This window comes from Neofelis nebulosa, chromosome 3 (assembly GCF_028018385.1).
Source record: "Neofelis nebulosa isolate mNeoNeb1 chromosome 3, mNeoNeb1.pri, whole genome shotgun sequence".
Classification (NCBI taxonomy): domain Eukaryota; kingdom Metazoa; phylum Chordata; class Mammalia; order Carnivora; family Felidae; genus Neofelis; species Neofelis nebulosa.
This window is the reverse complement of record NC_080784.1, coordinates 151553116-151614063: the sequence shown is the minus strand read 5'-3', so window position 1 is coordinate 151614063 and position 60948 is coordinate 151553116. Positions and strand designations below refer to the sequence as shown.

Sequence of the window (60948 nt, the reverse complement as noted above, 5' to 3'; positions counted from 1 at the left end):
TTGTCAACTTAGAGCCTGATGCAGGGCTTGATCTCAACGAAGTATGGAGATCATAACCTGAGCTGAAACCAAGAGTCAGGCACTTAACTGACTGAGCCACCCAGGCGCCCCAAGATATTTTTAATAAAATTCATCATAAAAATTATAATTCTTTGGGTCTCAGTTGAGCAGTGACTATTTTAGCTTTGATCTTAAATACCTGAAATTCCTCAGTTTCTTTGGGAGTGTGTTCTTATAGGGTAATTAAGATTGCTGTACAATGACTTCACATATTTAATTTTAGGACTTACACCGCCTATTGAGTAACCAGAAATTTCAAATAAATAGGATTTTTATTTCCTCATGCTATTCTTGCTGCCTTGACTATTATTCTACCATTATCAGCTTCAGTGAGACTTTTCAGGGAAGACTCCTCCAATGCTGCAGACTTGTCCAGATTCCTCTAATATCTTCTCTCAGGGTATCTGTTCTTCTCACTATGAGCTCTTATCACAACTGTAATAAAATTGTTACCTCTGTAACTAGTTTACCCCTTTCCCCTGGCACACAGCCACAATACTATGCAACATTCATATAGCTTTCTTGAGAAAACAAAATCTGTAGTAATAAAGAACAAATTGTGTTTGCGAAACAGTATTTATGTGACAGGAGGTTAAAATAGGGCAACTTCGGGTTCTTTTGCAGCTGAAAGGCAAGGTTTTGGAATTTTAGACATACACCTGCATACAGACTTTGCCACAGAGATGCCTTTATTGCTCTAGACCCCAGTTTTTTCGGTTATCCAAGCACGGTAGGCTGTCACTCGCGTATATACTCCTGGCTTATCAGGCAGACCACATTGATCCCCCCAGCTTACTATCCCCACAAGGAACCAAAGCCGCCGTGAGTCCTCTTGAACTAGTGGGCCACCAGAGTCACCCTGAAAGAAACACAATGATTGAATTTAAGTGTGAGACCACCCTGAAGTATTAAGGAGTTTATTTCTGTCAGTAGAAGTCACACCCAGTATGACAATAAAAATAATCTGACATTTCTTGTGAAATGTTACAGCAAGTTGAAATAGTGTACCAATTTCATGTGAAAATTACCAAAATCCTTTAAGAACACACACTGTTCCTTCCTCAGGTGTGAGAAGATGAGGTGCATGTTTCCCAGACTGTCCTCAGTCACCTGGTGGACAGCTTCCCATCCCAGACTTTACCTCCTCCAGGAAGCCTTCCCAGGGCTGTTCTTTCCCACCGCCACCCCTTCTAGCTTTGGGTTGGGTTAGTTTTTTACTTCCTGTGTTCCACATCTTGTGTGTATCTCTTTCACCACTTCTATATTATTTTATGCAAACACATTGTATGCCTGTTTGAACTTATTCCCTTGCACCAATTCCCCTTGTGACAGCCACACATTGTTGCAAAACTCACAGCATTTAGGATACTTGTTCAGTGTCTGTTTTTCTGGTTATTCTGTAAGGTCTGCCAGGGAAGGCATACTTATTCTGGACCCTGCTATATCCTAAGCTTCTAACTCACAGGAGATGCTAAGCAAATATTTGTTGAATGGATGAAGTTTCATTTATCTTCCTATTCATAGTACCTGCATGGTGTCTGATGCATAATAATATATCATCAAAAAGTATTCTTTGGTGAATAATCACAAAGAAATTTATAAGGCAATGAGTAAAACACTCCTTATGAAATACTGGCCAATTATAATAACCCAACCAACAAATATTTGTACATGCAATAATCTACCTGGGGAGACAAATTTAGTCCATTTTACATGCTGCATGATAGATTGAGTCTGTGGGTTCTGGAGTTAGATAGACTGGGTAAGAAGAATTCTCCACTTCTCAGCCATATGACCTTCAGTATACTATTTAATAGCTTTTCTGATCTCAGTTTTCTCATCTATGAGTAATGTTTCTATATGTTTAAATGAGTTTTATACATGTAACACTTCCAGTATAGCCTGGCATACAGTCTGTACTACTAATAAAAGCCAACTATTATCAAGTGTGCTTTTAGAATGGTTTGCTATTCATTTGACTGCTCTTTGTAGCTAGCTCTTCTAATTACTGGTTTAGATGGGGAGAAGGGTCAGTGTGTGAATCACCAATCGCATGGCAAGCACTGCATGCAGCTGATTGGCACCTGCTTCCTTCAGGTTGTGTGTTCATGCTCCAGCTACCCAGTACTTTTTGATCGTTGTGCTTCTGCTGCTATTCTTTCTAGTAAGGAATTTCTCTGCATAATATCTAAGAGTGGACGAGCAGATGTTAAACTAAGAGGGACATGTAATTTATCCTGTATCTGGACAGCTTCACTGCCTGGTTGTGCAGGCATTTTAACTTGTGTTCCCTCTTCTAGACTATAGCCTTGATGAGTGTAGGGAACACATAGTTGTGCTAAGCACTGTATCTGGTGCACAGAAAACATACAATTTCTGTGAATAAATGAACTGAAACAAGTATGATCTCATAATCTCCTTTGTAAAGTGCTAGTTCTTTCTGATGCACAAACTCTATGTATTGTAGTATTTCAGCTGAAAATTAGTGAGGTCCAGAGTGGAACACATAGGGGGAATTTCATGATGACTTGATCCGGGCTTGAGGGGAAGAGTGGAAATTGTGTATGCAGAAGGAAAGGGGCATTTTGAGTAAGGCATGAGTAATGCCCTTTTATATTTCATGTGTTTCCCTAAGTCGGTTCTAATTAATGCTGAATTGTCAGTGTAGATGTGTGTTACTTATTTGGTGAATTTTTTTGAAAACTATGAAGTTTGAGAATTTGTTGTTACAGAACTAGCAATAAAAAAAATAGGAAGTGGAACAAGAAGTGTTTCCTATCACAAAGACATCTCCACTTAAAGGGAACAAAGGGCTAATGGGTAATTAATGGTTTCTTGAAAACTGATAAACAGTTCCTCTCCATTTATACACAACTTGTGGTCAATAAAAATGTTTCATTTAGGGGAAAATGCCCAAAATGTGAAAAAAACTGTGGAAGAGCTACTTCTTACCCATTTTTTCAAGAATGTGAGAACTAAAATATAAAAGTCAGTAATATTTGCAAACCATAAGAGACTCTTAAAGATAGAGAACAAACTGAGGTTTGATGGAGGGAGGTGGGTGGGGGATGTGCTAGATGGGTGATAGGTACTAAGGAGGGCACTAAGGAGGGCACTTGTGATAAGCACTGGGTGTTGTCTGTAAGTGATAAGTCACTTAATTCTACACCTGAAACCAATTTTACCAAATATGTTAATTAGAATTTAAGTTGAAATTAAAAAGTGAAATAAAAAAATTGAAATAAAAAACTGTCAGCATTGTTTGAGGAAAGAATAAACTTGATTTTTCTGCATACAATTTCCCCCCACCCCCAAAACAGCAGCAGATTCCCCAAGAAAAGATTAATTTTTCTTAATTCCAGAAATGTAATTTTGGATACTAAGTAGTTATTGCTGTTACTGTATGAGGTTGGATTTCAGACATAGGATCAAAATCTATTAAAGGATATAACCACATTAATTGCTTAGATAATTTAATTAAAAATGTTAGCATTAAAATCCTATTGTAATTATTTTAAAGTAAGAATTTCATAGTTATTTTCATTTTTATGTTTGGTGAAAAAAGACAGGACCTATCTAAATAGTTCCCCCCTCCCTCATTTGTGCTGTTTTACAATTATAGAAACTGTTGTGACTGAAATAACTAAGCTTTTTGTGTACATTTTTTATCTTCAGGGTGCTGATATTCAGGTGTTATTTAGATTAAAAATCACAAAGAAAGTTCTTAAAATTAACATTGGATCAATTTCATAAGAGAATTTTAACTGTAAAATCTATATAACAATTTTTTGGAGGATCAGGGCTGTGTATTCTAATTATGTTACCTCTATGCTTATCACAGTATCACATGCCAGTAAGTGCTTATGAACTTGGATGATGACATGATAACATTATTTTGAACTTACTCGGCATGCATCCACTCCACCTTGAGGTAGTCCAGCACATAGCATTCCCGACAAAACAGCTCCATTATAACTAGTTGGTGCATTACATGCATCATTACTTATTATTCTGACCCGTGCTTGCTGTAGATCTGAAACTGTGCTACCTGTGAAGTATAAAGCAGAAATAGAATGGGTAAATTAATGATTCTATGTCAAATATGGGAAGGAATAACTGTACTCCAAAACACTGTATCTTATTTAGCAAAGCAGGCTATTGAAGATATATTGGGAGTTTCTTTTCAGCAAAGATGCCCATAGTAGAGAAGAATAAACCCTCTACACAGATCAATTTTATTTTTTTACCTTACTTTGTGATGCAGCGCCCCTTGGACCTTAAGAGCAAAACATATCTGCTATTTTAATATTGACTAGTAGCATTTAAGTTATTCACTGACTGACTTTGAATTGGAAAATTACATATTGAGGAAACTTTAATTTACCAATGAAAGAGAAACCAGTCTGGTTTCAAGGCTAAAGAAATAATTTTACTTGTATTGATGTTCCTTCAGAATGGCACTGCCATTTTTATGATTGGCACACATTTTATCTATTACACCAAATTACTTTCAGTGGTGAAAACACAATGAGGTATTTTCTAGGACAATTAAGTCTTCATATTATTTCTCGGAGATACAATCTACAGCATGAGCTGAAGCATGTGGAAATTGTTAATGCTATGTCCTTCCACGCCCTGGTTGATATTCTCTTCACCATGGCCCTATTTGTTCTTTTACATTGCCCTCATTATTCATTCAATAAACAAAGAGTGAGCAATGCTTATGTATGTAGAGTTTCTTGCTCTAGAGGTAGAATTCATTTCATCTCAGAATACCTTAATGATTGTTAACACCTTAGAGGGTGTTAAAACCCTTAGAGAATACCTATCAAAATCTTCTTTTCAAAATTAAAAATTTTCTTTATATGAGAGACATTTGAGACCTATAGAGTCCCTGGTTCATTGAAGAACTCATGTTTCTTCACCACTTTTATTTTACGTTTCCCTATTACTATGTTTGAGAATCCCCCGTGATTTCTAGGGACACTGCTTTGCTTTGCTGAGGATATGTAGTAATAACTAGAGGTTGGACTCATCAGAATATGGGATTGTTCCTTCCACAGAACATGTCCTTCTGGTGTTCCCTAATTACATAACAGCAAGTCCCAGGAGATTTTGTTGTTGTTGTTGTTGTTTGATTTTTCCTGAGACACTTACCGCCATATTCTTGAGATCCCCATCCTGTTACATAAGCAGTAGACCCAGGTGGAATATTCTGGGTAGCCTCCGGGAGACACACCCTATGGATATCTTTGGTAAAGGTGATGCCTCTGTCAAGTTGTATAGCTGCAATATCATTTTCATGAGTTGCAGGGTTATAATTGCTATGGATTAAAATAGTCCTTACTCCTCTTCTCAGTTTAGGAAATGTTGTTGAAACACCGAAAGTGACAGTCCACTGACGAGGATTAGGGTAGCTAAAAAAATACAAGAATGTGTTTTGAATTGTGAATTTATGAGCATTTCAAATATTTGAATTTTGCGTTTGCCATCCCTTTCCTGGCTAGCAACTATTTGATCAATATCTCTTTGGTATATATTTTCTGGATTACATAGTTAGTAAATGAATGATAATTTGTCTAAAGGGTCTGCGAATTGAAGAGTTGATTAACTCAGTGTTGCTCCTAAGCTTGAATAAAAATAAAATGTATCCACATAACAACAATTTAAGAGTTTTGTGGAGTTTAGATATAGGTGATACAGAAATAAAAATTATATGTCCAGGAAATAATCTTGTAATGTACAATAGCTTATGTAAGAGTGAATGCTAGTTAAAAATTCTAAAGAAAAAAGTAGTTTACAATCACCGAATACATGAATTTTTCATATTGAACTTCTTTTGATCAGTCTCTGTACGAAGAAAATTTTAAAGCTATTTTTCTCTTCTTTCCCTCCCTTCCTTTTCTTTCTTCCAGCAAACGAATAAGAGCATAATTTTGGAATCAGTTAGAATTAGGGGTGCCTGAGTGGCTCAGTCGGTTAAGTGGCCGACTTTGGCTCAGGTCATGATCTCGCGGTCCGTGAGTTCGAGCCCCGCGTCAGGCTCTGTGCTGACAGCTCAGAGCCTGGAGCCTGTTTCAGATTCTGTGTCTCCCTCTCTCTGACCCTCCCCCATTCATGCTGTGTCTCTCTCTGTCTCAAAAATAAATAAACGTTAAATAAAAAAAAAATTAGACTTAAATCTTGGCTATGCCATATATTAACTGTGTTATTTAGGGCAACTTACTTCATATCTTTAATTCTCAGTTTATTTTTGCACAAAATGTGACTGATTATATGCCCTCACTCAGTTGTAAGTATTGAAACAATGTTTGGCATACAAGGTAAGCACTCAGTGGAAATAACTATTATTTTCATTAGTTATAGTTGAACAAGTCATTACTACATGTTTACTTTGTATAAGAAACAGTATGAGTCTCTGGGAATAAAAATATAAATAAATAACTATGCTATAGGAATCAGGCAACAAAAAGACGTAAAAAGTATCCAGTTTGGCAAGGAGGAAGTATAACTTTCATTATTTGCAGCTGACATGATACTATATGTAGAAAACCTTAAAGACTCCACAAAAAAACTGCTGGAATTAATAAACAAATTCAATAAAGTCCCAGGATACAAAATCAACATACAGAAATATGTTGCATTTCTATACACCAATAATGAAACAGGAAAAAAGCGAAATTAGGAATCAATCCCATTTACAATTGCACCAAAACCAATAAGATACCTAGGAATAAACCTAACCAACGAGGTAAAGAATCTGTACACTGAAAACTATGGAAATCTTATGAAAGAAATTGAAGAAGACACAGAGAAATGGAGAAAAATTCCATGCTCATGGATTAGAAGAACAAATATTGTTAAAATGTCTATATTACCCAAAGCGACCTACATATTCAATGCAATCCCTATTGAAATAATACCAGCATGCTTCACAGAGCTAGAACAAGCAATTCTAAAATTTGTATGGAACCAGAAAAGACCCAGAATAGCCAAAGTAATGTTGAAAATGAAAAACAAAACTGGAGGCATCACAATTCTGGATTTCAAGCTGTATTACAAAGCTGTATTCATCAAGACAGTATGGTACTGGCACAAAAACAGACACCTAGATAAATGGAAAGAATAGAGAACCCAGAAATGGGCCCACAAATGTATGGCCAACTAATCTTCCACAAAGCAGGAAAGAATGTCCAATGGGAAAAAGACTATCTCTTCAACAGTTGCTGTTGGAAAAACTGGACAGCAACATGCAGAAGAATGAACCTAGACCACTTTCTTACACTATAGCCAAAAGTAAATTCAAAATGGATGAAAGACTTAAATGTGACACCTGAAACCATAAAAATCCTAGAAGAGAACTCAGGTGGTAACTTCTTTGATATCAGCCATAGCAACTTCTTTCTAGACATGTTTCCTGAGGCAAGGGAAACAAAAGCAAAAATAAACTATTGGGATTACTTCTGCACAGTGAAGGAAACAATCAACAAAGCTAAAAGGCAACCTTCAGAATGGGAGAAGATATCTGCAAATGATATATTTGATAAAGTGTAGAAGGTTTATTACCCAAAACATATAAAGAACTAATAAATCTCAACACCCAAAAAACAAATAATCCAATTAAAAAATGAGGAGAAGACATGAACATTTTTCCGAAGAAGACATACATTCAGCAGACACGTGAAAAGATGCTCAACATCACTGATCATCAGGGAAATACAAATCAAAACTACTATAAGATACCACCTCACACCTGTCAGAATGGCTAAAATCAACAACACAAGAAACAGGTGTTGGTGAGGATATGAAGAAAGGGGAACCCTCTTGCATTGTTGGTGGGAATACAAACTAGTGCAGCTACTCTGGTTTCCTCAAAAAGTTAAAGAATAGGATTACCCTGGGGCACCTGGATGGCTCAGTTGGTTAAGCATCCTACTTCGGTTCATGTCATGATCTCAAGGTTCATGAGTTCAAGCCCTATTGCAAATTCTGTACTGACAGCTCAGAGCCTGGAGCTTGCATCAGATTCTGTGTCTCCCTCTCTCTCTGCTCCTCCCCTTCTCATACTTTGTCTCTCTCCTCTCAAAAATAAATAAACATTAAAAAAAATTTTAAAAAATAGGACTATCCTATGATCTAGCAATCACACTACCAGGTATTTACCCAAAGAGTACAAAAATACTAATTCAAAGGGATACATGCACCCTAATGTTTACAGCAGCATTATCTACAATATCCAAATTGTGGAAAAAGCCCAAGTGTCCATCAACTGATGAATGGATAAAGAAGAGGTGGTACACACACACACACACACACACACACACACTGGACTATTAGCCATGAAAAGAATGAAATCTTGCCCTTTGCAATGATGTGAATAGAGCTAGAGAGTATTATGCTAAGTGAAATAAGTCAGTCAGAGAAAGACAAACACTATATGATTTCACTCATATGTGGAATTTAAGAAGCAAAACAACCAAGCAAAGGGGGAAAAGGAGAGAAAAAGAAACAATGTAAGAAACAGAGGCTTAACTATAGAGAACAAACTGATAGTTACCAGAGAGGAAGTGGGTGGGGGATGGGTTAAATACATGATGAGGATTAAAAAGCACCAGGTGTTGTATGAAAGTGTTGAATCACTATATTGTACACCTGAAACTAGTATTACACTGTATGCTAACTTTCTGGAATTTAAAATCTTAAAAATATGTAAATAACTATGGTCTCTGTTCATGAGCAGCTCCACACGAGACGATTAAGTATCATAAATCACAGGGACTACTGCTAAAGATAATTGAGCAGATTTCTGTGAGAGTACCATGGGGGAGGAAGAAAGCATCAGGGAAGTCTTCATAGGGGAAGTGATAACTCAAAAATCTTCTCTTGGACTCTTGGAGGGCCTTATCACATCTATATATCTTGATGTAAGGCTGGCCGTGTCCCCAGAAATCCTCATTGATGGGTTCTCAGTGACAATCAGGCCTACTGGAAGTGTGCCAATATAAGGTTCACATAGTTTGTTAGCTTTCCTGGATCAATTTAGTAGTGAATAGAAGGATTGGGGAGGCATAATTCAAAGATGTTCCAAGCATTTAAAATCATGAATTATGGGGTGCCTCAGTGGCTCAGTCAGTTAAGTGTCTGGCTCTTGATCTCAGCTCAGGTCGTGATCTCACCGTCTGTGGGATTTGTGCTGACAGCGCAGAGCCTGCTTGGGATTCTTTATCTCCCCGTCTCTCTGCCCCTTCCCTGCTCACTCTTTGTCTCTCCAAATAAATAAATTTAAAAAAAAAGTTAAAATCATGAATTACTTTGGTAAACATTGATGATATTTATAATGGTGACTTTCATTATAGTGATATCCTTTACTTAGCTTTTGGTAGTTGGGTCTGCATAGGGCTTAGAATGCAGACTGTTTATGTATTACATCCTTCGTTATACTAAATCCAAGCATTTGCATTTCTGGTTCCCACACTCAGAAGTGATTAAAATCAATTAGTTCCATAGTTCTTCTTTGGCCTTTCAAGTGGAAATAAAGATTGAACCTTTAGCTCCAGCCAGATTGCATTATTCTCTTACTATTTTTCAGGTTTAAGAGCATTTTCTCAATCTTCTTCTTCTCCCTAAAATGTTAATATCCCTTCCTCCATTTCTTCGTATCGGAATTCTGAAAAATCTTCACTATTTCTAAGAAGTCCTTTGCAGATTTGAGGGTACTGCTGCATAATATAGTGCCTGTTACAAAACTATTAAGAGAGTAAAGTTTAACAAGACTAGCGCACAATTCTCTTAAACCTGAAAAAGTAGGCAGAATCCAGGGGAAGAGAATAATGCAGTTTGACTGGAGCTCAAGGTTCATGCTTTGAGAAAGAAATTTGGACTGTTTCAATAGGAGGGCTATGGGTGTGTAGTAAATTGGATTTTAGACTATGGATATTGAGTGAGTCTGAGAAAAGAGTAGATATGGTCAGAGGCACATTTGAGTTTAGATGTCTTCACTTAGTGAATGTTTTGAGATTAATTCCCAGCAACTGTTAGGGTCTAGGATGCTCCAATAATAAGGTGTGTCTGAACCTCACAGATTTGAGTCATCTAGGTCTAAAGTTTTATCATGAGTAAGTTTATGCATCCTACTATCCACTGGCAGTTTATTACCCTCATGTTAGCACTATCCTTTAGTCACATCAGTGAAGAATTTTCTAGAAGTTGTTTAAATTCATTTTATTTATGCTACTCACTGTTATTGATCATTATTTTTGTGTATGTCTATCTCCAACACTACAATGTAGGCTCACTTAAAGTATAGGCAGTGTTTAATTACCTTCTGTGATAATACTGTGCTCATAGTAGATACTCAATAATTGTTTTGAAAGAATTAGTTAATGGCATAAGGCAGTCTCAGATCAGCCATGAGCCTGCTGATCAGCTTATATGATCTAATGTGCAAATTTCCTACAGCAATTAATTTTGCTAACACTTAACATGTTTGCATTAGTGTATCTAATCCTATCAATAAGGCTAAGACACAGATAATAGTATCTTCCAAATGTAGGGAAAAAAAGGGCTTATAAAGGTTCAGTAAATATCTCAAGTTTTCATAGCTAGGATTTAAATTAAACACTCTTACATATAGATCATTGTTCTTTACCATGATGGCACACTATTACCTGAAAGAGAAAAATAGTTTTAAATTAGCCAGCTGAAGGAGGAAAAAAAATGTTTTTGCTATCATGAATATGCAGAAAAGATTCATTAATTTTTTTCCACATGCAGTTATTTCTAGCATAATCCAATCATGTTCAGTCCAGGGTGGAGTCCTGTATCTGTCTCTCCTAGTTGTTCCCAGGTGGGTAGATAAGCTATAGCCTTACCTTCTGAAGCAGTGAGCTGCTGTCAAGATCCACATGCTACTGATCAGGATGCCTCCGCAGTGGTGAACATTATTCGTCTGTAGACTGACTTGCCATGGCCAGTCTCCTTCCTCAGCCTTAGTGCCTCCTAGGATCCTCTCTGCAGACAGAGTTATTAGGTCTGTACGGGCCCCACATCCTAATAAGAAAAAGGCATTAATGTGCTGGGAAGATTATGATTCATTTACATTTGGGAGATGCTGTTCGAGTCTCTCCATCTTTTACAGCTTTTCTGTCTTTTGTGTATTTGTCCTTAGAACAGGCTAGCCTTTCCAAAAGCAAGATTAATGTGTTGTTTTTTAGAGTACCTTTGTGACTACTATTGCCTATAGACTGCATTTTAGAGAATATTTCTGAACTTAATTGACATAGAGACTTCAAATTCTACAGCAACTTTAGAGTTCTCTGAAATTCCTCATCAAAGGGGGTTAAGATAGGTTAGTGCTGGATATACCAGCTCAGGCCACAAGTTCACTAGGAAATTTCCATATAGCTTTGCTACTCCAAAGTATGATCTGTGGACCTGCAGTATGGGTATACCCTGGAAGTTTATTAAAAATGTTGACATGTTGGCACTGTGTAGAATAACCTATGGGTCTATCAATGAATGAATAGGTCAAGAGAATGTGTGTGTGTGTGTGTGTGTGTGTGTGTGTATACACACACACAAAGGGATGTATACATATATATTTGTATATACATACATGCATACAGGGATATTATTCAGCCTTGAAAAGGAAGGAAATCCTGTTGTTTGCAAGAATATGGATGAACCTGGAGGGTATCATGCTAAGTAAAATAATCCAGACAAAAACAAATCCAGACAAAAACGGCCTGATACCATTTATATGTGGAATCTTAAAAAAAAAAAAAAAAAAAAAAAAAAAAAAAAAAAAAGTCAAACTCCTAGAAAGAAAGAATAGAAAGTAGTTTCCAGGGGCTTGGAGGATGGGGGAAATGTGGAGAATGTGGTAAAAAGGGACAAACTTTCAGCTATAAGATGAGTAAGTTCTGCTGAGGATCTAGTGCAAAACATAATGATTATAGTTGATAACATTATTGTATAATTGAAATTTGCTAGGAGTGTAGAACTGAAATGTTCTCACCAAAAAAAGGGTGGGAGTAAATATGTGAGGTGATGAATATGTTAACTAGATGGGAGAATCTTTTCATAATGCATATGTATAACAAATCCTAATGTTGTATACTTTAAATATCTTACAATTTTGTCAATTATACCTCAAAGCTGAAAAAACTTGACTCTAAGACCCACACCAGGAAAAAAAATCAGAAGCTGCATTCCCCCTCTCCCCAAATTTGTGGACTAATTGACAAATATAATTGTATATATTTAAAGTGTACAGTGTGATGAGTTGATATCCATATACATTGTTGATTACCAAGATCAAGATAACCAACACCTCCATCACATTACATAGTTAACTCTTCTTGTGTGTGTGATGAGAGTGCTTAAGATCTACTTAGAACTTCCAAGCATACAGTACCGTATTATTAACTGTAGTCACCATGCTGCATGTTATATCCTCAGAACTTATTAGAAGCTACATTCTTATGAGTGATTCATGTCCACATTGAAGTTGGAGGAAAACTGCTTTCATCAAGAAATCTCCATAGTGGTAATCCAGCTCATCGTGGAAGTTCCACTCTACCTCTGTAACTGACTGTATTACCAAATGTGCCATTTTTCAAGGGCATATTTCACAGAATATTCTTGAGGGTAACTGAGGGTTTCTAAGCATCTAGATGAGGTTTATTTAAGTGCCTTAAAGGAGAAAGCCCATGAACACTCCAATGGCCAAAGCTGAAATGATCATTCAAGCCCTCTTCATCCTCATTCCCATGATTTATTTCCTTTTGTTTATTCTATTACTAAGAAATAAGAAGTAAATCATCAGCAACAACTTCTATTGCTCTAAAATAGTGACACTACTTCAATAGAACATCCATCCAAAGGCATTTTTTTTTTCTTACAGACCTCCAGACTTTCATTAAGAATATACAAAGAACGGGGCACCTGGTTGGCTCAGTCAGTTAAGGGTCTGATTCTAGATTTCTGCTGAGGTCATGCTCTCATGGTTCTGAGATTGAGCCCTGTGTCCACCTGGGCCCTGGCAGTGTGGAGCCTGCTTGGAATTGTCTCTCTCCCCTGTCCCCGTCTTTCACAAAGTAAATAAATACACTTAAAAAAAAAAAGAATATACATAGAACATAAGTTCCTCTGCTGCATCCTTCAACCAAATTCCCTACTAAATTACTTAAGCACATTTTCATTAAAAATAAGCATGAATTAAATATAAAATGAAGTTGAAAAAGGTACCATTACCTTGTAACATCACTTAAGTATCTGAGATAGGCCAGCTATTGAGGTACATTGAACTAATTTCTAACTATATTTCATCAGCCAGAGAAGTAAACAGCTGTTTTCTAGGGATTATATTTCTGCTATCCTAGCCTGAGAGTATACAGAATGACATTGGAAAGTAGTGACTTTTCCTTAAGATTTGAGACCTAAAACTAACATCACTTTTTATAATTTTTTTTTTTTTTTACTATACTTTTCGATTAACCTAAATCCACAACAAAGCAAGCTATTCTGGTGATTAGGAGAAGCCATATAAATGGTGTCACCAAACATAATTTATAAGTCTAAGGGAGTGCCACCATAGAACTGGGGCAGGAAAAGCTTCCCAAAGCTGCAAAAAAACTTTTCCTGAGGCCAGACTTGACACAGAATGCCATTGCTGCCAGCACCTTCCTCTAAAAGGAGGGGAAAACTTACACATCACTCCACTGGCCGTTGGAATCAGCAATGTCTTATCTCAGACCACAGGAGTGAAGTAAGAATAAAGATAACACCTCAATAGAAACTACCTTGACAAAGAGTGCAAATACTTGAATGTTTACTATTTATATTTTGGAAACCATTTTTATAAGGTAATTTTGAAACTTACCTTGAGTGAACATATGCACTGTATCCTGGTCAGTAATTGCTGGTGTTAAAAAAAAAAAAAGTGAGAGATGAATACAATAAGGACTGTATATTATTACATGTAGTCTTAATTTCTTTTTTTTTTTTTTTTCAACGTTTTTTATTTATTTTTGGGACAGAGAGAGACAGAGCATGAACGGGGGAGGGGCAGAGAGAGAGGGAGACACAGAGTCGGAAACAGGCTCCAGGCTCCGAGCCATCGGCCCAGAGCCTGACGCGGGGCTCAAACTCACGGACCGCGAGATCGTGACCTGGCTGAAGTCGGACGCTTAACCGACTGCGCCACCCAGGCGCCCCTTAATTTCTTAAATGTAGTCTTCAGACAACCACCATCAGAATCACTTAGGGCCTGATAAGATACATACAGATTTCTAGGCTTCATCTCGGATCTGCTGAAAGAATCTCTGAGTCATAAGTCCTAGAAATGTGTGTTTACAGTCTTCCCCCAATTTATTGTTATCTATACTTAAGTTTGTGCTTTTTTCTCATCAAACACTAAAAGATACTTAAAAGATATTTAAAAGATATTCCTGCTTTCAATTCACTCAGTTTAGTTGGGAAAAGAGAAACATAAGCAAGTTGTTGAGATATGATGTGATAAGTCGTATAAGAGAAGTTAAGTTTTCATTTACCTGGATATATATGTAGGTATATATTGATACATCTGTATTACTCAACTGATACAATTCTTAGTACTGCAGGTGTAACAGTGAGAAAAATACAGGAGGTCTGCCCTCACATGACTTACAGTTTAGAAATTATGAAAAAAAATCATTCAAATAAATTTAAGTATGAAGTAGAGAGGAGAAAGGAGAGGGTGGTCATGCTACTTGAGATATTCACCAAGTTATCATGGTGAGAAAAACATATGAGCTGTGTTCTGAAGACCTGAAAGGAATTTTCTAGGTAGACAAGCAGTGAAAGTGTATTCCAGGTGGAAGGTGTAGTGGGCACAAGTGCAGGGAGATGTATGATGTTTGTGGAACAATGAAGTCAGTAGAGCTAGGAGTGAAAGTGTGACGTGGGAAAATGGGAGGAGGGTGCAGACAGAAAACTATGTTGATAGTAGATAGTGAAGGTCTGTCTATTCTAGTTTAAGGTCTGCACATGCTACAGCCCTCTCAAACTCAAGGTCACCAAATGTTACCCCAGATTTGCTACTTTTGTTATATTTCCTCCTTTAGGAAATGATTCCACTTCTACCAGTGGCTAGAATTCTGAATCAGTCTCCAGTTCCCTCCCTTCCTGTCATTTTCACATTTTATTTGCTTTCAGATTTTATATCTTCTAGCCTCTAACTATCCTTTGAATCAGGCCTATCCTCCCCATCCCTTTGGCTACTACTTTAGTTCATGCTTTCATCATTTAACATCTGTACTATTATAACAGCTTTCAGTCTGCGTTCGATGCCTCCACCTTTGCACTTTTCAATGTGTCTGCCTCTACTTTACCAGGCTGTTTTTTTTTCCCCTAAAAATCTATGTCCGATCATATCCTTCCTTGCTTGAAAGCTTCTAATGAGAAACAAGTTTCTTTTTTCCTATAAAAGATATCTAAACTTCTTAGGCAAGTTTTCATGCTTTCTAAAATCAATTTTTGCAAACTTATTTCCTGCCAGAACTTTCACAGGGTTTGGGTATCATATCTGCTTTGTGTCAGGGGAGTCCAAATATCCTTTTGGATGCCAGGAATAAAAAGAACTGACCACTCCTTTTTATTCTTTGAATGAGAGAGACTTGAGTTCAAATCCTGCCTCCCCTACATGAAGATTGCAGGACTCTGGGCAATTGTCCATCGTTTCTGAGTGGCAACAATAAAAGTAGAGTCTATGGTTGTTGTGGGGATTAAACAAATTGTAATGGATGAGCATCAGCCAGCCAGTCAGAAGGATGTAATAAACCATGGAGCTAGAGCAGTGTCTTGGAAGTCCCTAAGCATTAACTCTTCAATTGCAGGGGGATGAACTGAGAGTCTGGGGGTAGGGATGGGAGGATTTGAAGAGGCTGGGGAGACATCTTTGTGGGCTTGGTACGGTGGTGGTTTACCGATAGATAGGAAAGCATTTCAATATCGTAACATTTAGTACAGCTATAACAGGCATATACTAATTGAATACCAGTCCAGTGTGGGGACTACCAAAATCCTTTAATCCTGAGCTTATATTAAGGGAATCATGGTTTATTAATAGTGCATGACAGAGTTGGAGGAGTGTCCTTAAATTCTATGTACATATCAAGTCTTTTTTTTTAGCCATGCAAGAAATATTAATGGAGCATCTATTATGTAGTAGATGGTAGTAGAAGCACACTGGGATGAACAAGAAAGACTTGTTCTTGCCTTTTAGGAAACTTACAGAGTAGGATGAAGACAATCAACAGAAATATCACACAAATAATTTTGTAGTTTTGATTGTGATAAATGTTATGAAGGAAAATGGAGTCCATGACACAGGTAAATAATTGAGTAATAGAAGTTAGAAAAGGCTTACATTAGAAACCAGTGACCCAGATGAGACCTGATGGATGTAAAGGGATGAACTAGAGAGTATTATAAGAAACTGAAACAATGTATATACAAAGGCCCTGAGTCAGGAGGAGAAGAGTTTGGCAGGTGGAGGAAATGAAAGTGTGGCCAGGTTATGGTGAATAAGGAAGAGTGGTATAATAAGTAGCTGAAGGGGTAAGTTTGAACCAGATCATGCAGTGCTTTAAATGAGATGGTCATATCATTTATTGTCCAAACCAAGATACTTAGGGATTAATATTAATAATGGTTCTTGGACAATTGACATGAACTGGGACTGTCCTGGGTAAGGCTGGGTATCCCAGTTACAGGTCTTTTTTTGTTTGCTTGTTTTGTGTTTTTGTGGGAAGTCATGGGAAGCTTTTAAATAATGATGAGATTATGTTTTAAAATATAAAACATAACTTCATCAGTATGTGGACAATAGTTTGGAAGGGGCCAACAGTAAATAAAACGGGTAGTATGGAGGCTAGTGCAAATAGTTCAAGTCAGAAATGATGTGGGCTTGGACCAGAGTGGTAGCAATTAGGATGGGAAAAAATGAAAACAGATTCAAGACAAGAAGAGGTACAGGTATTTTCAGAGAGGAGTTAGGGATGTTGCTAACTCTTCTAATTTTCTTCTTTATTCTAGGAGTATTAATCACACACCTCCCGATTGCATGCTGGGTTCTGGGTGAGGTGGAGTGTTAATTCAATTGTTCTCTGACCTTGAGCACCTATTTGCCATTCCTATAGCACACCTACAGATTGAAGATCTGACAGTAATGTCTCTCCTGTTGAGAGATAAGGAGTGTTGAGAGGGAAAAGTAATAAAGAATGTTTAGGAAATAAAATTTATTATATGAATGCTAAATGATTCTTTAAATTTTAGAATGTTTTATATTAGAGAACTATGTATTATGTCTAGCTTTATAATATATAGTTTTCATAAAGTTTAATTCCAAGGAAAGAAAAGTCAGTCTCATTAAATTAAAATATGAATTAAAACTGGTTTAGTTGATATATTGGGATAAAATGGTATATAAAAATGGTACTTGCATGTTATCTCAGTTGAAGGGTTTATTTCCAAGTTTCCAGAGTTATTCAGCATGTGGTGTAAAACAGACTCAATTCTCCTTTTCATTGATGCTCCATTGTTGTTTCTAGTGAATTTAAATTTCATGACAACATCTGCTATCACACCATTACCCTCTTGCCTGAAAACCATAAATATATTAAAAAATAGATAATTATAATTTTCAGTTGTTCTGTTTATATACTCTTATTGATTAAACATTAAAAAGATTCATTTGGGCAATTCAACTTTAGAATTTAACTGGTCACATAACAGTGTTTGCATACTTATTGATCTATCACACAATGCTGTTCCACAAATATTTGATTTTGATGCATAGTATGTTGTATCCACTATTTGGTATAGCTTGCTTTGAAGTCAGAATGCCAGAATTTGAATAATACTAGCTCTGCCATTTATGGTTTGACTTTGGTAAGTTATTTGTTTCTTAATCTTTCTGTATTTAAGTCTCCTCACATCAAAATGGGTTGTTATGAAGATTATATCCATTAATATATGCAAAACTTTTGGGAAGAGTGAATAGTATGCAGTACATATTAGCTTTTATTAGACTTCACATATCTTAAAAAATAAAACAAAACACCCTTATCTCATTAAACAAACCTGTAAGGAGAGAGGTTCCAAATTTATGTGACTTAAAGCCTCAGGTTAATTTTCTATTACCTAAACTCATTAATGTGGCTACAAAAGCAAAATTTAACTTTTGTAGTCATATGTTAAAATTTTACTTCTGTTATCAGCTAACCGCAGATAGTTCTCACAGTGAGCCTTAATAATTTGACTGAAGGCTATAATTATCAAAAATTGATATAATTTCCACTTCTATCTGTGTAAATTACCATGTAAATCATTTCCTTCACCTAACATTGGCCATCTTCTCTCCTGAAAAGGTGCTTTAGACAAATTTGTCTCTCATATTCATTCTAGGCCTCCTCCTCTCCTCTCAATAGTCATTTCTGCCGTAATATTTATTCCAGATATTAATTTAATATTTACTTAGCAATATTAAATAGGTACCTTCTTGCAGTAGGCACTGTTCTTGGTTTCAGAAATTAGCTGTGACCAAGATTCACAGTTGCTATTCTCATGGATTTTGCAGTTTAAATTTTTTTTTTCAACGTTTTTTATTTATTTTTGGGACAGAGAGAGACAGAGCATGAACGGGGGAGGGGCAGAGAGAGAGGGAGACACAGAATCGGAAACAGGCTCCAGGCTCCGAGCCGTCAGCCCAGAGCCTGACGCGGGGCTCGAACTCACGGACCGCGAGATCGTGACCTGGCTGAAGTCGGACGCTTAACCGACTGCGCCACCCAGGCGCCCCAGGATTTTGCAGTTTAGATGGAGGGGCAGACACTGAAGAAATAATTTATATCCATTTCTAACATCTCAAAAGCCCAAATAATTAAAAAAAAAACCTTCTCCATATAAAATAACCAGAAGTGTTTGATAAAATACAATACATTTCATTTGGAATGCAAAGCTAAAGTCACATTAAAGGAAGGGAAATCTTGGAAAGCCAAAAATAAGGAAAATGAATATTATGTGATAAGCACTAGAGTATCCAACAGGCTTGACTTTTAGCATTTACATGGTTGCTGGAGAGGACTCTTTGGGCTAGTGCTAAATAGGGAGATGAACATTAGGTTTCTAAATAAGACCAGGATTCTCAAAGAACTAAACCCTCAATGAAAGCATGGATTGGAAAGAAAAAAACGCGCTCATCATGTCATTAAAAAAAAAAAAAGGTCTGTAGGTCTATGGGTCTTAGGGTTCCAGGTCTAGACAGAAAAAAGAAGATTCTCCTGATAATTCATGATCAAGAGCCTAGCTACCTGAAAGTTTTGGATTTATAGTACCACCACCTTTATGGTTCCAGAAACTTAAAGAAATTAACAAACCAACAAACAAAAAAGGTCCATATGCTGCTGATCCTCCTAGAGTAACAAATGCTCTGTAATATTGAATGTTAAATCCAGGCTGCATAGTGTCTTACTTATGAAGTGGGATTAAATATAAGCATACAATCCCAATGGCAAACAACATATCATGAGCTAGATTCAGCAGAAAAAGGAGAGCATCCTCAAAAGCGTCACATAATAAAATTAACAGATAGATAACTATACTTGAAATGACTAATGACATAAAAGGGGAATCATAAATATGAGAAAAGTATAGGACTTTATCAAAACAGACCAGACAGGTTCACAAAAGAAACAAACAGAGCTTGCAGACAGGAATACATAATCATAACTTTTCCCTGAAAGTAAAAACTCAATGGGTGGGTTACATAGAATATGACAAAGCTGAAGAGAAATTGGTGAACCGAAAGATGAACATAAAGACATCACACAAAACGTAACAGATAAAGAGATGAAACAGATGAAATAGAGGCTAAGAGACTAGAGAAGGCTCAATGTTTACCTAATGCAAAACTAAAGAATAACAAAAACAAAGGAGCAGCAATATTACAAGAGATGATGAGAATTATCCAGAATTGATGAAGGCATGAAGGCTTAGATCACAATGAGTCTGAGGCATACTAAATAAAAAAAAAACCCACACATACAAATACATCATTAAAAAACTGTGAACTCCACAGACAAATGGAAGATATTCAGACAATGGAGAAGAGATTAGCTACCAAAGAACATTTTGACTGAAGGACAGGTTCTTTAATAGCAATGAAAAAGGTGATATATAATTGTATATATACACTGAGAGCACAATAGCACTGAGACACAATAGCTATTAATTTGGAATTTTATATCCATACTAAAGTCTTATTCAAGAATGAAAATAAAATAGGACCTTTTGTAGACCAAAGAAAAATTAAAAAGGATACTTTACAGATCATTTACTCTTGTGAAAATTTATTTATTTTATTTTAGAAAGAGAGTGTGAACAGGGGAGAGGGGCAGAGGGAGAGAGAGAATTTTAAGCAGACTCCATGCTTGGCATGCAACCCAAAGCAGGGCTCGATCTCATGACTGTGAGATCATGACATGAGCCGAAATTAAAAGTTGGACGCTTAACCAACTGAGCCACCCAGATGCCCTGACTCTTGTGAAAGTTTATAAATGAAGTACTTCAGTAAGAAAGAGATTGAACATAGGAGAGTTGAGGTACAATAAGAAATAGGGAACAGAGAAAGTGACAAACTGGTAATCTATCATTACAATGACTGATTTGGTGTCATTATAAATAAGGTGGAGCTAAAACATCATTCATAATAACATGAATAAGAGTTCCAAGTAGAAGAAGGGTAATGGATTAAGCCAACTCTCCTTATTTAAATTTTAAGGATAATCACTAAAATAAGGCAAAGATGATTAGAATGCATTAGAAAACATTATCTAACTTTCTGTTTTAGGAGAAATGTCTAACCTATAAGAATATGTAAATAATAAAAATAAAAGGATAGATAAATATATTGAAAAATGATAGCCACAAGAACGTCAGTGTAGCTATAATGGTATCAGACACAAGAGATTTTAGGACTGAGGTGCTTGGGTGGCTCAGTTGGTTGAGTGGTTGACTTCAGCTCAGGTCATGATCTCATGCTTTGTGAGCCCTAAAGTTTGAGTTCTATATCGGACTTGCTGCTGTCAGTACCGAATCTGCTTTGGATCCTCTGTCTCTCTCTCTCTCTCTCTGCCCCTCCCCACCTTGCACACTCTTTCTCTCTCATCAAAAATAAATACACATTAAAAAAAGAGATCTTAAGATTAAAAAAAAATAGGTATAAAAAAGATTAATATCTTGATAGAACTAATTCCTGAGGAAGATATAGCAATTCTAAACATATATATACTTGACACTATGTCTTAAAATATATTGCATAAGGAGAAATAGATAAATCTATAGTGGTAGATTTTATTTGAATGACAAGTATTAAGCTTAATAGGAAGGAACAGAATTAATGACCAGAAATTGACTCTTTGACATATGTAAACAATGTATTGCAGAAGTGGTATCACAAATGGAAGGAAAATGACTCATATGGAAAAATTTAAATCTATTTCTCATATCATATACAAAGTGTCTAAATATGAGCAAAAATGTTTACAACTTACGAGAAAATATGAATGTCTTTACATACATGAGTAGAAAGAATTTCTTAAATAAGACTATTTGCAACTGACTTTTCACAATAAAAGATGCCATAAGGTTTGAAGATATGCTATGGACAGGAAGAATATATTTGCAACACAGAAAGTGACAAATGATTGCTACCTACTATAAATACAGAATTCCTACAAGTCAACAAGAAAAGACTAACAAAAAGTAGAAGAACCAATTCAAAGAAGAGGTATCTTTAGTGAATGACAAACTTTGAATAAGATACCCAAACAGGACCATGTGTTTTACACTAATTTATTTGATCTTTATAACAACTCTACCAAAGAGGCATGTACCCTCCTCTTATGAACTGTAACAAACTATCTTTTTAAGGGTAATCCTTTCCTGATTTTTTTTTTTGACTTACCGTACCTCAAGCTTTCTATTTACATACTGTGTTTAAAACTGAAGGGAAAGGGGGCAAAGTGTGTGTACATTTCCAGCAGAGAGAATAGCTTATATGAAGGTCTTGAGGTTAGGGCCAGTGAAGAACTGAAAGAAGTCTAGTTGGATGATAGTGAAAGATAAGCCCAGGAGAGGCCAATGGAAGGATGGAAGGATTTTAACCAGGGGAGTAATATGTTTAGAATTTTGTTTCAAAAAGTCTTTCTGACTGCTTTGTAGAATGTGGAGTGGAGCAAGACTGGAGGAAAGGAGACTCATTAGGAGGCTGTTCATAGTCCAGGAGAGAGATGGTTGAGGGCACTGTTTGAATAAAAGTTACGGATCTTAGGGATATTTAGAAAACAGAACTGAAAGATTAGATGATTGGATATATGGGTTGAGGGAGAGGAGGAATTAAAGATGATTACATATTTCTTGAGCAACTAGATTGAAAGTGACACCTCAATTAATTTGAGGTAACATTTGGTGGGAGAGAGATGATAGGTTCAGGTCTGGATTTAGTAAGTTGAGTTGTCTGTGAGATACCTGTATGATGACATTAAGGAGATGGCTGTGTACATTAATGACTGGAGATGAGAAGAGAGGACTGGCCCAGAGATGCAACTTTGAGAATGATGAACATATAGGGGTCAGTTAAGCCACTGAAAGTCAAGAATGTGAACTGAGAAGGTGAGAGGCTTATAGCACAGCCTAATGTCCAACATTTGACGGATGTGCAGAGAAGGAATAAGAGCTAGTGAAGAAAATTGAGGAGCGAATGGAGAGGTAAGAGGAAAATAGGGTGTGTAGGGTCATAGAAACTACAGGATGGTACTATTTTAAGAAGGATTAAAGATACAACAGTACCAAATATCACTGAGAGGTCCAAACAGAAGATGATATAATTTGCTTGGAGCTTGTGATTTGAATGTCCTTGTTGAATTTGGCAAAGGCGATTAGCATTTTGTGGTGGCATCAGAAGTAAGATTTCAGGGGATTGAGCAGTAAGTGGGAAGTAAAAAAGTACAGATGACTCATTCAATCCTACAAGTTTTGAAAGCCAGTGGCTAGTACAGAGATTTTCACAAGACAGTGCTAAGGCGGAAGTGTGCTGAACTGACTAAAATTGATTTGGTAGTACTCTTCCCATGGATTCTTCCTTCCCCTCTCATTTCTCAACAAAACGTATCTGACCAGATGTTCATGCTCTGGACTTACTAAGTATTTCTACAGCAAATAAGAACTATTAATTTTCTTGTGGTGGTGGTATTTGGGAAACACCTCCCTTTCAAAGGACTTTTGCATATTATTTGAAGGATTGGGTAATGTGGGCATTTGAGGCATTTGTGGTAAGGTCAGTAAGGGTCAGTATTTTAGCTGGGAGGGCATGTCTCATCACATCACACAGATAAGTATATATTCAACTAAGGTAGGAATGTCAAATAACTAGAATGCATGCTGCTACTCCCCTTATTGTTAATTCATGCCACACATGCTTGGATTTGACCACAAGGTCCTTTGTGTTATAGCATTCCAGGCAGATACAAACCAAAAAGCTTGATGTTGGTCATAGTGTTCTGATCTTGGCTGAATATGCCCAGGACCACAGAATTGCACAACTCCAAGGGGGCACTGTTTACATAGACTGTATTGTGAATGGTATCCACTGGATTTATGCAGTAGGATGGCCTTGTTACTGTACCCTCACCCAACTCTCTTTAACCTTTCTTTTTTTTCTACCATGTATTCAAGTGATATGCTTACTTACATTAGTAATAGATCAAAATGTGGCATGTTTTGTTTTTGTTTATTTGCATTGTTTTTTAAGCTGCCCATAATACTACTTTCATAATATTGCAACAAATTGTGTGAATGTCTCATTATCTATGCTGTGAACAAAAGTCAAATGGGCCATATTGCTTAATGTAAGCTTAATATATTACTAGTAATATTACTATTTAATAAACATTAAAGCTTTAATGTTTATTTTTGAGAGAGAGAGAGAGAGCGTGCGTACACTGGGGAGGGACAGAGAGAGGGAGACACAGAATCCGAAACAGGCTCCAGGCTCTGAGCTGTCAGCACAGAGCCTGACGTGGGGCTCGAACCCACGAACCATGAGATCATGACCTGAGCTGAAGTCTGACACTTAACCAGCTGAGCCACCCAGGCGCCTCTAAGCTTATATATGTTTTTATATAGTTCCACTTACCTCAGTTTGACAACATGAGCTCTGATGAATTGATTTCTTAAATTTGATTCTTGGAATGTTTTAGTAATCTATAGAAAGAAAGGGGAAAATGTTTTTATGCTTCCAGTTGTTCTCCTTCCTCCCAACTTTGCAACACAGGACTTAAGTTAATGAGGAATAGGGACTGGAGTTTTCAGTTCAGTTCATTTTAGTTCAATTTCATCTCAACACATAGGATTGATTTAGTCTGGGGAAACAGCCTTTTGATGTAGTGCCTATTTCTTCACTTATGATACAAACATGATAATGGATAGGATGCATCTTCACTAGAAGGCATCTAAACATCAGATGTTGTACTCAGTGTGATTTGGTGGCTCTTCCCAAAGGTGTTGGACAAAAATCAAGTAAACAATGAAAAACAGAGTACTATTTTATATTTCTTCACTGATTGAGGGTGTCAGTATTATCTTTGTATTCTAGAATAGTCTAGAATTCTCATACCTCAGTAATGTTCATAGTTGATAAGAACTGAAGTGAGATGTGGATTATTTAAATTCTAACAAAGTGAATCATTAAATTTGTTAATAGACCAGCCATTAAAGTGTAAGACAATTACATATAGAATGTTTGCAGTTATCACACATTTCCATCATTAGAGAAGAAAGATCTTATTAGCTACCCATGAAGATAAATCACCTTATTTTTAGTGTCTTCTTACTTGATAGGTATGGTTTTGTTCATATTATTCGTGAGCTGAATAATGGAAATAATGTTGTTTTTGTGATTTCAACCACCCTCCAGTTATCAGTTTCTTTTCTGTTTAACCAGATATGGAAAGTTCAGTTTTCAAGAAAAAGATAAAATATGTGGCAATATGATCTGTTATTATAGTGGTCTGCAAAAATTTTTGATTATGCATTCCTATGGATAAAATATTTTATGCATGAGTAGCACAAACATGTATATTTATTTATAAATTATATATATGCAGTAACACTGTACTGCTAATATATACTATAAAACATTGACGAAATTAGAAATTAAAAAGACCAAATTAACAGAGCAAACATTTAGTCATTTTATCCCCTTTATATTTAGTAATAATATTTTCATTGGTAATGTGGATAGAATTTATAATTTTTGAAATACTTTGTAATAAAATGATTCAAAGTTATGATCTAAGTTTAATTTAAATACTTGGTTTGGAATGCTGAAGACATTTCCACACCATTACATGGCTCTAAATGTATAAAGTGCCTCATTGGCAGAATTTAATAAATCATGACACAAAGTTGTCAGTCCCTCCCAACCATTGTGCAAAGGTTTTGTTGAAATTTAACACGTGACTTTCCGTCTTTCCTGATTTCAATTGGTTATCCTTGCAAACCAAATGGAATGTGTTTCATTTTATATGTTTTTTTTAAAGAAGTGTGTTTAGGGACACCTGGGTGGCTCAGTTGGTTAGGCGTATGATTTCAGCTCAGGTCATGATCTCAAGGTTTGTGGGTTTGAGCCCCACCTTGGGTTCTGTGCTGACAATGCAGACCCACTTCAGATACTCTATCCCCCTCTCTCTGCCCCTTTCCTGCTTGTGCTCTCTCTCTCTAAAAAATAAATAAACATTTAAAAAACATTAAAAGAAGTATGTTCAAAATCAACCAAACATGATAGTTAATCCTTCCCCCCCAGTTTTTATGTGTGCATGTCTAAGCACTTTTATAGGTAAGATGCAACATTTTCAGTAAAACACAAGAAAATCCAAACACCTCATGATGGACCCATTGCTAAACATATTTTCAAAGTCTTCTCTCCATGGTATGAACTTTATTTAAAAAGCGCCTAATTTCTTACACTTTGAAGAGACAGGGTATGTATGTGTGTTTGTGTGTATTAAATATCTTCTAAGAAAGATACTGTTTATTGCTTCACTTGGTAAATTTGCTTTAGTCAGTAGCAGTGAAGTGTCAGTTCTGTTATTACCTTACTCTTCCTTTACTTGGTCATTACTGTCCTTGGCATATTAGAGTTATCTCCGAATTGTGGTTTTAAAATTTGTGTTCTGCAGGATTCTTCTCAGTTCCTTTAGTGATTTTGGGGAGGCTTTGTTTAGTTTTAGAACTAGATAATAAAATCTTTAAATCCAGTTGAAACTGCACATTGTTAAAATCTACTCAGAGCAAGTAAAAGTGTTACTGCCCTTTCCCTCTTCCCTCAAGATACCTTTACAAACATTGTATGGGACCAGCTGACATAAAACCAAACAAGGTACCAATGCCAATCCATTTATTAAATAGTAACAAAACACTTCCTTCTAAAAAATACTCTTTATGAGAAGAAAACATGTAGAGTGATATCCAAGTATTTGAGTATTCACAATTAATTACTGTGAATCCCTCCCTGGAATGCACAACCCCATTTTGGAGACCACTGTGAGCCTCTGACTACAATGATGTCTTTATTTTGTATCCCTAAGACTTGGCACAGGAACCAACAGATAGAATGCATCTTTTATTTATTCATTCAAAGAACATTTCATTGTCAAGTATGTTATCAAATTGGGTTTTTTTTTGGCATTAAGTAATGATCAATGCTTTTTTTTTAAGCTTACTTATTTATTTTAAGAGAGAGGGCCTGTGCATAAGCAGGGGAAGGGCAGAGAGAGGGAGAGAGAATCCCAAGCAAGCTCTGTGCTGTTAGCATAGAGTCCATCTTTGGGCTCAATCTCATGAACTATGAAATCATGACCTGAGCTGAAATCAAGAGACAGACGCTTAGCTGACTGAGCCACCCAGGCACCCCAATAATTAATGCTTGTTAAATGGACGTAACTGAAATGAATTTTACCCAGAAGCCCTGATGGTTTAAGTGATATAAAATTAATCTCAAATGGGTATTGTTTTCTTTCTCTTCCTATGAACTAGTTTGTTCATGGGACTATAATTAGATATATTTTGGAAAAAGTGGCAATTGTTTGCAGAATTTATTGCATTATCACACCTGATAACAAAGGGGAGATTCAACAGTTCAGTTGATCCCAGGTATGAATCCTGACTGAAATCTTTTGTTTTATTGACAGAGACCCATCCCATTTAGTCAGAATGTGCTCATGGTTTTGATATATATATATATATATATATATATATATATTGCAAACTGGTGCTTTCAATATTTCTAGATGGCCTTATTCATTTTTTTTCACTCATTCAACAACAGGTTTTCAGTAACTTTTTTGCTGCACACCCCTTCTATCAAGCACTGGGTACAATGGTGAGAGAAAATAAACAGTCCTTGCCATTATGGAGCTTACATTTAATGGCAGCAGACAAGCACCAATCAAGTTATCATCCACATTTAAGTAAAATTACAACTGATAAGTACAGAAATACAGTAGAGGAATTTGATCCAATCAATATTAGAGAGGTTTCTTGGAGGAAATGCTGGTGGAGTTGAGATTGTTAGGAAGAATCAAAGTTAGCTAGTTGAAGAGGAAGGAAAAAGCCTCACAAGTGAAGTGAATGGCACATGCAAAGTCCTGAGGTGGGAACACACAGGTGTGTTTCAGGAATGAAAGAAGGCCAGTGCAGCTGTAGCATAGAGAGCAAGGAGGCTAGGGAGCCAGAATGGCCAGACCATGCATGTCTTGTTAGTGGTCTTTATCATAAATAATGGGAAGTTGCTGAAGTGTTTTAAACAAAAGGATAATACAATCAGATTAGCAATTTGAGAATAATTTCTTTTGCTGCCTATGGATATTTAGTTTTGGGGAAGAAATGCAAATCAGTTAATGCTATTTTAGTAGTTCAGAGTAGAGGTGATGGTTTGGATGGACATGGTGTTAGTAGGTATGAAGAGAAATGAATGGATTTGAGGGAAATAAAGAAGATAAAACCTGCAGAGGTTGGTAATGGATTGGGTATTTGGAATGATAGAGGGCAGTAATTCAAAGATGAATTCCAGGGTTTGGGTTTGGAAAACTGAATAAATGTTGTTAATGGGGACAGGATTATTGGAAGGAGGCTAGGAGGCTCTGGGGAAATCATGAGTTTGATTTGGGGCAGAATAAATTTAAGATTAATAAAAAAACAGCCAAGTGGAGACATTAGGCTGGCAGTGTGGTGAACAGATCTGAAGTACAGAAGAAAAGTCTGGGCTGGAGACAGAATGAGTCATTAGTGTGCAAGTGTTGGTTGAAGTAACACTCATCAAAGAGAACATCTAAGGATAGAAAAAAACCAGTGTGAGAAAAGAGGAGAGCATAAGTCAAAGCCTTGGGGAATTTCAAAATTTAATGACAGTATAAAGGAAGGTGAGCCTATAGAGACAGAGAGGAGTGGCCAGAGAGGCAGGATAGGAAAAACAGATGAATGAATATATTGCATGAAAGTCATAAAATCATAGGCTTTTTGAGTTAGAATGTACTGTGAAAATTATCTGGTCCAATGACTTTATTTCACTGATGAGTAAACTGAGAGCTAGAAAAGAGAGATGAATTGCCTCATAGAAGTTTCTGAGACTATTCTATTGCTCATGAAGGAAAACAGTGTTGTCTGTGGGACAAGGACAATGATGATACTCATGTTACCATTGGGAAATGGTATGATACTTGGATTTGGAGTCAGGAGACCTTGGTTTGAATTCTGGTTCTACTACACTCCAGTTGAATGGCCTTTGACATGTTTCCTAAACTCACAACCTTTATTTTATGCATCTATAAAAATGATTTGTCAATTTATATGACTGTATAATACATGTGAAAGTGCTTTGTAAACTATAGATTAGCACCTTATTAGAGTATCATTCATACAATGTTTTAAATGTTCAAAGTGGTTTTACAGAAGGATAAATAAATGAGATTATGGAAATCATACATCAGAAGAATTTCAAGTGAAATCTTTTCCTGCCAGGTGTTTAAATATATTATAAAACCACAGTACTCTCAATAGCTTGGTACTAAAAACTGAAATAATAAAATTATAAAAAGAAAATGAGGGTTAATATTTTAAAGAGTATTTAGAATGAATAAAGCCATTTTTAACATGACAAAAAATGAGAAATCATAAAAGGGATTGATAATTTAGCTCTATAAACATATAAAATATATATGAAATATATGCAATACATATGAATATATATAAAAAATTAAATGTTTAACATTAAAAAATCCCTACATCATAAATAGGATTGAGAGTCAAATCACATTATTAGAGAAATATATGCAATGTGAATGACAGGCAAACTTTGATATGCTAATAAGGATAAGTGGTGGTTTTTTTGTTTTTGTTTTTGTTTTTTTCGAATCCATATAGAATAGACAAATGCTCCAGTAAGAACATGGGCAAAGTCATGATCAGGCAATTGACAAATGAAGTCATAAAAATGACCTATTACTATATGAAAACAGGTTAAATCTTAGTAATCAAAGAAATGAAAATCCAAATAATAGTGAGATACCACTTCTCACCTACTAGATTAGCAACAAATAAAATGATTTACAACGTTGAGGGTTAATGCTGTGGGGAAATAAGCATACTTGTGCATACTTATGTGCTGCTGGTGAAAATGTAAGCTGGAGCATTTCTGGAGTGCAGCCTAAAAATTATTCTTATTGTATATATAAACCACATCTTCTTTATCCATTTGTCAGTTGATGGACATTTAGGCTGTTGTTGAAAGTACTGCTATAAACATTGGGAGTGGAGGAGGGCACTTGTTGGGATGAGCACTAGGTGTTGTATGGAAACCAATTTGATAATAAATTATATTTAAAAAAAACCAAAAAATAAAAAAAACAGGTACAGTTTGGGGCGCCTGGGTGGCTCAGTCTGTTAAGCATCCGACTTCAGCTCAGGTCATGATCTCACGGTTCGTGGGTTTGAGCCCCGCGTCGGGCTCTGTGCTGACAGCTCGGAGCCTGGAACCTGTTTCAGATTTTGTGTCTCCCTCTCTCTCTGACCCTCCCCCACTTGCACTCTGTCTCTCTCTGTCTCAAAAATAAACACTTAAAAAAATTAAAAAAAATAGGTACAGTTAAAAATAAACAAATAAAAATTAATCTTAAAAATGCAGAGACCACTATATTGATATAAGCAAGTGGTTGATAAATACATGGGAGAATTGACTGAAGAATTTTAAATAGTCTTCAAACATTCAACGCTTAATGCTTCACTCCTCTACTCCTTATGTGTGGCTTGCACATAGTGTCTTTCTTCCAAAGAGTATGGTATGGAAAAGAGAGGAAGTAACTTTACAGTGTAGAAACCTGACAAACACTACTTCAGCTGGGTGATCAAGTTGACAGTGATAAGTCATGTTGACAATTTAATGAACCCCCTTCATGTGATGGAGTGAAAATGATACTCTTTCTCTATGGTCGTCCTCCCCTGAACCTGTAATTCCACCCTAAGCATGAGGAAATAGTTTAGAAAGCCCAGTTATGGGATTTTACAAAATGCCTGCCCAGTACTTTGCAAAACTCTCAAGGTTCTCAAAACAAGGAAGATCTTAGGATCTGTCATAGATTCTCCTCCCAAATCACTGATTCAGCTGTTATTCTGATCTCATTAAACATTTAAATGATATACCTAACTTCCCTTGCTCTAATCCCATGCTAACTAAGCAGTTGTCCCATAAGTTGGCTTCTAGTGAGGTTTGCCTCTGGGGAAAAATGTGTTAGACAAGCCAGTGATTCAGTCCCCCAGCCATGAGAGTCCTCATTTAGATTAACTTAGTGGTTCCCAAAGTGTGGTCCTTGGACCATTAGCATCAGCATCACCTGGGAACTTAGAAATGGAAATTCTTCAGTTTACCCCAGACCTATTGAATCAGAGACTCTCACATCAGGGCCCAGAAATGTGTGTTTTGAAAAACCTTCCAGGTGATTTTGTTAATGTTTAAGTTTTAGAGCAACTGGATTAATTTATATTCTTAGGACTCTTTAAAAGGAAGGGTAAGTAAGCAACCTTGACACTGGTCAACTCTGACTCTCTGGGTGAAAGGTCACACACTGGTCCATGGTCATAAATGAATGCAAAGGGCCCACTTGTGAGGTTTCCTGGAAGGCCTCTTCAACTGAAAGCCCGAGCTTGCTTTGCATATTTTCTATGTATATCATTGAGCCAAAGTAGGGTGTTGTCTAACCTATGTTATTATGGACATGCAAACGTATCTTTTAACACCTGCTACCTGTGTGTTTAGTTGGATAAGAAAAAGGAAAGAAGGCAAAATGAAAAGGATTTAGAAAGGCAATCTCAAGGAGAGCAGTAAGAAATGCTCAACTTGTACAAACAATAGACTTCCACCCTTTGAAGTCATAATCATGTAAAATACTAATTTATTCAAGACTCTTCTAACACTTTCCACTTATGACTTAAAAAATGTAAAGAAGAACCAGTATACTAGCAAATTAACTTGAAAAAATCACAAAGAAACATATCTTTCAGTATTCAGGGAAGAAAACAATATAGAGCATCTAGCAATTACAGATATATCACAAAATATCAGATTTATTATCAAATTTGTTTGATGATGGGATAAAGAGCAAAGAGAAATTTTAACTTACCATAGATTCAATTCTTCCACTCAAATCCCTATATTCCTGTGTAGCTGGTGAATTTAACTGATTACTGTATTTGACATTTAGGATTTGAAAGCTGCTATGATAAAAATAAGACTTTTGATCTATAAAACAAAGAAAAGGCAGAATCAATCTCACTGCTAAGTACTTTACTCTTTAGTTTGTTCAGGATTATGGGAGGCTATCTTACACAATTTAAAAAAAGTTGCTTCTCTTAAAACTCCAAACTTACTATAAATGTAACTATAATAAAATTATTCGTCTCTCTCTTTTTTAAATTGACAAAACTGAAAATTTAAAGATGTAGGAAAATCAGAACAGCATCATTTGTGAAATCAAACTGCTCAGAAGTATCATAATTTTCATTTTTACTATATTTTTGGGAGATTTGTGATTGAAGATTTATTAATTCAAGAAATATTAATGAATGTCTATAATATGCTATTATTTATCACTAAGGAATACCCAAAATAATTCTGAATAGTTTTTAAAATTATTTCAAATAATAATCTTTTTAGGGGTATTATTGACTTGTCATTAGTTTTTTAGACTAAAACTAGAAAATAAGCCTTTGAACAGGATATCTAATTGGTTGTCCAGTGTGAATTGTTTTCATCAAAAAAAGTCTTCCAGAGGACACATTCAGCTGTGTGAGGAAAATAAAGACTCCCAAAACACACTGTATACATCTTAGAAACATTATGAACAAGGGCATAACCTAACCTGTCTCAGGAAAATCCCTGCTTTCTTTTGATCATTCATATGCAATAACTAATGCAGAGAAATACTTCAATCAGGAGAAAGAGTTGGAGATCCTGGTGGAAGGGTAATGTATTCCTTTGTAGTGGAAGGACAAGCCTTTCAAGGGCTGTAAATGGTCACCCTCTGAAGAGGATTAACCTAGGTTCTGTTTGTGTGACAATATAGTACCATCAAAAGTGAAAATTCATTAATTTAATTGGAAACTTGAGATTTCTTTTTCCTGCCTCCGTAGTTCACCTAAGACATAGTTGACTCTGGGTGATTTGATAGCAAAATGTGGCAACAACTTTGTAATTAGATTGGCTGAGAAATATTATTCCTCACTACTGTCTTTTCTAATGTTGGTAATTTTATTGTGCCACTAGGAGTTTTTCAACTCTCAAATAAGCATTTTTGCCCATTTACAATAGAACATACAATAAGTTATGTTCTCTCTTTCTCTCCATATTCATGGATACCCACATACCTACACCCACACATATGATTTAAATGACTTAACACAATTGTAGCTGAAATAAAATAACCTCAAAGTACATTTATAAGTGATAAAATCAGATTATAGCCTATGTTATCTAGTGAAATTTGACATATTTACATTAAAACATCTGAAAGGGATGTTCACTGAAATATTAAGGAGCATTGTTAATGAATGAGCAGGGTATATGTGTTCTTTATATTGTTTCTTGTCCATATGTTCTACATTTTTGTTATAATAGAGAAAAGTAAAAGAACAGATCTTTTTAAAAATTTGTTTTTTCCCCTTATCTTTCATAACTCTTCTCTTAACTAAGACTGTTTTATCAGAAAATAGATCATGAATTAACAAATAACTAGGTACATCCAATTTTTAGGTGTTGAAACTTAAAGTTCTTTGCAATATTTCACTTCTACAGTTTTATCAGGTTATTATATGAAGAAGGAAATCATGATATTAAGTGAAAAAACACAGTAAGCAAATTCTAGTGTCAGAAAAGAATCAAGAGACGTTTTTCCTTTGGCTAGAGTAATTCTTACCTGGGTAATAATGTTTATTTAAAAAAAACAAAAGAGACAGAGAGAGAAGAGAAAAGTACTGATCAAGGGAATATATAGACACAAACATGTATTTAGAGATATAGAAGACCCTCAATTAGGTTATATTAGAAAATAAAAGTGGCAATAAAAGAATGACAGACTTGTCATCTGAAGGTGTATTTAGTTATTTGGTCTAAAAAGTGGTACTTTTAGTCTTCTAGTACTTACCAAAGGCTAAAAAGTGGATGAGTAGAGCTATGGTCACTGCCAGGATTACCACTCCTGCCACAACAACGAAACCCACTACATAGGGATTCAGGAATCTTGAGGCTGATGGTACCCGTGCTGGCCTTAGAACAAGAGAAAATGATCAAAGACTAATTCTTTCACTTAGAGAAGCCATGATTTCAGTACTCATGATCATTATTGCCTCCCCAAGTCTTTTAGCCTATATGTGGTTCTATTTATAGGAAACTGCAGTGATTATTGATCAGAACATAATCCTGGAAATGAACCTGAACTAACATTCTCCTTAATAATTTTTCTTTCAAATTTCTTTCAGCACAGAACTGTTGACATTTTGGTAGTTGATAGAAAAATAAGTAAATCTGACCTATGCTTTGCACTTACTTTCCCTTCTTCTGTCAGTTGATGAAGTTCTCAAGAATAACAGCTAATTGTTCTGTTTTGCTGTAAGTTTTTCTAAGACCCTATGTTGGACACTTACTGTAGTAACCTCCCATAACTGGGCACCATCCCAGTGGTGTAGAGAAGATTAATCATTTTGGGTGGGGAGTGGGGGGAAGGGAGTCAGAACAGTAGCATTCCTCACTGTCATATTCTCCATATTATTAAAAGTGGGGTGTGAACAGAGGATAAGTGTTGAGATCCAGGAAGAGTAGCAAGCCCCTGAAATGAAGAACTGTACCAGCAGCAGCAGATTTGCATGATTTATCATTTTTCCCCCATGGATTTGTCAACTTCAGTGTGAGTCAAAAGATTTGTACTAATAGAGTACATGGTATTATATTGAGTATATAGTCCAGATGCTATCTTCTTCACCTACCCACAACCACATATACTTGCACGAGGGAGGTAACCAGAAGGGCTAAGTGTGAATTTCTGTTTTATCCCTCGTGTGCTTGGAGATCACACTGTCATTAATCTGAGACTTTCCTAGTCTGACAAATGGAATTAATAATATCTGCCTCACAAGCCATTTTGAAGATCAATTAAGTTATGTTATGAAATATATTTCTAGTTAAATAGGTTACCACTAGGCTGTGTGCCTTTGGAGGGAAGAGATAGTGTGCATGCTTATGTTTCAGACACTTTGCAGGGTGCCTGGCATAAATAGGTGATAAATACGATATTTATAAATATTTGTTGCATGTGTTAACTTATAAGCATGTGTCAGATTTAAAAGACTTAACAGAGCTGAAAAGCAGTTACATTTAGCCAGAACATAGTCTTTCACTTTTCCTATTTGTTTTGCCAACATTCTGGTATAAGTGTGAAAAGAATGCTCTGAGGGTCAGTGATTCCCAGACATTTAGGTTTCATTGCAGGGTTGCCTGATATTGTTTGGGCTCTGCATAACTCAGAAACTTACAGAAGGGCACTTCCTGCTATTTTGCAATGTACCACCTGCACATTGTATTCTGTGGTTCTGGGACCAGTAACATTTCAAAAGATTATTGGAGGCAGACCTAGACTTGCCAACCTTCAATTCTGGTGAATAAACATGTTAAAAAAAAATAACCATGCTCAAACCTTATCATTTAAAGAAAGGACACTGAAGTACCTAGAAGTAGGAAGGACATAATCGCAGGCTATCAGAAAATAAATAACTTGGCTTTAGCCTTATGATACCTGTTTACTCTATTGCTCTTCCTTTGTTCATTTTGCTATACTGGTGAAAACTGACTGTCACTGATGCTGGTCCAGAGTCCAATATTTGGAGACCACTACTGTGGTAAACTTCAAGTTGGAGAAAATTGGCACTTTGACATTTGCTGATTTTTGAGACTCCATTTACTCATCTTATACCTTAGGTGGTCACTGTACCAATGACATGTGATCACAAATTCAGAGTTTGGCATTTGTGATTTCAGAAAATGTTAGTGGCTGCTGAGTAGTGGCAGAGCCAAAAGGAGACAGGTTTGGAGTCTAGGGTAAACCCAAAAACCTAATGGATTTTGGGCCAATGGATTGACCCTTCTCCTCAACCAGAGATGAACTAATGTGTTAAGATTTGTGAGTGTGGAGGGAGAAGTACTGAAAGATTAGGAGTAGGTTGGAGGCTGAAAAGAAAAGCCAAAGGCTCAAGTCAGCATATGCTTTAGCTTGGATGAGCCTCCCATGGGAATGACTTTAGCACCAACTTTGCTTCAGTTCATGGAAAACACGTTAAACTCAATGACTAAAAAGCACCATGAAACATATGACTCAATAAATAAAGGGTGTGGAGCTCAAGTCATGTAATCTCACAAGCCATAATTAATTGCATAAGAATGGGTTGTTCCACCCTGTAGAAACAGCTGAAGAAATATCTTTCTTGTTGAAGTGAACCTTGTCATTGAACCTCTCTGTATGTGGCTGGTTACAAAGCTTATGCCAACACAGTCTAAATTGTGCACAATATTTACTTTGTAAACTAGTAGAGAAAACATGTTTGTAAACACTGAATTTTTACTCAATGCAATGGAAATCTGTGCAAGAAAATACTTTGCTTTCAAAGCTTGTTCCTGATTAGTGAGATTTTTAGTGCTTGCATTTAAACAGCAAAACAGATAATTCAGTTGTAACATGTTTAACCAGCTTCCCCCTCTCTTTGCTCTCTTTTATTGACTTGAAAACGTTATGTTAATGTTGGAAAATGTATTCCATACTTTTATCATGAGAGTCTAAGTGTCAGGCATTGTACATGTATATTGCCAATCTTCACAGTTGTAAAGCAGGTATTATGAACCCTGTTTTGAACATAGGAGAACTGAGGGTCAGAGAGTAAATAACTAAAAATTACTCAGGAATGGCAGAGCTGAAAACTGAAACTAGGTTTGTTTGAATCAAAGCACATGCTCTTCCTTTCATATACACCTCCTCCCTCACACTACAGGAGATAGGAAAGCTTTGGGACTTCTGTCTCTTCTGACTTCACTTGGGGGAAGCAAAGGGGATCAACGTATACTGAGAGGTAGGACTGTAGTAAGTGTGCAATAAAATAATTGTTGATTTAATTTTAATTTGAAAGTAAGTCTTACATTAATATATCAAATTTATATAGGACTACTGTAGTAATTAATCTTTGCTATTGACACATACTTACAACCATTATAGGGCTGTGGATTAATAGAGCCATTGGCAATAATTTCCATTATCTGAAAGAATGGAGGAAAACAGTGACAGGGTAACTGCAAATTCAGATGCACATGATATGTATATGAAGGACTTTTAGACAATTTTGTGTCCTTTTAAATAAGATTTCAGATATCTTAGTAACAAAGGTTTGGTCCACAGTTGTCTTCTACGAAGCATTCTTCCTGAGTAACCATACTTTATGTCACGGTTTTAGCAAACGTTCTATAGGATAATATTTTCTAGGGTAGATCTTTAGCCCACACCTCTGTTTTTGAGCTCCATGCCATTACTGCCAATTATCACCAGACATCTTATGGATGTTTTAAAACCTCCTTAAATATAGCAGTTCAGTTCAAAACTGAATTTTCTCCCCAGCACTACACTTACTCTGCACTGTTTCTAAAATTGGTGAATGTCACTGCTATCTACCTTGTATTCTAAGTTGGAGACCTAGGAATTAGCTGCACCTGCTCCCTCTTAGTCACTTTCCACATTCAAGAGATCACCAAACAGTGCTTATCTTATACCTAAATTTTTTTTCCTATTTTAATCTATTTTGTTCTTAATTTTGACTGTTATCACCTGACTTATATTGCTTGAAATGCCTCTTAACTGGTCTCCCTTCTTCCATTAACTGCTCAATCACTAATTAGTTAATGCAAGAAGAAACCAAGAGAAGAATGATTCTGGCGGAGGGAACAGCAGGCTCTGAGCCAGGAGCTCACCTGGTAAATCTGAAGAAGAGCAAGGGGGGGCAGCTGGACTGGGGTGGAATGAGCAAGGTACAGGTAGAGGGCATGAGAGGGAGATAAGATAAGAGTAGGAGTCAGCGGTGGGGCCAATCTTTTAGGGCTTTTCATGTAAGGGCTTAGGTCTGCCTTCTGAGTCAAATAAAAAGTCTTTGAGGTTTTGAGCAAAGGAGTGACATCAGATCTATTTCTTTAATAGGATCACTCTGGGTGATAGGATGGAGGGCAGATAACTTGTCATTCAGTAGTTGAGGTGGGGCATGATAGTAGTTGAGACAAGCATGGGAGCAGAGGAGGTGGTAAGAGAAATGTCAGAGTTTGGATATATTTTTAATTTAGACCCTAGAGGATTTGCTGATGATTCATTCATGAGATATGGGAAAGGAAGGGCTCTAGACTGAATTCAGGATTTTTGTTTCTTTCCAATCAACCCTTTAAAATCCTTCCAGGGACTTTTTGAATTTAAATCTTAGGTTCTGACTTTCTCCCCCTCCCCTATCTCATTTGAAAATTTATCTATAGTTTGTCAAGCTCCTCAGGATGGCATCCAAACCTTCCACGTGGCATTGAAAGCTCTTCATAGTCACCTCTGCAGCTTCATCTTCTGTCGTGTCCTCATGTGCCCGCTTAACCCCAGCCAGACCAAATGGGACAGCCACGTCAGTGTGATGACCCTTTGTCTAGAAAATGTGATACCTCAACTTCCTGGCAGATTTCCCTTTTATTCTGAAGATAATTTAGCCATCTTTATTTTCCCTCCAGGTAGATGCCTTTTTCTCCCCTAGCTTCCCCTCATCTGATCTCATAATGTCCAATGAATTTCCCTCTTCTAGTCCTTATCCCTTCATGTGGGAAACAACGATCTTCTTCCCTGCACCCACCTCCAGGCTGTATCTCATGAAAAGTAGACCTGCATCTTGTCTGTCAGGACATGCCCCATCCCTAACATAATACCCATCCCAGAGTCGGCATCAGGTTTGTTTATGGGAAAAAATGATGAGTGACACTGCAAAGAAGGATTTAAAAATAATTTATAGTTTGGAAGGACTTCATATAGGATTGTGTGATGTGCATTTTTATTTTAAATACTGACAAAATGTAGATTGGAGAATAATCTCTGCCATCTAATGAGTGCTTACCATGTACCTGGCACTGTATTGACTTTTTCTACATCATTGAATTTAATCCTTGTAAATAACCCTAGTTTACAGATGATGAAATAGAGGCTTACTTACTCAGCTAGTAAATGACAGAGCTGGAATGTGAATCCAGGTCTGTCAAGCTCAAACTGCAAATGTCCACATCAGATGGAAGGAGATTTTTATGTTAATTATCATGTTGTTGTTATCCATTTCTATCGCCTACCTTATTGCTGATGCTAAGAAATGGAAAGTTCAAAATATATCTATAGACTTTGTGTTATAGGATATACAAACACGTATATTTGAATATATATGTGTGTGTATTTACATTATGCATTGGAGTATGAAGACTCTGAAATGGTTGCACTAGGCAGGCAGTAGACATCTAATTCAACGTTTTAATTTTTTTAGGTTGAGAAACACTTTGTTCAAACAAGGTCTTGCTTGCAAGTTCAATAATGGGAAACAGATTAAATGGAATAGCTTTTCTGTTTGAATTTGGGATGGGAGAAAAGGATCCCCTGCTCCTATTTCCAGTAAATTTTCACTGATCTAGTCCAACATCTATCTTTCTTTCTTTCTTTCTTTCTTTCTTTCTTTCTTTCTTTCTTTCTTTCTTTCTTTCTTTCTTTCTTAAATTTTTCTGTTCTTGATAAACTTAGGCACAAGAAAGAGAGACACAAGAGGATTATTCCCGTTACACAACTAGCTGATGGCAGAGTCATTGACACAGTTTTAAGACTTCTTGAATATATTTATTTCATTAAACCATGGTGCATTCTGAAAACTCTAGGTTAATTTGGAAGGTAAGAATCTTATCCTTGAATCACAAACCCACACCACTTTATGTGTGTGTACCTTTGGAATGCACTACATGACTTTCTTTTAAATCAATGATTTACTTGCCAATTTATTTTTCTCTTGGGTAGCATTGAAATAAGTTTATATTCCTTGGAGATATAAATCACTTTATGCTTCCTGAGGCTACGGAGGCTGGGCAAGTGATGGAGGACCTGAGCTAACTTATGTAATACTTTGATGAGAATTAGGAAAAGGCAGCTTTTCTGGGACACAGAGACAATTATGAAAGCTGCTCCTTGGGCTGCATGCAGCAACACTTTGGGACAGACAGCTTTCCAGGGAGCACAGCCTCCATCTCAGCTTCCAATCTTCCCCCGAGCCATGCAATTTAGTGCATTGCACAAACTTCACAACTGTATATAGCAGACCTGAAATGATGTGCTGAAGTCCTGGAATCTGTTATTTGTAGGGAAAGTCAATCCAGGATTCAAATTCTTCTCACCAAATTTGCAAGTTCATATGAACAAATGACTAATAGGTAGAGGGGTGTGTGTGTGTGTGTGTGTGTGTGTGTGTGTGTGTGTGTGTGTGTGTGTGTTTGAAGTCGTGGAGTTGGGAGTTGATGGTTTGTAAGACCCTGCTGCCAATAAAGCTAAGAGTGTGGTCTCAATTCTTTCACTGGCTTGTTAAGTTTTTTCTTTCTTAGGACTCAGGCTATCCTCTGGAACTCAGCCTCTTTTAAATAAATTGAGGTCATAGAATGAATCCCATGAGAGAGTGTGGCCCCAGGAGGAAAAATCTACCTTTACTGTTGAGGGAAAAAATAAATGCCTTTCCTAATGGTGCTCTATTCATACTTTGTCTAACTGGTCTTAAACTTGAAGGATTCATTTTCATATACTGGAAGTCCATGGGCATTTTTTCATTTTATTATTTTTATTATAGCATTGAAATGTATTTCAAGATAAGTTATCACAATTATTAACTGATTTAGAAAAATTTCACTGGGTCCTAGTGATTGAGGCTGCATTAAACAACTACTAGAGAAAGAAAATATTGTAAATTATACTTCATCATAGTGTATTAAATCTTAATTTATTTGGACCCTGCTAAGTTGAAAAATAGTTTCAATTTTGTAATATTTTCAGTTTTGTTAATAGTGTTCACTTTATGTTTCTGTAATAAGTAAGGCAGGCATTTAAATTTTTGTAATTAAAAATTATTTCTTCTTTTGTGAGATTTCCTTTGTTCTAACATCAGCCATGTTTTTGAAATAGAAGATTTGAGATATGAAAGATTCCTTTAATTGACTTTAAACTTCTGAGCATAGTGTTCAATTCTCTCATTGTAAAAGATTTCTAAGGGGAATATGGAAAAAGACATGCAGATTTACACTGTAGAATCAGTCTTGTGTAATTATTAATAGAAGATGTCTGAAGACTCCTGACTTACAGAGTCAGTTAAGGACTTGGAGGCATATTCTGTTTACTGCCCTGCTATACTTAATATACACTCGCTTTTATAAGGAAAGTAATCTTTGCTGGAACTCTACAGCTGCCCAAAGGGTGGGTTCTTGCTTCCATCACGGAGATTATGGAGCCTTCTCAGTGTGCAAATGGGCACAGTGGCATTATGGTGGATGGTAGCGTGGTGTATAAAGGTGAGCTACCTAGGTGATTTGAAAACAACAGAACAGATGGAAGTATTTCTTCTCAAACTTCATGATGCTGACATTTTAAGTATTTCTCTAGAAATCATCAAATCCACAAAGTTATGGGAGCAATGTTTTGTTGATTCAATCATTGCAGAAGAATATACGCCTAGTATTTCACCAACAGTCATGACAGAAATTCCTGACCCAGGTTACCTATCTCCTTGATAATTAATGTTAGGGAGAACCTAGTGTACTATAGAGGGCACTGCTGTTCAATGTTAGTATTCCTTTTGAGTTCTAGAAAGTGTAATTATTGACAGAGCTATTGAACCTAGAGCAGGTTCTAAGCAAGAAACAATTATTTAGTTGAAGATTTGTTTCCTTGTCTATTTTCCTCCAAATAGAATTTTTTTACCTATCTGGTTTGAGTTTTCAATAAACAAGTTTTATTTTCTGCCTTCATTCTCTTCTTTCCCTTCTTTTCCTTTCCTTTTTTTCCTTATTTTTGGCTGAAGATCTGTAACCTTTATTTGCACCAACATTATTTGCCAACTTTCTGAAAATTACAAGGAAATATTCATGGCAGTATAAATATGTGATATTTTATTGTCAAAGTGCTCTTTGGGAAATGAGTAGTTTAAAAAATTTAAACTTAAATGTATCTGTTGCAGTGATGAAAATGTTCCGAAATTGGATTTTGGTGTTGGTTGTACAACTCCATAAATATGCCAGTAACCACTGAATCATACACTTAAACAGGTGATATTTATGTTCTGGAATTACATCTCAATAAAGCTGTTAAAAAATTATATCCATATTTTATTGATTATTAACTTATTGCGGTAACAAAATTACCAAACTGTCAGAGAATAATTGACAGAGTGGCTTGAACTCACAGAAGCAGAAAAGTTCTCAATAATCCATTCAGTTCAAGTTTCTTTTTTTAAAAAAAATTTTTATTAGTTTTCTTTATTTTTGAGAGGCCAAGAGAGACAGAACGCATGTGGGGGAGGGGCAGAGAGAGAGGGAGACACAGAATCAGAAGCAGGCTCCAGGCTCTGAGCTGCCAGCACAGAGCCCAATGCAAGGCCTGAACTCACGAACCATGAGATCAAGACCTGAGCCGAAGTCAGTCACTCAACTGACTGAGCCACCCAGGCGCCCCAATTCAGTTCAAGTTTCAATGCCATTGCCATGCAATTCTCAGTGAAGTATTGGAATACAGTGGTGTATTATTGTTGATAGCAAGTGATTTGTTACAAATAATAGTTAAAGCATCAGAGTTTTGAAATAATTTACTTCTTACACAATTTAGAGTCGATAATTCTGGCATAACATTCCTCTTACTGATTTGCGTTTTCTTATGTTTTTGAGTGGAGTTACAAGTAGTGCATGGTGAATTGCTTATAAGCCTGGTTAGATCCCTGGGGGTGTGTCACACATATTACTATCATATGTCAGGGTGGGGAAAAAAGGCCAAGAAATCCCAGAAAAAAAAGCTTATATTTAAATTCAAGTTGAGATGTGACAAAACCCATTTGTTCTTTGCACATTCCCTAATTCTGCTGATTCTTTCTTCCCATATGCACCCTAAGCTGACTAGATATTAGAGTTTTCCCAAGCTTATTTGAGCACAGAAGTATTTATTCCTGAAATACCTAACATTTTGAGGATCACAATGTTCCCAGCACTCAGTTAAGAAAATGCTGCTCTGTGAGTTCTAACTTGCCCAAGGCATTAAGTGTTTCTGCAGGAGAGCATGGGAACTATTGCACTCCCAGCTTAGAAGACACGCTTATTCATATTTAAATATACAAGGAGGCTTCTTGCTGTGCCTCTCTCTCCGTTCTCTCTCTGATACTTGAGAGACTACCACGTAGCTGTTGAATTTCATTGTAGTTGGAGCTGTTTAGTACTTCTTAAAGTTTTTTATAATGTTTATTTATTTTTGAGAGAGAGAGAGAGAGAGAGAGAGAGAAGGCAAACAGGGGAGGGGCAGAGAGAGAGGGAGATACAGAATCCAAAGCAGGCTGCAGACTCTGAGCGGTCAGCACAGAGCCTGATGTGGGGCTTGAACCCATGAACTGTGAGATCATGACCTGAGCTAAAGTTGGATGCTTAAGCAACTGAGCCACCCAGGTGCCCCCTGAATTTAATTCTAGTGGCTTATTGCCCAGTTTGTCTACAGAAGCAGAGGAAAGAATTGACATTCTCAGTATTATTTTCCCATGATGGTTTTATGTCATAATGAAATGAGCAGAATTCCAAGGTCACTGATCCTAATATTTTTGAGGCCTACACAATAGAATATGTCCCTTGGAGCTTAGGAAAAATGCAGACATATGGTTTATGTTGGGAAACAATATGTATAGTGGGGGTAGAACATTGTTGAAGTGGTCAGAAAAACTGCTTGACGTGAGGCAAATCACTCCTCTGGGCTCCAGTTTTCTCTGTTGTCATTGAACAAACAATCAGTGAATTTACTTGTTACCTTCACACTGTTCTTTCCTCCTTTACAAGGGTGGCTCCTTCTAAATTTCCATGACCACTCTATTAGTAGGTTTTCTTACCTTCACTGCCCACGCTGTTTTTGCAAACACTATTTCTTAAGAAAGTCTATCTGTTTACAAGGTCCTATCCATCTCCCATCTTCATATCCCTGCTTCCTAGTAGACGGTAAGCACCATGAGAGGCAGCAGTTAAGAACATAGGTTCTGAAGGTGGACAAACTGGGTACAAATTCCACTTCTGCTATTTGCTTACTATATGAACCTGGGAACTCACCTAATTTCTCCTTAATGTCCTTACCTGCAAACTGAAGATACCAATAGTACCTCCAGACTTGTGAGGACAAATGAGTTAAACATTTGTTAACACAGCTAGAATTACATCTGGCATTGGGCCCTGTGTTGATGCTTGGTCAATCAAATAAATGAGGGCAGGCACTGCTTGTAATTAATTCTCCACTGTATCTCTCAAAGTTTTTAATGGTCTGTTGTTTAAGTGGAGCTGTACAGGGATGAGGCCCTGTTTACTCTGTGAACATGGCTCCTAACATGGGCATGAAGAGCCACACACATAGGGGTTCTTTTCTGTCTCCTGAACCAATGCATCCATTTACTGGGTTTCTTCTATTTTTATATAAGTATTCAATGAAGCACTAGCCCTGTCCAGAAGCCTGTATTTTTAATTGCTACACAAGTAATATAAGATAATGTAAGATAGGGGCGCCTGGGTGGCTCAGTCGGTTGAGCGTCCGACTTCGGCTCAGGTCATGATCTCACAGTTCATGGGTTTGAGCCCCGCATCGAGCTGTGTGCTGACAGCTCAGAGCCTGGAGCCTGCTTCGGATTCTGTGTCTCCCTCTCTCTCTGCCCCTCCCCTGCTCTCACTCTGTCTCTGTCTCAAAAATAAATAAACATTTAAAAAAAAAAAGACAATGTAAGATAATATCGTACAATAGCGATATGACTTTTGTAATCAGACAGACCAACTGATGGCTGGCAAGTGATAAAACCTCTCTGGGCCTTAGTTTTTCCTCATTTATAAAATGAAGACAATCACATGCCAAAGAGGGCTGTGAGATTAAATGGGATACTATTTGTAAAAGTATTTAGAACTCTGGCCTGTGTTCAATAAATGGTAAATTCTACATTCTTCTTTTAGGTAGAACCCAGCTTTAGCTGCAAATAATATATTTTTTTTATTATGGCATTTCTCAAGAGTGGTAACATTCTGTATAATCACAGAATGTTAACAATGGAAGAGAATTTCAGGAATAACCACTCCAACTTGCCGTTATGCAAAAGAATAAACTGATCTACAGAGAGTTTAAGTGCTGCTATGAAGCCTCTTGACTTTGTTTGTCAGTGCCCCTTCTTTGTTATTTTATTGGTTTTTTTTTTGCAACCCAGGACATGGTAGGCACTCTATTAACAGTGTTTATTAAATAAACGTTAGGAAAATCAATAGCTATTGAATACTTACAATGCCCTTCTGCTAGGCACTGGGGACATCTTAAAAATGGCCAAAGAATTGTCTTTGCCACGAGGCAGTCCTGTCTTTCTGAGGAAGGCTAGGACATATCTGGTAACAGCATTTGGTACTATTGACAGTTCCTTTTTTTATTGAAACACTGTCTTTTTTTTTCTCCCATGATTTCACACTCTAGCTTTCTGGTTCCTCCTCTTAAATGTCTTGTTGGCTGCTTCTCCCGTATTCAGCCTTAGGTGTCTTATGTTTCTTCATGCTCTGTCTGGGTGTTCTCTTTTCTCTCTAGCTGATCTCATGCAATCAGCTTCAATTACCATCTAAACCAACAGCTCTCAAGTGTTTGTGTGCATGAGAATCAACTGAAAAGCTTGGAAAAACAAAAGATTCCTGTATCCAATATCCAGGTAAACTGTTTCAGTGGGTCTGGTCTTGCTACTCAGAAACCTTCATTGTTTTTTTTAATTTTTAAATTTTATTTAAATCCAAGTTAGTTAACGTATAGTATAATAATGATTTCAGGAGTAGAATTTAGTGATTCATCTCTCAAATATAACACTTAAGTGCCTTAGGAGATTCAGATAGAGATTATACACTCTGAGAAACACTGATCTACACATGATTTTCAAGCCAAAGTCTTCAACTACATCCTTTACATATTCTCACTTGGTGTCTAGAACTCAGCATTTCTAAAGCTGAATTTATTGTCTTCTCCCTTCTAGCACTTGTAACCTGTTTCTGCCCCATCAAACAGCCCATTGTTGGCATTTCTTTTTCAGTATATGATACCAATATCTCTCAAGTTACTCATGTAGAAAAACTGAAAGTCCTACTCAACACCTCTCTCTTTTTTTTTTCAAATTTGCCTTTTCATGTTTTTTATTTATTTTTATTTTTTATATAATTTATTGTCAAATTGGTTTCCATACAACACCCAGTGCTCATCCTCAACACCTCTCTCATCCCCAGTCAAGTGCCAATGCCCATCCTTTCTGCTTCTTATGTCTGTCTCCAGTTTTATCGGCACTTCCACCACATTTGTCCATTCCATCTTCATTTTTTTTTTTTTTCTGAAATACTGCACTAGCCTCCAACTGGTCTTCCTTCATCAATGGGTGTCTCTCCTTTCCCCAAGGATCATTATCTGCAGACAGCCAGAATGGTCTTTTAAAAATCCTAACATAGTAATGTCTCTGCCCTCACCAAATCTTTAACAGTTTTACATTTCTATCAGGATATAATCCCAACTCCCTTTTATGGTGTTTAATGACTAGCATAATCTGTTTCATGCCTGCACTTAAGTTTCTGATTAAATAATACTCCCTTAGAGAAACCTTCCATAAATGGCTAGTTTCCTCTATTACAATACTTATTTTAATATCATCCTATTAAAAAAGTAAAAATGAGACCACATATTTTCATATCAATCACTGATAAAGGTTGTCTCCTGGCCAGAAAGTTTGTGATTTTCAACAAAGTCTACCTTTTGCTCTGTTGAGATTTCCATAGAATAAATATGTTCAATGAAAATTGCTTCAATTTATCTTAATTAATAAAAGCCACCCCAAGCTTTTTTCTGTAGTACTTACCACAACTATAATTAGATAGGTACTTGCTTGTTTAAATTTTTTAGTGCCTGTCTTACCAATAAACAGCATGAAAGCAGGGTCAAGTCCTTTCAGTTCCATTCTGTATGTCTAGCACCCCACACGGTTTCAGTGCCACTATTAGGCACTGAAAAAGTGGGTATTTTTTAAATGGATGAATAATGAATGAATGAATGCAGTATCCTTTATGGAGTATAAATATCATAAAAGACTTAAAGATAAAGTGCATGGATATGTAGGATTCAAAATGGCTTATTTTGCCACATTGAATTAAAACTTGTTTTCAAGCAAGAACATTTTGGGTTTCCCAATGAATGATTGAGGACTTGAGGGAACAGTACTTGCCCTTGGAAACCATAAGCTTACATAGTAGTGAAAACCATGGAACTAGTTGGAATCATACAGAAAGTAAGTATAGCTACAGAAGAGAAATTGTACCTCAAATTACTCAGAATTTGGGCAATAGGAAAATGAAAATAATCCAATAACATAAATTCAGAAAGTTTGACCAATGGGATAGGATTAAATTCAGGAGACAATGGTGTTTTGGAAGCTTTATGAAGATCATGTTTCAAGGAAGGAATGATCTACTCTGGAGCTATTAAGTAAAAATGAGTGTTGAGACCTGACCATTGGATTTTGCAATGCAGACAATCTCTGAAGATCTGGACAAGAGCTATTTCAGAGCCATAGGGAAGAGAAACTTTTTGCAGTGGGACAAGAGAGAGTAGGTTAAAGATAAATATGCACACACTCTGTGACCCAGAAAATCCATCTTCAGGAGAAACTCTTGCACACTTGTACCACAGGATTCATTTGAGAATGTTTAAAGCTACAGTATTTGTAATGGCAAAATACCATAAGGGTGGCTATGTAAGTTAGAATATATTCTTACAATGGAATATCATATCGCTTGTGAATGAATAAATTATTACTACCTACTTTATTAAAGCATAATTTTGACTCCATTTATATTAGTTTAAATGTAGGTAGAACTAAATTATATGTTATTTGGGGATCTATCTATGAGCAGTAAAATCACAAAGAAAATCAAGGACATTTAGATAACATGCCAGATAACAGATTGGGCCAGGTCGGGAGAACACAGTCAGTAGACAGGATGCAGTTGGGGAGGGGCCACAGTCTTCAAAAATACTGGTGATGCTATTTTTCTTAATAAATGATGACTGCCTTGAGGTTCATTTTAAAAATTAGTCTTTATGCAATATATTTCACAATAAAAAATTAAAAAAAGAAAAGTAGTGAAGAAGGAAATAGAAATGGAGGCAGTGTGTCTAGACAAAACTTTGGCAGAGTTTTGCTGTTGAAGGGAGGAAATGAGAGATAAAGCACTAGCTGGAGAGGGAATGTAGGTCTAGGAAGGATTTTTTTGTTTTTTGTTTTTTAAACTGGAAATCGTATGGGAGTATTCCAGCAGAGAAACAAATGGTAAGCTTTAATTCATTCTTTGTAATATTAAACTCAGGCAGATATCCTGGCTAAGAAGTAAGATTGTCTGGGTAAAAATTTGTCTAGGTTAGAAAAAATATGTTCGATGGCTGTTTTTATATATTTCCTTAAAGCTTGAGGTTACTTATCTTTTTATTAATCACTGAAACACTTGTTCATATCTCTGGCAAATGGATACTATAAGTATTCAATAGAATCTGCCATTTTCTTTCTGCTGAGTTAGTCATCCATGTGTAAACTTCCCCAAAGTCAATCTTATTTTCAGTCATTTTGGACAGTTATCCAATGAATGGCTTTAGACTTGGAATGGTGCTTCTATTTTACATATCATGAACATATGCTGTATTTAGACTTAAAGCATACTTTGAAAAACTGTGACGTTTTCTTTGCTCAAGAGAATGGGATCCTTGTAGTTGGAGAAATTGGATTTAAGGAATTGGATTGAATATCTTTAAGTTTCCTTATAATAGTAGGTGTTGATTCATGACTTATTTTAGGGGTATCAACCATAGCCATGTTGGGGGCTGAAGCAGCATAAAATCAGGTAAGTAACAAATTTCTAGGAAATAACTTGGCAGTGCCTTCTAGAGGACAAATTGAAAATGGACATGAGAGGGGCGCCTGGGTGGCTCAGTCGGTTAAGCGTCCGACTTCAGCTCAGGTCAAGATCTCTCAGTCCGTGAGTTCGAGTTCGAGCCCCAGCCCCGCGTGGGGCTCTGGGCTGATGGCTCAGAGCCTGGAGCCTGCTTCCGATTCTGTGTCTCCCTCTCTCTCTCTCCCTCCCCCATTCATGCTCTGTGTCTCTCTGTCTCAAAAATAAATAAAAACGTTAAAAAAAATTTCTTTTAAGAAAATGGACATGAGAGAATTTGTTGGAGAATATATGATCCTAGGTGACTTAATTGTAGCCTACCTCCTATGTATTGTAATGCCATGTCCCCACCTCCCAGCATGTACCACCATTAGAAAAAGTCTGGCCAAGTGTGGCAAGTGTTTTGGTATGCAGCCTGGGGGTTTTGTGGGCAAAAACTTGAACTTTAAGTTCACTATTTTTGGGTGCTGTGTCTGTAAAGATAAGTTGATACCCACTTGTCTAATTTCTATTAAGACATATATTCTTTGCTAATGATTTATAATTTAAAGCATGGTTTATGAAAGTTAAAATAGCAATTTGTAAAGCAGGATTGAAGCAACAGGCAGAGTTTGGAATATGTTTTTGACAGATATGGCTTTTTCCTCCTACTTTTGTCTCATGTTGTTTTGAGCTGGTAGAAGGCAGAGCACCTGATTGGCTTCGGCATGTCTGTTTAGACAGTTCATTGTATCACAAGCACAGACAAATGGGAAGAAAATGGAAATAGGATCTGTTATGGTTTAAGGCTTTCTGCTAAGACTTGTCTGTTCCTGAGCTGAGATATGCTCCCTTACCTTTAAGTCTTTCCTTAAACTACATTCTGAATTCCAGCTTGTAAATCTTTATCCTGTTTTCCAAACTGTATTTCATACTTTTTATGTAATCTAGTGGACATAGATAGACACTCCTTGTGTAAACTTGACAAAATCTGGAATACCCAAGGATTTAAAATGAATAATTATTATATCATGATAACATAGCTGTACAGATTCTTGGGCCCTGTGGTAGGATTTCTTTCTTTGGAGAGGGGTGAACAAGGTAGATAGGAAGATAGGAACACAGCATTTTTGCAACCTTTAGGAAAGGACAACCTGGAGGGGTCTGGGGGGTTAATGTATATATAAAAGTAATCAAACCATTCAAGAGAGCCCATTCTCAACCAAAATATATCACAGAATTTACCTAGAAATATACCAAAAATTCCCTAAAAATTGCCTACAATTACCTGAAAAACATATTACACTTTTATTTCCCTTCTTTTACCCAATTTGGATACCATGCTTTTTCAGAGCATATGAAGGAATTGGAAAATCGTGGAGTTTGAGATTTAAATTGGAGATAGTATGGCATGAGTTTATGCTGATGGGAATATTCTAGCAGAGAAGGAAACTGTATGTTTTAATTCATCCCTTGTAATGTTAAACTCAGGCAGATGTCTTGGGTTTAAAGTAAAATTGTCAGAGTGAAAATTTGCCTAATTTTTAACTCCCCAGCCCATTTGAATACTCTTTCACCTTTCCACTGAGAAGTCTACTCTTTATTCAGGTTGACAGAAGGCACTAATTTTTAGGCATGGATCCTCAAATTGGTAGATGAGAATCCATAAACTATTTTCAAAATTTCATCAATTTGGCATGGTAACTCTGATGATCTCATTCTCATAAAAACCAACCAATCCATGGGATGCCTGGGTGGTTCAGCTGGCTGAGCATCTGACTCTTGATTTCAGCCCGGGTCATGATATATGAACCCAACCAATCCATGAACAAAACTAATTGGTAATTATATATATTTTAGGTTAAAAAAGGAGCACAGATTGATTTTTTGTAGTGCAGCTATTTAAAAGATAAAATATTTCAGACTGTGATCTGTAGAAATCAAGGCTTCAAAGAAGAGTCTTTTGTGATTGGAAAATTTGGTTCTGATTGAGTGTCGTATTTCATGTAGGGTGGATCAATTTAGGAATTAGATCGAGGTATTCTGAAATTGTACACTCTTTTATTATTTGCATTGTTTTTATATCTTTCTATATTTTCCTTTGAATGATATTTTGATGCACCTTTAGCTCCTTATAAGGGCCAATTTTTGAAAAATTAGAGAAATTTCTTTACAAAATTAAAATAAAAATGTTTCAGCCAAATGCACTTCAAACTGTATTTTGATTACCAAAACAATGTTACATTGTTATAGATAGTTTAAAAATAATGGAAAAATGTAATTAATAAGCTTACCACTTTAATACAACAAGCATGATTAGTAGTTAGCATTTTATATTCCTCAATAGACTTTCTCACATGTAGAGCTCTGTGATGTGATAGTCGATGAGTAAATACAACTCTGTGACTTTTTGCATACAGTGAGGACAGATACAATGTATAAATTCATAGATTTTAAACCCTTTTAATGAATTCATCATATCCATTGAGTATGAAATTATTTTATTTATATATTATTCTTTATTGTTGTTAGAAACTTACATGGTTACCTATTTTTCATTTGTGTATTTATATATATTCAAATGCACATAATTGTATATATATTTTATTAAAATGATCTAAGTTTTCATTGAGTTTTCTAAAGTTTGGTAGATTTAAAGTAAACTCAACTACACTTAATGTAGCCAATCTATTGCTAATGTTTTTATTTAGCACATTTTTTAAATGACTTTTTAAATGGCTTAGTATCAGGTTTTTCTGTGTTCATGGAAAAACAAAATGAACAATGGGTATAATCATAGATACACATATAAACATATCAAATTGTATAGTGATTTTTGAGATTGTACGATCTGATTTTGGATTAGACCAGTTTGTTGCTCCTTTTATGTAAATGTGTATGAAAATAAATATTCATTAAAAAGAAAACTGAACAAGTACTATTTTTTTCTTAAGTATCAATAACAATTTACTTGAAAATAAGGATATGGTAAGTTTATGAAAAGTAAACAAATACTATCTTATTTTCTTAAAGAAGACTTCAGGTTTCAGGTTCATTACATATAGCTAGTAGCTACACAGAAGTCAAAATACAGAATCATGGAAAAATTTTAAAACAACAGAAGAATTTTTTACTGATTACATTTTTAAAATCCACTCATCACTTTTTGAAAAGTTAAGCATGAGAAAACAAAAACACTTCCTTATTTAAAGATATGTTTTCATAATCCTAAATCGTCTCTTTAGGTTTACTAATTTTGTAAAAAAAAATCAGTCAGCCAAACACCTTATTTAAACAACATCAAACATATTATTTAAACAATATCTATAAGTTTCAGTGAAGTTTCTGGAAAAGATTGTTAGACACAGCCAAAATTTCTTCAGCTTCTGTATGTTTTTCACATGCTCTAAGATATAATAAAACTTCTAAAACTACAGAGACAAAAACGGGACTTACCTATACATTTTAATCCTTAATAATGAAGAGGTCCTTTCTTCTGCCTATCCAACTTCTCTGAGATTTCTACTCAAATGAATGACTCTATGTATTATGTGTGATCTATGAAGGAGCTGAAAACAAAGGAGGAAATCCCACGTAATTAAAATCTAACTTGTTAAACAAGTCTGAAGGAATCAACTTGAACCAATAGTATGACTTGTAGAATGGAATCAGAAACAGGGAATTTCACAAATCAGTAAGAATTTTATTTATTCTGGTAAATTGTGACTAAACATGATAACAGGTGATAGGTATTTTGTTTTGCAAAAGCTTGCGACTACTCCACACGCTCTAGTCATTTTTAATTCAAGAGTTTATGACACTCTTGCCTGTGTTATATTGTTATACACTTCCTTCTTTGCCACAGCAAGCTGAGGATGATCAGAAAATATTTTCCAAGCACTAATGGGTAGTACTACCTCCGAATTCCCCATCTCTGTTACAAAATACTGTTTTTCTCGCGGAATATGAAACAGAGATTCAGAGAAGTAATTGAATAGGTGTAAAAGTTGTGGGATAGGCAAGCAGGATAGTTGGAACTAAAATTGACTGTCTTTTTCCAAGTATGTGTTTTGAAATAAATATTCTAACTCACTACTGCTAGCAGATGAGTAGATGGCAAAACATAGAAAAAGCAAGTGTGGGGTGAGGGTAAGGATGGAGAATGTCGGCAGTGTTTGCAGGCAAGGGCAGAGCCCATGAAAACACAGAGGCAGGAACAGCATGGAAGTATAAAGGACATTTCTATCACATGTGTTGGGAAGGAGTAGGAAATATACCTGGAAGGTTGTGCTGATGTTACTTTGTGAGAAATACTGCATGCTAAAGAATCAGAATGTGTAATTGAATTAGATCAGGTATTAAAACTTAAATTTTAGTCTTAGCTTTTTTGCCAACTAACTGTAGCCTAAGAAGAAAAATCACTTATTCCTTTATGAATATCATCAACTTACTGAGAAAGAAAGCTAAATCAGAAGGTTTTAGAGGATTCTTTTCAACTCAGATTCTGTGCCTTTATCTTGTAAATCACTGATAGCTAATGGCTAATGAATTCACTCCAGGACTTCAACTAGACAAGTGTTCAGTTTCTTACACATTTTTTTTTTTTTATATAATGTGCAAATCAGACAAGAGGGACAGGAAGGAGTGGGCTCCTCTCTACCATTCTACCCTTCACTTACATATTTCCATCGGATCCTATATCTCATGTCTGATATTCTGGGTTTTTTTTAATTTTTTTTTAATTTTTTTTTTTAGTAAAAACAAAATTTTTTTATAACTTTTGAACAAAGTTATCTAAACAAACCATTTCATTTTACATATTAATCTTTAAGTACTTTTAACATGTACAGGTTTTTTTCATATAGTTATATCACAGTATATAACTTTGTATTATGCTCTTTATACCGAATGTTATTTCTATAAGCATATCCCTGTGTTATTACGTTTTTATTTCTAGTAGCTATATATACTATTTTAGTATCTGTATATGTACCTAATAGTTGTATAAAATGTACATTATAATTTTTTATTTTGATGTAATTTCAAACTGAAAGAAAACTTGGCAGATGTAGTACATAGATTCATCAGTTATTACCAATTTTAATGGCTCCAATTTAAAGGGTGAATCATCTTATACTGAATAGATTTATCATAAAATACTAAAACCATCTCCCAATGTATTTAGATGTTTTCTTTGTTTTAACTGTAGGTGATTCTTTCAATGATCACCTTCACCAATATACTTTTTATTTTTCACTACACTGCTAAATGTTTCCTTGAAATAAGTGGAAAGGAAAAGTAACTTATTGGACTAAATTATATAAATATTTTAAGGACTTTTAAAAATTTACTTAAAAAAATTTTTTTTCAAGGATATGAAATATTCTGGTTTTTGTTGACAGCACTTTCCCCCAACTGCACATGCTTGCTTTTCTCTATCTTTGCATTACCTGGAGTACTTAGCAAAGGCCTTTTTTAGTGAGTAGGTGCTTAGTCAACATATATTACTTAAATGTCCAGTAACTGAATATATTAATGCAGATCCTGGTGCCCTATCACAGATTCACAGCAGAATTTGGGAGTGAGTCAGGGGAGCGGCATAAGGAAAAAAAAAAATTGCATTCAGTCCGAAAGTGACTTCCTGCTTGCCTGTGATGAGCTCAACACAGAAAAAGAGGTGGGGCATGAAATTATGGTTTGTGAGGCAAAGGAATTGCTCTTAACAGGGGCTAGGTCAAAAGATGTTGAATCTTAATCTTCAAATCCTCAGGGAGTGGCAGGATAGGTCTTGACTTTTCTATTCTTAACAAATAGCCATTGCAAGAATAAAACATATAGGCTGACATTATAGAAAAATTATCAGAATCTTCTTCCTCCATGTCATTGGCTTGATTTTATTACACCAGTTTTGCATTTACAAAACCAAGACAACCTGACTTAGGAAGACTGACCTGAACAGGCTTCAGGGAAATAGAAGAGATCATTTGTTTTAGGGGAGAAGAAATCATGCGGTGTATGAGCTATCAAGGTTGCTTCTTTTGCCTGCCTAGGCTGAGGCAGAGAGATCCTGGTAAAGACAGAATCTCCAAATATGCAAATGTGTGTTAATAAGCCTTGCTCTGACAGATGTATGAATCATTGAATGGAGCCCGTCATAACAATATGAGCAGAGAAAACAACCAAAAAGCAGATGATCTAAGAAGGTGTGGACCACTGGTGTTTTCTTTCAATTTAGAGTTTGTTTTGTCTTTAGGTTCAGGGCAGCACAGTCATATGGCTATGGTTGGTAATGAATGCGTCATGACTCTCTCACAGAATTGTAACATAGATACAAAAAGAAAGATAGTGAATTTTCCCACTTTTTGAAAGTTGTAAAATGTTATTTAAATATGCATGTTAACATTTATTATAAATGTAAATTTTAGAATAAGCAGAAGAACCTAGATTTGATCCAGGTGTATTCTGACCTCAAAGAGTATACTGTTTCTACCACAATGTGCCATTTGAATAGACAAAAGCCTTTGAAACATAGTGGGATATACTTATTCCCTTACTTCCAACTATGTACAAGTGATAATATGTAAAATTAAACTTGGCCACACATACAAAATCCAATTACCTGATTTTGTAAGGCCTCACAAAAGGAGGTGGTTAGGGTATGAACTCTGGTTGGTTTGCATATGAAGGACTCCCTCAAGGTGGAGTCATTTGCTGTCTCTAGGTACTAGCTAGCCCTGGGAGCAGCAGTCCCTCTAGGGTTAGCAAAGCCCCAGATATCAAAGCACCAGAGTAAAAAGATATGCTTAAGACAACCCGACACCCTGAAACTGCTAGTTTTGTCAAGTTTTGCCTCATTTTTCAAGGCAAGGGCATTTTCTTCTCAGTGGTTACTCAACCAATGACTGAGCAAGAGGGTGATGTAAGATTACTGCCATTTCCATGTAATGTAAATTTATCTAACAAGTAACATTTACTCCAGAGTTCCCAGCTGGTCTGGCAGAGATTTTATTGGATAGGCATTACTCCCCTGACAATACAGCTTCCTCCCTTTTCCTTTAACAGGTGTTACTTTTCAATAAGCCTTTGTACTTTGTCTCAGTGTTTGTTGTCCAGAAAATCCAACTTGTGAAAGGTAGTACTGAGAGAGCTCCAGGAAAACAGGCAATAAGATGAGATTTGTGGACTGGATCACTCACCACCCAGATGGTAATGAGGACTCGGTGGTAGGTGTCACGCTGACAGCCTGTAGCACAGGTGGTGATGTGATATTAAAATTCTCACCAACGGTGAGCTGGGCCAGCATTATAGTAGAGGTGAATGCATAGGCCAGTGTGTTGATTCATGTATTTGAAAGGAATGAGGGGGGGTAGACATAAGGACAGTGGAATTGCATGGTTGCTGGTAGGCTGTATATGTATGCCCCATAATGCAGTAGTAACGATAATGGAAAGTTGAGGGACATTAATGTAATTGAAAACTGAGTATGAGATCCAAAGGTTCTCTTTGGTCGATTATTAGGAAACCCTCATCTCATGTGGTAAGTAAGTGAGTAGGAAAAAACTGCATACCAAGCACAGGATTGGATAGAGTGCCTGAACTCCCATGATTGTTGAATGCTCAACAGAGAGAGGTCTGTTATTTCAAAGTCAGAGTCCTACCTGGGAAAACTTGGGACCTGACACATGGAATGTAGTTATTTGGCTAGACATCCCTGAAGGTTTTGACTCTGCAGACTTCTTTTGAGCCTTCTGAATTTTCATAAGTGGGTCTTCTCTGTCCTTTGAGAGTTAGTATTCTGCAGAGACACTGCAGAGGCCTTTTTCCTACAAGGTGATAGCTATCCTCTTCGGGAGCTGCATGTATGTCCTCTCCTGGATGCTAGGCCTCTTACCAAGGTTAAGTTGCAACATAAACATCTGGGAATGTGTTGGGCCTAAAGAGAGAGGAGAGTATGTATATTACAAAGAAGTTGCAAAAACTGGCAGCAGGTGCTAGCAGGTGCTGTGGGTGTATGTTCTGTTTGACTGGATTTGGAAGGTGCTTGAGCAACTGTTCCAGTACATAAGGCTGGTTAAGGAAGGGATGATTGACTTGGGGCAGTCTCTCAGTAGACAGGACATAACACCTGCCAAGCAAGGTACAGGGGATGGTGTCAATTCGCTGCTGGAGTGGCTCCCAGAAGTCTAGAAAAAGCAATGGCCCATGTTAAACAAGGTTGAAATTCTAAAATTTTAATGGGAGACAGTAGAGGTCAAGGGATTAAAAGGCTCAGAGAAGTAGGCATGGTGGAATGGATATATTATGCAAAGCTTCATTAGAAAATCATGTTTCATGGGAAGGCCCAGGTAATATATCATTCACCAAGGCCATCAGGAATGTGCTAGTGAGAAGGGTACCAGTAGGGAATCAACTTGTTCCATTTTTCCTGGAACTGTCCAGGCTTTAAAACTGAAACTCTAGGGGCGCCTGGGTGGCGCAGTCGGTTAAGCGTCCGACTTCAGCCAGGTCACGATCTCGCGGTCCGTGAGTTCGAGCCCCGCGTCAGGCTCTGGGCTGATGGCTCGGAGCCTGGAGCCTGTTTCCGATTCTGTGTCTCCCTCTCTCTCTGCCCCTCCCCCGTTCATGCTCTGTCTCTCTCTGTCCCAAAAATAAATTAAAAAATGTTGAAAAAAAAAAAATTAAAAAAAAAAAAAAAACTGAAACTCTAGCGTTCTGGAAACCCAATCTTAGGTAAACTGGCACAGATGGTCACTCTAGTGCAGTATCACTAAGTTTTGGCATGATGGGTACATAAATGAGATGGCCACTATGGGAGAAATGGGGGCTCTGTATGGGCCCAAACAGCATTTGCTCCCACCTGCCTCAGTTCTTTTTTTTTTTTTTTTTTTGCTATGAAATCTGTTCTCTTCAGGTTATGACTAAGTGTAATTTGAGGTGTGACATGGGTGGACTTGTTTTTTCTTCTGTCATATCTTTTGTATCTGTCTTTTTTTTTAAATTTTTTTAAATGTTTATTTATTTTTGAGACAGAGAAAGAGTGCAAGTGGGGGAGGGGCAGAGAGAGAGGGAGAAACAGAATCTGAAACAGGCTCCAGGCTCTGAGCTGTCAGCACAGAGCCCGATGTGGGGCTCAAACCCACGAACTGTGAGATCATGACCTGAGCCGAAGTCGGACGCTTAACCGACTGAGCCACCCAGGCGCCCCTGTAACTGTCTTTTCTAAAATGAAGGATTCTTGAGTAGTAACAGAACATTTGTTGGTATTTAAAATTGATATTAAAATTATATCAAAGACAGTATAAAAATCCCACAAGAATTTGTATATGGTTCTTAGTGTTAAGAAAGTATTGTTTAGAAGATTTTTGTCTAATATCAACAATGACATGAAAGATAGCAAAGACGATGAAAAAATAAAAGGAATTTAATTATAATCTTAAGTCTGAGACAATGCCTCATCATATATTGACTTGAATATATGGTAATATTTTTAAAGTAGTTATTTTTGAATAATATATCGATAGCTGTGTAGTGTTGTAATTTAAGGGCCCTAGAACCTATTAAGTTATGGGTATGGATTCCCATGGTGAGTAGCTTTCCTAAAACCCTGTTGGGAACCACCATGACATCCTAGAAAAGCACAAACCAGTCCTCAGGAAAAGGAGAGATATCACTGGAGAGGAGGGAAAAGATGGAGTGTTGTGGAAGATGAAATTACATTAAGTATTGGCATAAAACTTTTTTTACTTTTGTTTTTAGATGCTTTAAGAAAAAAATTTATGTATATTTAAAACAGTTACTAGACCATTATGAATACAATGTTGGAAATCTCCCCAAAGGAGGGAAGTACATAGAAATATTAGTAAGGTTTCTATTGTTCTGGGGATGGGCATGTATTTGGGGAATAAAATATAATTAAGAAATTAGCCAGGCAATATAAGAAAAAAAGTGGTAGAGAGAAAGGTGACAGAAGTTGTACTAAACATAAAATTATGCTAATATATATGAGTGGTTTCAACAGATATAGTATGAAACAAAGTCTCTTCTGACGGTTTTAAAAGGAAAAGAAATTTAAAGAGAAGAACTATCATCAAGCAAACATACAAAGTGGGTAGGGGTAGGTATCCAAAGCAACAAACGGAACCAGGGCAAAGAGGTAATTTGTGTTGATAAAAAGTACACAAATATATCACAATTAGAAAATTGAGAACAATAATGTAATAATAACAGACATTGAAGAGATAAGAAATGATAATATGTGAAACTATACTAAAAATATTTAGCCTTCAGAAAATAGATTTCTGAAAAAAAATTATTGAAATTGATTCAAGAGGTAGGGATCTTGGACAGGAAAACAACTCTACAATAAATGAAAAACATAAAAATTTTTTTTCTAAAAGATCTGGACTCCTAATGTTTCAGGAAACAGTTACTTTTTATGCTTTTTTTTTGCAAATTATTTTTTTAATTTTTTATTTTTTAAAATTTACATCTAAATTAGTTAGCATATAGTGAAACAATGATTTCAGGAGTAGATTCCTTAATGCCCCTTACCCATTTAGCCCATCCCTCATCCCACAACCCCTCCAGTAACCCTCAGTTTGTTCTCCATATTTATGAGTCTCTTCTGTTTTGTCCCCCTCCCTGTTTTTATATTATTTTTGTTTCCCTTCCTTTATGTTCATCTGTTTTGTCTCCTAAAGTCCTCATATGAGTGAAGTCATATGATTTGTGTCTTTCTCTGACTGACTAATTTCACTTAGCATAACACCCTCTAGTTCCATCCACGTAGTTGCAAATGGCAAGATTTCATTCTTTTTGATTGCCGAGTAATACTCCATTGTATATATATACCACCCCTTCTTTATCCGTTCATCCATCAATGGACATTTGGGCTCTTTCCATACTTTGGCTATTATCGATAGTGCTGCTATAAACATTGGGGTGCATGTGTCCCTTTGAAACGGCACACGTGTATCCCGTGGATAAATGCCTAGTAGTGCAATTGCTGGGTAGTAAGGTAGTTCTATTTTTAGTTTTTTGAGGAACCTCCATACTGTTTTCCAGAGTGGCTACACCAGCTTGCATTGCCACCAACAATGCAAAAGAGATCCTTTTTCTCCGCATCCTTGCCAACATCTGTCATTGCCTGAGTTGTTAATGTTAGCCATTCTGACAGTTGTAAGGTGGTATCTCATTGTGGTTTTGATTTGTATTTCCCTGATGATGAGTGAAGTTGAGCATTTTTCATGTGTTGGTTGGCCATCTGGATGTCTTCCTTGGAGAAGTGTCTATTCATGTCTTTCGCCCATTTCTTCACTGGATTCTTTGTTTTTTTGCGTGTTGAGTTTGATAAGTTCTTTATAGATTTTGGATACTAACCCTTTATCTGGTATGTCATTTGCAAATATCTCCTCCCATTCTGTTGGTTGCCTTTTAGTTTTGCTGACTGTTTCCTTCACTGTGCAGAAGCTTTTTATTTTGATGAGGTCCCAGTAGTTCATTTTTGCTTTTGTTTCCCTTGCCTCCAGAGACGTGTTGAGTAAGAAGTTACTATGTGAAAGATCAAAGAGGTTTTTGCCTGCTTTCTTCTCGAGGATTTTGATGGCTTCCTGTCTTACATTGAGGTCTTTCATCCATTTTGAGTTTATTTTTGTATATGGTGTAAGAAAGTGGTCCAGGTTCATTCTTCTGCATGTCGCTGTCCAGTTTCCCCAGCACCAGCACTCTTTGCTGAAGAGACTGTCTTTATTCCATTGGATATTCTTTCCTGCTTTGTCAAAGATTAGTTGGCCATATGTTTGTGGGTCCATTTCTGGGTTCTGTATTCTGTTCCATTGATCAGAGTGTCTGTTCTTGTGCCAGTACCATACTGTCTTGGTGATTACAGCTTTGTGATACAGCTTGAAGTCCTGGATTGTGATGCCTCCTGCTTTGGTTTTCTTTTTCATGATTGCTGTGGCTATTCAGGGTCTTTTCTGGTT

The 60948-nt window shown here is 36.4% G+C and overlaps 1 protein-coding gene across 1 annotated transcript; it reads right to left on the bottom strand.

Annotated features, from left to right (window-relative positions):
• Positions 1-731: 731 nt before the first annotated feature.
• Positions 732-37843, bottom strand: TMPRSS11D (transmembrane serine protease 11D). Its single transcript, XM_058723335.1, has 11 exons — positions 37709-37843; positions 36952-37003; positions 33852-33977; positions 31833-31951; positions 24296-24363; positions 17544-17701; positions 13943-13981; positions 10932-11109; positions 5218-5477; positions 3966-4108; positions 732-919 (listed from the first exon to the last, which is right to left on the bottom strand). The coding sequence occupies exons 1-11, from the start codon at positions 37841-37843 to the stop codon at positions 758-760; spliced, it is 1440 nt and encodes a 479-aa protein (XP_058579318.1). The 3' UTR covers positions 732-757.
• Between the last annotated feature and the right edge of the window lie 23105 nt (positions 37844-60948).

Excerpts from the sequence above, each read along its gene's own strand:
- TMPRSS11D (XM_058723335.1), bottom strand. The coding sequence starts at position 37,843 with ATGAAAAGCCCTAAAAGATTGGCCCCACCGCTGACTCCTACTCTTATC. Across the intron at positions 33,978-36,951 it reads TCCACAGCCCTATAATGGTT|TAAGGCCAGCACGGGTACCA; the intron begins GTAAGTATGTGT and ends TTTCTCTTGTTC. Across the intron at positions 5,478-10,931 it reads GCAGCTCACTGCTTCAGAAG|CTACCCTAATCCTCGTCAGT; the intron begins GTAAGGCTATAG and ends GTATTTTTTTAG.